At 43.1% G+C, this 72,089-nt stretch overlaps 1 long non-coding RNA gene across 2 annotated transcripts; it reads left to right on the forward strand.

The window, feature by feature from the left end:
* Positions 1–16,682: 16,682 nt before the first annotated feature.
* On the forward strand, positions 16,683–45,631 carry LOC148222419 (uncharacterized). Of its 2 annotated transcripts, XR_015806361.1 has the most exons (4): positions 16,683–16,824; positions 37,806–37,885; positions 39,167–41,187; positions 45,376–45,631. It is a non-coding gene; the product is annotated as an uncharacterized LOC148222419 (long non-coding RNA). The 2 variants fall into 2 exon arrangements; XR_015806362.1 differs by lacking the exons at positions 37,806–37,885; positions 39,167–41,187; positions 45,376–45,631 and adding an exon at positions 18,561–19,528.
* Positions 45,632–72,089: the final 26,458 nt, after the last annotated feature.

A 72,089-nucleotide genomic window follows, 5' to 3' on the forward strand; every position in this document is an offset into this window, starting at 1 on the left:
GTCCTGGCCCTGCACAGCACCATCCCCAAGAGCCACACCCTGTGCCCAAGAGCATTGTCCAAACACTTTCCTCCACCCCAAAAAATGATAAAACCCTGTTTTAATCAGGTAAAATGCAGTCCTTGCTGGTTTTCTGTGCTTGGGAATGTGCTCAGGTCTGCTCTGAGTGCTTGGGCTGAGTCCCTGACCTCTGGATGCACACAGGGTGGTCTGACAGCCACCACAGTGCTCACACACCTGACACTTTCTGCCCTATTTCAGCACCTCTCTTTTGTGTCTCAGAGGATGTGATAGAGGGGGAGGCAGGGCCTGGGAGGTCATGGAAGGATTTTCTCCTCGTCCCCAGATGCTTCTTTCAATTAAATAATCTGTAGGCTCAAAAACTGCTGGTGGATTTACGTACCATTAAATATCCCTGGGTGTGGGTAATTGAAAAATGTGAGGAGTGAAGCATAAATCTGTTAAAAAAAACCCTCCACAGAACCTACTTTGGAGATTATTACTTAAGTCAAGGATATTAAAACTATGCTGAGGTTATTGGCTAATCCACCAGCATCCTGCCAGTGGGATTTCCTACAATTCACTAACAGATAAAAAATAAGGTGATCCCAACTGGCCTCCAGCTCCCTTGTGTCAAATGGAAGCCTGCTGTAATTACAGGAGACAGAGAAAAGAAAGATTTGATTTAATTTAGCAAAAGACCAGCACAGCATCGATATCCTGGGGGAATTACTTGGTTTTAGACATTTGTAAAAAATTAGAAGTAGTGGTAAAGGCACTTATTTATACCTTTTTTCCCTCCCCCAGAATAACTGTAAAAGCTTCAAACCTGGATTTTAAGCCCTCAGAAGTGGATCTGCAACAGGTTCGTAGGTCAGTCTGCAAGATTTGAGGTGATGTTTTGAACTTTGAACAAGTTACAAATATTTCCTCAAACAGCAAATGCAATAAATATCTCAGCAGAAGAAATTTTTTTGACTTCTTTCCCTGGAATTCATCCAGGGAAGAAAGTGGGGCCAGAGCCGTTACATGATGAGGAGGAATTTTAAAAGTCAGCTTCAGGAACCTCAGCAGAAAGCTCATTTCAGGCTTCGTGTGAGTTTTTGATGAACATTTATGGTGTCTTGAACCATTTTACTCATCCCTGTTAAATTGGGGTTGCATCTGTTAAGTCAGTCAGCCAGGAGCTGCTGTAAATGTGAAAAGCAGAAAAGCCTCTGCTGAAGGTTTGAAACCAGTCCTTATTTATCATTTTGGGTGGAATTGAGAGCTTGTTTTCCTTCTGTCTGGAAATGTCACCTACATGATCTTCTAAATCCTCCATCCTTCGTAATTTGGGTTTGCATTTGATTGGAAATTTGTCTCCAAACTCAGCGGGGTGGGCTGGGAACACCAACTTCCATGACAGACACTCTTTTTAGAGTAAATAGATTTTAATGCTACATTTATGAACAGTGAAAGTGAATGATGAAGGGGAGTGACACATTTTCCTTGATGTGCTTTGTCACTCAGAGCTGTTCGAGCTCGGGGCAGTCAAATTAGTTTAGGCCTGCAAAAAGTGAGTGATGTGCCCTTTTCTCTGAGGTAAAGAGATATTTGTAGTGGCATGAAGCAAGCTGGGAACATTTCTTGTAAGATTGCCCAAAGGAAATAGCACCGTGAACAACTGGCTTTTTGTAGGGAAGACTATATTAAAAGGGGGGGAAAAAAAACATAGTCTAAAACTATATTTATGAAAAAAAAAAAGGGGGGAAAAAAAGATGACATATTTCAAGTCTTGCTGAAACGCCTGAAAAGTTTCCCTGTGACACCAAATGATCTAAGTCATGTCTCCAAAGAGTAGCTCATCATTTCTCAGACAACAGCAGGAATTTGTGGCTGACCTCCTGAGGGAAATGGTCAACTTTCTCCATCTTTCCTCTCCATGCCAATGTTTGCCTTTAATTTATGTTGGTCAGTTGAAAATGGAAAGTTCAGCACCAAAGCTGAACTGGAGGGGGGGAAAAAAAAAAAAAAAAGCCCAGCATGAGAAAGGAGTTGTTTTGTGGGATGTGTTTTCCAAAGCCCTCTGGTTTTAGCCAGGCTGTTCCCGTGTGTTTTCCTGCCTGTTTCTCACCCGGGTGCTGCACAGTCCCCAGATGGAGAAATGAAAGGCTGCAGTAATCGAGGTCAGTTGTCGTTCCTGCTGACTGTTTGCAAAGGGTTTTTTACAAGCTGTCAGGCCACCTCCCTCTGCTAAAGAAGCTCCACATCTCTCCCGACCACGGCAGAGTGTTTTCTTTCAAAATATGGCAGGGGAAGCGCCTTGCTTCGGGAGAGACACGGGGAATTTTCAACGAAAGCAGGGACTCCATGATGGGCATTGGTATCTCAGCCTCTTGCAGATCTGTAGATTTAATAGGTTTTGTAGTAACTCTCTTGTAGATTGATGGATTTAGTAGATGTAGTGGTAACTCTCCTGTAGATTTGTAGAATTTTGTTTAAACACCACCTCAAAGTAACATAAGTTGTGTGAGTGCCTCAGCAATTAAAGCGAAGAAAATTAAACTCACCAAGAAGACAGCAGCCAAAAATGGCCCAGGAGAAACTCATGCTCCAGGTCATGAGAAGAAGAGGGGTAAAAAAATCTGAATTTTGGGTTTGTTGACCCTGCTTTGGTGGGATGAGTGCAGGGTGACCTTGGCTGTCCTGTACCAAGGGAAGATCTGAGGGACAGCAGGGAGCTCCAGGGCTACTTCCATGGTGATTCCAGAAAAGCTCTGGGGTTTTACTGCTCCAGGAAGACACTTCTACCTTCACCAGGCTGATATTTAACACCAGAGCAGATGGACATTGATTTTGGATGGGCTGAACATGCCCAGCCTTACAGACACCTATAAACCCTTCTGCTCTGATCTCTTTAAAAGTTCCTTTAAAAAATAACAATCCAGGTCTCCAATAAAAGCAATGAGAAGCTGATTAAGCTGCAATCTACAGGGCAAAGGTGGTTAATTAATATTTTGTGATTAGATTTTGTGTCACTGGAAGGAGCATCACAGTGATGATGTTTGCCAGACAACACGAGGCACAGATTTTGTCAAAGACAATTTAGAAGAAAGGTTTGAGATTTGTGCTGTGACACAGTTTGGAACAAATCTCCATCCTGCAGATATTTATTATTTTTGCAATTCATTTTCTATCTGTAGTCTGCTTTTTGTTTATTTGTTTGTTTTTCTGGTAAGGAGCCTTAATCAACAACCCAGGTAAAATTTTCATCGTTTAAGAAAAAACCTGATTTTGCAAAACACACATTCCAAAACTGGAGAAATGCAGAAATCTAGATTTTTTTTGTTTTTCTAGAACAAGGCATGGCAAATGTAAATGTCTTTTAAATTGAGTTTAAAACAATATTTATGCCAAGATAATCCCTTGAATGATATTTTACCCACTTGGGAGAGACCGCACTGCCATGAAAAGCTGAATTTCTGCAGATCACACACTTCATGGTTCCTAATGAACAATCCCAAATTGTGTAAACATGAATAGCAAAGGGGTTGGGTTGTCTGTTTGTCTCCTGCTGGTTTGTTTTTGTCCCTTCCTCTGGACCCCAGGCACATCATGCTGTCTGATGCTCTTCCACACCCAGGACATTGGAAGGGAGTTGTTCAATAGAATGTCTCTGGCAGGACCTCATTTCTGGGGATTCCATCCACGACTGCCACTGCCTGACACCTCACTGGACTCTCTCTGATCTGGAAACATCTGGACTTCCCTGCAGTGCACATCTGGATGAGGCACAGCTGCTGCAGGGTCACTGGAGGGAAAACCAGAGATGCTGGGAAGATCTCAGAGCACCAGGCAGACACAGAACCCCATCAGCCCAACCATGGTGGGCTCCTTCATGGCTGGAAGGTTTCAGCTCTTTCCCATTTAATCAACTGCAAGGGGGGTGGTGTTATTGCACTTAGTGGTTTGTCTGGAGTTTCTTTTGTTTTTACTTAGAGCTAGGAGTAAAAAACACATGAAGGCAATGGATTTTCTTGTGTTTGGGCTTGGTTGTTTATTAAATTTTATGAAAAGTTCAGCAACACTTCCAGCCACCAGTTAGAAGTGAGCAAAATGGAGCAGATCTAGTTATCTACAGGGTTTCTGAAACAGTCCAATAGAGAAATAACACCTATATTATTTATACTTTTAATTTAATAACTAAATTTCCATCACCCTCAGTGAGGCACTAACTGTTCAACTACAAACTACTCCCTGAAACTATGAAGAAGAAGGAGGAAGATGAACATGGAAAGAGACACCACCTAAAAGCCTTCATCTTGCTCCATATTTATATTATAAAAACCTCAAATTTAAAACTCTTTACCATGTGAAAGCACACACTTTTTTTTAACTACACACCCGTGCTTTTTACTTTATCACTCAAATTTGGAAGCCTTCTCCAAGGGCTCAGGTCAAAAGCAGTGTTCTCCAGGGGGTCAGTGCCAGACAGCTCAAAAACCCCAGGTTTGTGGGACACAACAACCAACCTTTGGCACAAGCTCCAAATCTATCAAACTGAATTCCCCTTTAACCCCTCAGGTTTCCTGGGCTTTTCCTGGGGGAGTCTCCAGCTGATGAGGAGAAGAAGGTGCTCACATTTCACAGTGAGATCAGCAAGAGGATGATCACACCCTGCACTGGCTCCTGCATCCCTCTCAAACTCCCAAGCTCAGCAGACTCTGAGTCCTGCAGACCACAGGGCTCTGTTAGTGATGAAGACAACGCTCAGAATTTCGGTCCAGGTCTGGAATGATGTATTTTATACACAGATTGTGGGAATGGCCAGCTTTTCCCAGCTGGGAGTGGGCAGAGGGTGCTGCTGTAGCCCAGGGTGTCTGTGCATTGTCTGTGACAGCCCTGGCAGTAGCAAGTTGGGCCCTGTATATGAAATATGGTATTTTCACACATCCAGGGAATGCCACAATAAAACAAGGAACTGGTGCAGTTTACGACTGGGCCTCATGCTGAGTCCAATTAAACCTACTGTTTCCAATCAGGTTTAATGTGAGGATAAAGTGAATGCTCCCTGAGATTTGGAGGAGGATAATTTGTCAGTAATAATAAGTGTAGACAAACAGGATGTTCCACAGTGCAGGGGCCTGATTAAAACCAAATGTGTTTCCAGGGATCCTCTCGAAACTCCTGGCAGCCAACACAGCCAGCCTTGCTTGCAACTTACAGCAGTTCTTTTGCAAAAGCTTGCAGCCTTTGCAACTCTTCCTAAATCCCATGGAGAAAAAATCAGAGCCAGGCCACTGGGTCACCCAAGAGCCATCTCTGTGCGTTGCTGTTGGTTTTTGAGGGTTTTTTTTTCAGAGTGTTTCAGCTTTATAACCTGTCAATGCAAGGACATCCTAACAGGAAAGGGAAAGTCTTGGATTTTCAGCCTGGCCCTATCCTACTTCCTGACAAGAGCCTGTCTAGCTGGACTTAGCACTGGCAAAAATGCATTTCCTGATCAGAATGAGGTTTCCTACAAAAGGTGAATTCTTTCTTGATGAACTTTACCATAGAAACAAAATTTGCCGTCATCAGACCACAGTCCAAAAAATCACTTCCGCTTCAGGGGAGTTTATTGAAAAGAAACAAGGAAAGTTTTAAACTATCCCAGACTTCAGGTTTTAAATTAGACTTGAGATCATTCTAATAACCTTTTTTTTTTTTTTTCCTTATTTCCTAAAAAAGGATTTTCTCACTTTTTGGCCAGATGGGAGCCTGGGTACGTCAGTGCTCGTTAGTCAAGTTACAGTCCCTGGGAAATCAGTGGTTACCTGGTGCTGGAGAGCTGCTTTTGTTTATTAGAGACAACCAGCCTGAGGTCAATGTGCAGAGCACTTAACATACTAACAAACCACTAATTAACCCAACACAGAAGCAGCAGCCCGTGCCCAAAATGTGTCTCTAATTCTCCATCTCTCCGTGCTTCCAGCAGCACAATGGATCGTGTGTGGAGCATGGACCTGCTGCAAGTTCCAGGAATCTGCATTAGGATGGGGAAAAAATCACTGGAATAAATGCAAACCTGGATGTTGTTTATGGTGTTTTACCTTCTTTGTGCCAGGCTCGGGATTAAATGCGTGAGTGGGCGTTTCTTGTTTGGACTCTGATGTTTTTTATTTCTTATTTATATTACAGTTTCACAGAGTGTGAGTTTTACAGCACTTCAAGCTAACAAGCTAAAAATGGAGACGTATCTTTCTCTTTACGAGGCCTTTTAAGGATAAACTGTTCAATTAAGAAATGACACCCAAATTATTTTTACTTTTTATTCAATAATTAATCACCTGTGGCCCACAATGCAGACTTTTCTATTTAATTACAAAACACTACCTAGACTCATGAAGAAGGTGAAAAAGAAGGACAAATCTCTGCCCTGCTCCACCCTAAAACTTGCATTTTGATATATATATATATTTTACTATATTCTAAAACTTTAAATTCTAAGTTTTCCACCATGTGATATTACACAGTTCTATTCAAACTACACACTCATAATCCCAGTTTTATTATTAAATTTTGGAAGCCTTCTCCAGAGCCTCAGGTCAAATGCAGTGTTCTCCTGGGGGTCAGTGCCTGTCAGCATGGAAAGTCTAAAATTCTCAATGACCAGGGTCCCAACATCTTGTACTGCTAATTTTCCTTAGGGTAATCACCTCCTCCAGCTCCTTTTTTGGGGGCTGTAGCTCTCTATCCTTTCAAATTTACATTTGCCTTGAGGATGGTTCCGTTTTGCTGGAAATTTTCTGTCTGGATCCTCTCTCTCCATCTGCCCTGGTGGCATTTGCCTTTTTCAACAGCAGATTATGGGAATCACTGCAATCCTCAAAGTGGGGATTCTCTAGAAGGTTCTTGCTTGGTGACACAGGCAGTGCCTTATTTCCAATAACACCCTCAGAAACCTCCATTACTCCCTTACATCTCATCCCTTAGTGAATTCTTGTTAGGAAAGGAGATGAGCTCCTTCCAGTGCCCCCAGGACAAAATATATATTCTTATATTTTAAAATATACTTTCTATATATAAACACAAATAATAAACCCCATTCTAGGCTATAAACAGGGTGACAACCCCAACACTTGAATCCCAAAGATCATTGTGGGTGAGTTTCCATCAAAAATGGAGCACACATAGAAAAAGGTGGAAATTTTAAAGTCCTAAAATAAAGCTCTGATGTGGTTTTGGGGCATGTCCCCAGCGAAGTGGCCTTGCTGGAGAAAGGCTGGACAGGCACTGAGGGGCTTATTTTAGTCTCAAAATGGATGGAAAACTCTCTCCTTCCTTTCAGCCTGGAAAGAAAATGCAGGTGAATTCACAGGATTAAAGAGGTCTGAAAGAAATCAAACTTGGAAAGAGGATACTTTGGGGTACCTGAAGATTTCCATGTCTCCAACATAGAAAAATAGAATTTCCACAAGACTGGAAATGGAGATGGGAAAATGGCACCAATAAAGAAAAGCAAACACATCCTGGATGGGAGCATGGATAGAAAAAGGCCCCAAAAGAGGGATGCCAGTCTGGCACAGCCATTCCTCACTTTTTCCTGACAGAAGTGACAGTGGCAAAGATGTCCTTTCAAACAGCAGCAGCTTCTCCAGGAGCCCCTTGATGTCTCTGAGCAAAGCTGCCCCAGACAAATAAACGATTTGATTTAATTTAGAGCCACAGCTTGTTCCCAGGGAAGGGTAATTGGATCCATGGCAGAGAGCTGGGAAAGGGGCCTGAGATGAAACAAAGGAGGCAGCTCTGCTGCTTGGGACACTGCTTTTCTCCAGTGGAAATTTCTTATGGAGCAGAACCCCCTTCTCCAAACAGCAGGGTAGTTTCAGTGACCTAATTTCCTGCCACTGTTCCTTCTCCTCTGATAATGGGGAAGAACTCTGGTTTGCTCCTCCTACAGCTAAACAAACAAAGCAGGGAATGTTTGATGCCAAAAGCCTGCAGAAGGAGAGCAGCTCTGCACTGGAGACCTTTGCAAAGAGGTGACAGGGGTTAAAATGTGATTTTTTTCTGCTGCTCCTGTCCTGCAGCCTCCAGGCTTGGTGCATCCAACTGCTCTGAGAACTTCCCCTGGGTGCTGAGGAGCTGGGAAAGAGGAGCAGCTGCCTCTGAAAGGGAATGGAGCTGGGAAGGGGCTGGAGAATCCCGAGGGAGCTGGGAAAGGGGCTCAGCCTGGAGAAAAGGAGGCTCAGGGGGAATTTCTGGCTCTGCACAACTCCCTGACAGGAGGGGACAGCCCCAGGTCGGGCTCTGCTCCCAGGGAACAGGGACAGGAGCAGAGGGAACGGCCTCAGGCTGGATATAGAGAAAATTTCCTCACAGAAAAGATTATTAAGCATTGGAACAGACTGCCCAGGGCATGGTGGAGGGATCTAAAGGTTGTAAAGGTGTGACAGGTGGGGACATGGCTCAGTGGTGGCCATGGCAGAGCTGGGGGAATGGTTATCCATGACCTGAGAGGTCTTTTCCAACCCAAATGCCTCTGTGATTCCCTGCTTTGCCTCCTCCCTTCCTGACTCCAAAGCCAAAGAGCTTTTGAGGAGGAGAGTTGGGTTTTCAGCTGCTGGCCATTGTTCCACGCTGGTTTTTGGTGGGACACCTCCCACAGGTGCCCCCAAAAAGTGATATTTGGTGCCAGGGGTGGAATTGTGACCCTGGCTGTGGTGGCAGGAGGTTGTGGCAGCCCCATGGGTGGTACCATGGACAGGGGGCCCATCACATGAAGCCTTTTAATGAGTGAAAACCTGACATTAAAAGACAAAACAAGGGGGGAAAACTGAAAATATCCAATCCCAGCACATGGTCACAGGCTGATCTTGGACTTGCAAAGAGCCTGGGAAATCATCAGTGTCTGAATCTGATTTGAATCTTCTTGGGTCTTCCTGACCCAGAGTAATTCAACAGTGACCTTTTCTTGAGCTGTCACCACTCTGGAACAGCTGTGGAGCAGAGCTAGGTGGATGTATCCATAAGATAAGGCTTTTACACCTTTTTTTTTTTTCTGTTTTGGGATCAGTAGAGAAGTAACAACACTTATTTGTGGTGTTGTTTGATGGGGTTTTTGAAATCTGGATAGAAGTTATCATTATTTTCCTCTTTCCTTCTCCCCATTCCACATCATTAAACACTCAGCTCTGGACTGCTTTTGCATCTGACCACACCTCTCAGATGTGTCATTTACTCTATTGAAAAGAAAGAAAAATCCACAGCAATTCAAGATTTTAAAAAAACAGTTGTTTGAAATTCTGAGGCATAATATAAACATTTCCCTCAATGTTGGATTTCCTTTTTCTAAGCAAGTGCTGTCACTATCATTGCTTTAAATCTGGGCAGAGTTTTTGTAACTTTATATACTTGTTTTGTAACTGTGACTGGCTTAAAATTCAGAGTGAGGATGGTAGGAAGCAAACTGGAGATGTTTTTTCCTCTTTTTTTTTTCATTGATTGTTTAAATTTCATACCCCTGAATAATGGAGCTGGTCCTGTTCACAAGATTATTTTCTCCCCCCTCAAAATGAGTGCTCAGCATGGGAATTATTTTAGGAAGATTACTTTTAATAAGATACATACAGTTATAAAACATAATCAAAATATATTAACTCTTCTTTAGTCTTTTGCTTTAAGCTGGAATTCTCTCTGCCCTTTCATACTTGGAAAATGAAAAATATTTCCAGCTTTCTTCCCACGAGAGATAAAAGGTGTTTGCTCCAGAGGCTTCTGTTTAATGTCGTGTTTTTAAAATTTATTTGAAATAAAGGTGCGAAGGTGTCACAGAGCTGCTCAGCAATGTGCTTGGCGAAGATGGAAGTTGCATTTAGAACTCTCTTCCCGATTTTTTTTTTTTCCAAAGGGAAATGCTCTGGGAGTCCACTAGAGGGTCCAGCTGGGAGCAGCGGCTGCAGCGCTCAGGGCGAGGCAGGTGGAGCAGAGCCCATCCCCAGGACAGAAAACACCTGCGGGTGGAGAAAAGGACGAGATCACTCGGGAAATTTATCCCAATTATCGTCATAAAAGGGGCAATTGCTCCTTGGTTCCGTTAATTCCGAGATGGGCGTTTATGGCAGAATTACTGCGAGTTTCTTCTCACTTCTCCTTCCTTAGAAAGCTCTCTAGGCCTTTAAAATGCAGTTTTATTTTAGTTTTGAGCGTTTTTCTTACAGCTCAAGGGATTAAAAAAAATGGATATAAAACCTGGGGCCTTTGGAATTCCAGCTGGCTTGTGCTGCACTCAACAAGTCAGCCTGAAATACAGAGTGGCAGCAAAATTGATGTCTTACATAGATTTTTTTTTTTGCCTTTTTTTTTTTTGAAAAGCACAAAATTATCTGAAATGGACCTTTCTGTGGAAGGCTGGGGGCTAACACGAGCTAACAGTGCAGGGAGTCCTCAGGGTCCCAAATTGGGAGGGCAATAAACAATAAACCACTTCTTGACCCATTGGTTCCTTTTTGGCACCTTTGCCAAGAGCAAACCAGGAGAGGTGCAGAAAGGCTTTTATGGGAGCACAGAAAGGACCTGTCAGAGGCCCCGTCGGGAATGACATTTTGGGCAGGAAAACCTTATTGTAGTTCCATTTTAGTGATGTAAAATCAGCACTGGGCAAGAAAACCTTATTGTAGCTCAATTTTAATGATGTAAAATCAGCACGGGGATCACAGAGGGGACCCACCTGCGAATGTGGGGGAGCAGCCCCACGCTGTGCCCACCTCCTTTGGCACCTCAGAGCTCCCAGGGGACACCTTGGAAGGTTTGACCTGAAACATTTCCCGTGCAGAGCTGGGTGGTGCCCCCAAATCTCGCTGCCCTGTGCTGTTGGAGGATGCTCGGGTGCTGCAGTTCTGCCTGGCACGGCTCTGCTGAGGAAGATGAGGAGATTCCTGACCCCAAATGAGTGGTGGTGTAGCAGGGCAGGCTGCAAACACCAGACAGAAAATGGCCAAAAGCAGCTGCAATGGAATATTGTTGTTTTATGGAGGGATTTCATCTCTTTCTCGTTTAACTCAGTGGCAATTGTTCCCACTGCTTTCAGGGGCTCTGGATTCTGGTTTCATCGTGGGGATAGTGGATAGGGAGATGATATCCACGGCTTTATCCTCAGAGCTGACTGAGAAAAACCTTCTTGTAATGTGGCTCCATGACACTGGGATTAAGTTTAGGCGTTTAAGATTCCTGCTCCTGCCTAAACCCTGAATTCTGTGTGTGCCATGTCATGGAAAATTATGATTTGGCTTTCACGGGAGTAATTCACTCTGCTACTTCCATGCATTCTGCTGCCAGCAGAATTGTTCCTGTTTTATGGATAGATCAAGAAGTGCACCCTTCTATAAATGTACAGTTTCAATGGACAGAAAAGGTTCGGATTGCAGCAGTCCCTGCTTGGAAATGCAGCTTGGAAGACTGATTATTTTCCTTCCTCCTGCACCAAAGCATACCAAAGCTCCCATTTTTCTCCATCCCCCCCCCACTCCAAAGGCCAGGCCCCAGACAGGGCTGGGAGCTTTGCTTATGTTAAATAAAAGCAAAACACAGAGAGCTGTTCAGAAAGGATCAATAACCAGTGATCCTTTACCAGGTTTCCCTTTGAAAGCAGTGCTAAAATTTCCAGCAAGAACCAGAGATTTACCTGCAAGTCATCATGGCTTTGGTCTAAACACACCAGGCTGGGATGGAAATACAGCTCTGTTTTAATCCTGCAATTCTGCACCAAAGTTGCACCTTGAATAATCCTTTTTTTTTCCCTTCTCTACTGCCTCGTTTTCCTCACCTATAAAAATGAAAACAAATGTTGCTGGTTTTCATATTAGACTCCAAAATTAGAAAATAATTTGGTAAAAGAGCAGAATGCCTTTCTAGTAACCTCCTGGATTTGTTTTTTCCTGCTGTAATTACTTTTATTAAAATCTGGTATTTGTGGTCTCTACTCCCCACAATCCACACGAGCATCCTTGAGCTGATAAAACTCCACTAAGGAGAAGAACTGAAGATCCAGGATCAGGACCTAAATCTTGTCAATTCTACTTAATCCATGCAATTATCCAGCCTTTCAGCATGGATTACACAAGCAGTGGCACCAGTGCCAGTCCTGAGGGATTCTCCCAGCTCCTTCCTTGCTGTGACCATCTCCAGGGCCTGATCCTGGTGACACTCGGACCCAAGGGGGACTTGCTGCTGATTTCACTCTGAATTTAGCTGGACCACACAGCCCTGACTCAGCGTGCTCCAGCCTCAGTGATAGGTAGCAGGATTGGCTCCTATTTTCCTTTTTTTTTTTTTTTTTTTTTAATATATATATAAACTTACTTTTATGGACAGCCTGTGTAAATGATCAAAAGATAAACTTCACTAAGAACAAATGACAGGAAAGGCACCCAGGTGTATTAAAAACTTATATTAACACCTCAGTCACTCACCCAGATTATTTTATTTGTTTGTGAGCAAACAGCAAGATTTTTAAGGATTTTAATCCACGGAATTACAACCCACCAAACAAAAAACAAGGAAAAGGTTTCTGCTGGCACATCAAGTGGGGATTAAATCCTCCCGTTCTGAAAGGCACTAAATAAATATTTCCCTCTGGGAGTTGACACCGCCAGCCTCTCCATATGCTAAGGAGGTGAGTGCGGGTTTAATGGCAGTGTAGATAAGCCCTTATCTAAAGGATACAACTCCACTTCACAGGCTGTACACTTATTTACCAGCTGCTGACGCTACCGCCTTGGTGGCACTCGTGCCTCAGTGACAACAGTGACAACAGCCCCGCTTACCCGGGCCAGGTAGCCCGATTTTACAGTCACGCCCCCCCAAAAAAGCCCCGAACAGGAGGTTTTGGTTTTAAAAAAAAAAAAAAAAGCGATTTACAGAGACCTGCTAGAGAAAAAAAAAAAAAAAAAAAAAGGTGTTTTGCTCACGCTGCTTTGAGCGAGCAAAGTTTGCCCCGGGCGTTTAAAGCACCGTGCGGCTTCAGCTGAATTTCTGAATTTCAGCCGCGTTTGGGAGTTTGTTTGGATTTCTGGGTCAAAGCGATCACCAGGGTGATTTTTTTTATTATTATTATTATTTTTTGTTTTTGATCTTTCACAGAGAAGGAAAGGAGGGAGAAGCCTCTGCGGCCGGAGGAGGGATGCTGCCAGCCCGGGGTGGGCAGCGGAGCCGGGACCTCCTCCCAGGTGATGCTCAAGGCACAGCAAAACCCCCTCGTGTCGGCACACAATGGCCACGCTGTAAATCCGTCCCTTCCCATCACTTAGGACGCTGGGATCGTTAGTTTTGGCTGGAAATAAAATATAAATGACACGCAAAGCGCTCTGCTAGCGGGCAGCAAACGCGCGCTGCCGCTGTAATGTTTCTCATTATATTTCCCCTTTGTTCCTAAAAAAAAAATGACTGAGTTATTGCATAATGCAGGGATCGAGGAAGGGGCAAAATACAGCGTGAGGATGGAAACGAAGGCAGCCTGTCAGTTTAAAGCGCAAATGAACGCTCGGCTTCTTTTATCAAGAAATTCCACTACAGGAGTAATCGTTTGGGAAAAAAAAAATAAAATAAAAATCCCATTCTGACAAGTAAATAGTTTGTTTCCTCCCCATTTCAAACAGCCTTGAAAAATCTTCAGCAACCCATCAGAGGATTTATTTAGGCTTTCTCGATTCTGGAGTTTTCCCCCGAATTTTGCGTGCGTGCGTGCGTTTTATTAGGTTAATAAAACTTCATTTCCAAGCTTTTGGACGCCTCGGGGGTACAATGAGCTCGGATGTCAAATGCATCAAGCAGCTAATGAAGGGATTTCAGAGGTCTCCAAAGTGTCCATAGCAGCAATTCGTAGCGTCTCATAAAGGTGAAGCCCGTTCTGGCTCCAGCGTGTTTTGTCTGACACTTTTCCGGGAGCTCCAACTCCGATTTGCTGGTTTATTCCGATTTTATGTCGTTTTTAAACGCCTCGGTATCGCTGCCACAGCGATTGTGGGCAAAGAGAGTCAAACCAGCATCCCGCAGCTCATGCCAGTGGTACTGGGAAAGGGCAAATGGGGGAAAATCCCAAACCTGTCGTGCTTTACACGATTTACCAAAGGGGATCCAGAGGCGAAAACGATACAGGGGAAAATCCTAATCCAAGGAAATATTTCACTGTATAGAGGTCTTGTTGGGAGTGAGGCAAGGGAAGCTGAGCGTTTTTCTTCTTCTTTTTTTTTTTTCTTTACTTTTTCTTATTTCTTTTCCTATTTTAAAGGTTCATCTCTTCTCTTCTCTTCTCTTCTCTTCTCTTCTCTTCTCTTCTCTTCTCTTCTCTTCTCTTCTCTTCTCTTCTCTTCTCTTCTCTTCTCTTCTCTTCTCTTCTCTCCTCTCCTCTCCTCTCCTCTCCTCTCCTCTCCTCGTTGTTTTCCTTTCCTTTTCTTTTCAAAATATTTTTCCTTTCCTTTTTTAAAATTTCCCTATTTTCTCTTTTCTTCCCCCCACCCTTAAAAAACATATTTATTTTTAAATTATTTATTTTTTTTTTATTCTCTGTTGTTCTTGGGGGTTTTGTTTGTTTGGTTGTTTGGTTGTTATTTTTTTTGTTTGTTTGTTTTTGTTCGTACTTCATCTCCTTTTCTCCTGCTCCGTGCCCTGTGTGGGGCTGAGCTGGGGGCGCAGGCAGTGAGGGATGGAGGGAGGAGCGGTGGCTCCGCGGGCTCCTCTGGCCTCTCCCCCGGCCGGGCTCCAGTTCTGCCTCTCCTGTTTTATCCCTGATTTGCTCCTCATTCCCCTCTCCACCCTGGTGCTATTTTGGCAAAAGAACAAAACCAAGCATCTCCCCCCGCTCCCGATCCCAATCCCGGCCCATCCCGGGGCTCCTCTTCCCCCGGGACTGGTGCTTTATGGAATTCCTGGACAAACGACTTTGCCTTCGCCAGTTTTCCTCCTCCTTTTCACAAACTCCGAGCTCCATTTCCAGTTTCCCTGATGACCGAGCCGCGCTCCCACCGCAGGTAGCGCAGGTTCTCCCTGTCCCGGGATACGGGAAAGGCGCTCCTGCCAACGGGCTGGTGGCTGCTGGAAAACCGCGCTGGCAGCTCGCGCTGTCATTTGTTCCCAGCTGTTCTCGGCTGCCAAATTAAAGATATCGTCATGATAGTAATCATAAAATATATAATTTAAATTTAGGGCGGGTTTTGAACCGTTGATTCCGCTGGGAGGACACCCAGAGTCTGTAACGCCCAGGCATGGGAGAGATGGTGATGGAGAGGGAATGGGGATACCCAGAGCCCTGGGCACGGAGAGATGGTGATGGAGAGGGAATGGGGAATACCCAGAGCCCTGGATAGCGAGAGATGGTGATGGAGAGGGAGTGAAGGAACAGCCAAAGCATCGATGTCTTCCAGGGAAGGATGATGGAGATGATAGAGAGGAACTGGGGGGAGTCTCAGAGCGCCAGGGGGGGCAGGGCTGGTGGCGGAGAGGGACCAGGCTGGGGGCTGTTGTCACCCCTAAAACAAAAGAGCTCTTATGGAGCCCAGAGATCAGCAGCAGCGAGAGCTCTCGCAAGGCAGGGCTCTCGCTATGAGGTTAGAACAGCAGTGTTAATCTTCTCTGCAGTGTTTACAGAGCCAGCTCATCCGTGGGGCGGGTGGAAGGCGGCCAGCTCGCCCGAGAACGCTCTTTATTAAAAAATACGGACTTGTGTTGCTTTTAGCAGCGACCCCGGAGCGCGTCCCGCATTTTTGGGGGAGGGCGGCTCCCCTCGCCCTCGGCTCCCCCGCTCCCAGCTCCGCACCCGCGGGAGACGGGAGGTCCCAGGAGCCTTCAGCAGCACCTGGGGGAGCCCCTACCTGGGAGAAAATCCCGTGCGGGGGTTTAGGGGGTGATTTTCACCCGGACGGGAGCCCAAAGAAGCCACTCAACCCTCCCTGCCCCGCAGCGCGGGGCTGCTCCGCTCCGCACAGTTCCGCGGAACTTCCAAGGATCCACCTATTTGTTTGTTTGTTTTGCCTCAGGAAAACACGCAGGGGGATGTGAGAGTTTCGCTCCGTACCGGGAGGCAGAGACCGTCATTCCGGGATGAGGGAGGGACGGGTGAATTAGGAAAAGTCGGGGCAATAGCTGTGAAAAAAAATATTAAAAGAAGAAACTCCTCTCAAACCTTTCCCTGCTACCCTCGTCCTGGCACAAACTGCGCTTGTAGCTGAAATACCAACACGGAACTCGCTCGTTTCTCCATCCTGCTTATCCCAGCCAGTGGGAAGGGGAGACAATTCCTGGGAAATAGATCTGCGCCCCTCACGGACGCACAGGGAGCTCGGTTTGCGGCCAGATGTGGGTATTCCTGCGGGACACAGGAGCCCATCCCTGCCCCGCGCTCTGCCGCACCCGCGGGAGGATGCGCGGCCGCAGAGGATGCGGGGTGAAAGGATACGGGAATGAGAGGGAATCGCGGTACCCGAGGGGTAGAAGGACCCAGGAAGGAGAGAGAATCGCGGGTCGCTGCCCGAGGGGTAGAGGGACCCAGGAATGAGAGGGAATGGGAGCCCTGGGAGCGGTGCGCGGCTCCCCGCGCTGCCTGCGCGGTTCTGTCCTGCCTGCGCGCCGCCCGCCGCCCCTCGCTCTTCCCCCCCTCCACCTCCGCCAAAGCCAATTTGTTGCATTTCCTCAATTGATTGTTTAGTCAGAGGTTTTGCCAACTTCCTGATGGTTCGTTTTCTGACCCTGAAAAAAAAAAAAAAAAAGAAAGAAAGAAAAAAAAAAGAACCGCATTTCCTTTTTGACTTAAGAGGGAGAGAGAGAGAGAGAGAAGCGGAGGCTGGGGGCTGGTGGACGCATCGAGCTGTATGTACTGGACTTTTTCTCTTCCCTCTCCCCGTCCTCAAACCCTCCTCCTCTTCCTCTTCCTCCCCTGCGAGCCCGGGGTTTGCGCCGTGCCCTTCCCCGCTCGCAGCTCCTGCCCCGCGGCTCCAGGGACGGAGCCTGAGCAGGGCAAGCGGCTCTGCTGCTCCGAGCTCTTGCGTTTGCTTCCTTCTCCTTAAATTGCTTTATTTTTTTTTTTTTTAATTCTTTGTTTCTTTTTCCTGTCTTTTATTTCCCATTCCGTACCCTATCCTTGCAGTTCTTGTGGCTACGACAAGGGATCCAACTGCAGAAAGAAAAGTAAACACGGAAATCTGTTCCACTCGCCTTTATTTGCTTCGGGTTTTCTGTTGTGGGGTTTGTCTGAGCTTGGTTTACTATTATTTCAATTTTTTTTTCTTTTGAGAGCAGCAAGGCTCCCTTTGCATTTTATTCCCAGCTCTACTGTCTTTAATTCCGCTGCTTAAAGTGTAAAAACTGTACAAGAACCGGGCAGTTAAAAACCTGTAAAATCTATATCTTTCTCATAGTTAATTTTTATCCCTAATATTGCCATACCAGAGTATGTTTAAAATTGGTGGTGATGGGGTGCAAAGCTTGGCATAAGCAGAGCAAGATTTATTGAAAATTATTGTCTTTCCCTTCTCCTCCAAGCCCCTTTTCTAAACTATTTTTGTGTTGGCTGGGATGATATTTATCACTCAAATCAGCACAGATTCAGCCCTGGCTGCAGCAGCTCTGGAGCTGCAGAAGTGCAGGGCCCTACCCCAAACCTCCCGAAATCAGCGGGAGCTTTGGATCCAGCCCTACAGAAATAAATCAGAGGGAACTCCTAGGTACGGGGTAAAAGGGAAATATATTCGGGTCGGGGAGAATGGGGCTTTGTTCAGCTGCAAGGGGGACAGGGGAGAGCAAAATCCCAACTGCTCCCTTCATTCCAGGGGTCTTTAACTGGGAAATCTCCAACCATCTTCATCGGGAAATCTCAAACCGTGTTCAAATTAGGGCCTGCTTTGAGAGCCAGTCCTAAAAGTTGGTCCTAAAAGGGGTTCAGCCCCTTATTTGTACGTGTGCACAGGTAACCGTGCGTGTCCGCAGGGCTGCCCAGAGGTGTGGAAGCGTTCCCGGGGATGTGCACGCACCGGGAGATGTTTGGATGTCCCGCAGAAAGCAGATGTGACACGGAAAGCTCAGCTGGAGGCGAGGGCAGATTTATCCTCAGGCTCTCGGTGTCCCCACGTGGGAGCCGAGCCGTGGGGAAGATGGAAAATGCCCCGACCACGCCTCGGGGAGAGGGATTTGCGCATCCCGGGGGATTTTCACACCCCTCCGCACCCGGACCACGTCTCCGCGTTTCCCCCCTGCCAGGAACGCGGGATTTCCGCGGAGATCCCAAACCCAAGCTGGACACCCCTCACAAACCCCAAACTCCCACTTTAGGGTCCATGAAGCAGGGACGGGTGTCACTTTTGGAGCGCTGACATCCAGCGGGGCCATCCAAACATTTTTGCGGCGGGATTTTGTAATTCTCGCATGGCAAGCACGGCTTTGGGGGGAGCTGAGAAAACGCAGCCGGGATCGCTGCGAGGTGCGGGCTCTCCGTTAGGTGGCATTGGAAGTTTGGGACAGCGAGAACCCGGCCCTGCCTCGCCATCGGGAGCGTATTTATCTTTTCAGCACTTGTTAGATACTCACGGCACAATTTGCTTTATCAACAGGCGGTGGAAATCATTTTATCGGCTCGAAATCCGCCCTCCCCTATCCCCTCGCCGAGCGCTGTCGCTGCTTTTTAGTCAATTAAAAATAATCAAAAGATCAAAATAATCGGTTGCTGCCCAGCACTTGAAAACCATAACAAGCCAAGGTATAATGCGGAGCAGATTATACACAGCCCTTTCCTGTTTTCTAGAGCTTCAAACACCTGAGAACTCAGCCGTGTCTTGCCGCACTCATCGGAGAAGGAATTTTACACACATCTTGTGGGGGTGTTGTCTGCTGAGCAAAGAAAAGATGAAAATAAGAAAAAAAAAATTTAATGTGTATAGCACGAAGTAGTTTTCTTCTGGCGGATGATGGATGCAGTTTTAAATAGTAAAAATAATGAAAAATTCTTGAAAAATGAAAGTCGATATTAATCGATTAGGAGAAATATTTTCTGTTCACAGTAACTTTTAGAGTTCTGCTTTTGCATCTAATTCCAGCAGCTTTTGTTAAATTGGGGGAAAAAAGTCCATTTACTGTTAATTTTTTTTCAAAGATAGAGATCGTTTTAATCATAGGATAATGAACTTAATTCAATTTATACTGGTGAAATCTCATTAACTAAATTAGAGCCAGCCCCCTATTTACAATGAGCAGAATCAACCTCAAGCTGTTTGCTATTGTTTGGTTTGTTTTGTTTTTTTTCCCTCTGACTTGTTGTTGTCATTTAATTTAAAGGGCAGACTCCACATTTGTCCTCATTTGAGGGAAATGTTCTAAAGAATTAAATCTGGATTTTAATTTCAAGGCACTGTGTTTGAATGGCTTTAAAACCTCCTGATTCACAGAGGTTTAATAATAATAACTGTATTATTTGTCAGAATTATGACTGACAAGCTGTATCAGAAATGTTATATGTATGTAATATTTATATATGTTATAAGATATATAGATAATTAAATATATACATGTACTAATGGAAAAATATATGTTAAAGCATTTATTTTGTTTTATCTAGAAAAAGAAAAATATTTTAGGCTACAAAATTTTCTCATAGTACAATTTCCTCCCATTTTTGCCTTCCTTGCTGTGCCTTCCTTTACCTGCATTAATTTTCAGAGCAAATGTTCAAAGCCTGATGTGTTGAACTTCTTTTAATGACCCTTCCTCTGCTCCCATGGGAGGGAATATTCTGCTTATTTTGACAACTGATGTTTCCAAATATTTTTTCAAAAAATTTTTTTATGCAGCGGGCACATAGTTTTATTTTAATGTGTGGCTCAGTGATAATTAGTAAAAATTTATCATTTTAATAGCTTCGTTTTCTAGACTCCAGCAATAACAAAACGAGTGTTCATGTCCCAGATATATTTTTAAATGTAAGTTTTTAATACTGTCCCTGTAATATCCACAAGAGCTCGAGAGAGTCAATTAATACCAACATTTATGTTGATATATCTGAAGAAAAAAAAAAAAAAAAGCTTCAGCTCTTGGGAGCCCATTGGGAATATCCCAATCCAGCTCTGCAGCAATTAACAACTATGACTAAAATTTGGGGGTTTTAAATGTAATTTTTGCCCCTTGCAGAACTGGGACGCGCACACAACACAACGATCAATTTCCATGGCTCATTGCATCCATTTTCGATGGAAAGCTGGAGAAATCCAAAGCGTTTTTTCCCCCCCCGCCTTGCCTCCGTTTGCAGCTGAGAGCAGAAGGGCTGAGCCCAGGTGGGATTCCCAAAAAATCACATTTTTAATTTAGCTCCGCTTCATTCTGTCACGCTGAGCTCCTTCTTCTCCTCTGCACAAAGGCACATTCCCATTCCCAGCTTTCTCCAACTTTTTCTTCCGCTCTTTTTCCTTTTGCTCGAGGTGGGTTCACTCGAGGGCTTTGTTTGTTTTTTTCGGAGGTGGCCCCTGGCATCCAGCACCAATCTCCAGCACTCGGGAGTTTTTCCTTGTGCAGCAATTACGATATCACCATCCTGAGCTGAAACAAAGCCGGGCTTCATCTGGGGGGCAGAGGGATATGATAATCAGGGAGAAATCAGAGACCACATCTTAAACTAGGAGAAATTGGTGAATTTCCATGAAAAATCAATGAGGAGCTAGAATGATTTTTTTTTCTCTATTTTTTTTTTTTTTTCCCCCCCGCGGTGGAAGAAAACTGATATCAAAGTCAACAAGCTCCGAGCTTACCCCAGTCTGTGCAAATTTCGACATCCATTACCTGCTTTTGACCTTTAGCAGGGCAGCAAAAAAAGCAGCGCTCAAACACTCGGGAATGGCACGGCACCCACACGGAGTTTCTTTCACACACAAAATTCAGAGGGGAAAAATTAAAATTAACTTTTTTCTAGCTTGCAGCGGGGATCACCCCTTCTTAAAAACCACGTACACAAAAGAGCGACGTGGTTGTAGGAATTAAAGCGTTTTTGTGGCTTTTTTTTTTTTTTTTTTTAAAGCCCCCCCCGGGTTTGCTGGAGGCTGAAACCCCTGGAAAGCTCAGAAGAAAAAACAAACAAACAAACAAAAAGGGGATGTGTAAGCCCTGGGGGTCAGGTTACCCTGCTTGCCTATTCATCACCGTCTCCTCTAGGAATGTTTAACCACATTTTAGGGTCCTCGAAGGCTGCGAATTGTTTGTCGTGACGGCATCAAAAAATGCGCAGCATTTTGGGGAGTAAAAGATCGTGGGATGAGGCTTGGGACATTCAAATTGCGGTCTTGGGCAGTGGTGCAAGTCTAAATAAATAGTGAAAAACTGCAGGAGAAGTTCTGCGCGGGCTTCTTGTTAAAGTAAAACCGTAATAATAATAATAATAATAAGGGAGTAAAAACTAGGAACGGCCAAACTGCCTTAAGCAACCCTAATGATGATTACATTGTGGTAATGAGTGTGCAGGCCAGTTTTAAATAACATTAAAACAGTGGCTCTGTGTTTTTGCCTTCACAGCGTGTCAGCAGGAATAGATCCCTGCTATAATCCTATAGAAATTCCTATGGCTCTGACCTGCTGCTTTATTTAGGAGGATCGGGGCTGTAGGGTGGCTCTTCCCCATCACTCCTGGCCCCTCTGAGGCATTTTCTTGCCTTATTCATGGTTTGCTTAAAAAGAGATAGAAACCACAGGCTGGCTGTGATGCCATCCCCAGCTCACATCCACCTTCCAGCCTTGGGAATGTTTCAATCCGATGTCCCCAAAGCAAAAATCCCGTCACAGGTAAATCTCTTCACACAAATAATGGGGGGGGGGGTGAAGCATTACCTGATGAATGAAAGCAAGGAAAGTATTTCTTGCCCATGATTAAAAAAAAAAAATAAATTGGTTTTAAAAGAACACATTCTGTTTATTCAGTTTTGAGTTTGGCTGAGGTTTGTTATAAAAATAGTGCCGTAATTTTTTAAGAAACATTTTCTGTTTGGATAGATTAACTGTACACGCAGGCACTTTAGCTTTTGATTCCTTTCAGTAATAGAGTAATATTCATTGCTGGCATACAAAACTCCTCTTAATAAAAACAGTTTGGGAAATCTTCCATGCCAGACAGATAAAATCTTTTTGAAATGTGGAGGGGTGATGAGCAACAGTCAGAAAACGGGATTTTCTTTGCCCCCAGGTCCCAACGCTGCAAAGGCATCGTCATCACTGGCAGAAGTGCATCCCTCCAGTGCTCTACTGCAAATTCCTGGGTTAAAAAAGGCATTTGGGACTGATATTATTCCTAGCTCGCAAAAGCCAGTGTTTTATGTATTTAGGACAAAAATAATAACAGGAGTGGCATCATTGTGGGGGTCTCCCTCCCTCCCTGTTCTCTCTATCTGGGCCAGCATTCTGGTACCAGGCAGGATCCTGGCACATCCTTCCCAGCCCACCTTGTTCTCTGGGTTCCCTCAGGCTCTCAGGAATTGTTTTGCTTCCCTCTAAGCGTGGGGCAAGGCTGAGTGCAGCAGCAGGGCTGGGATCCAGCACAAGGGATCCTCTCCCCTTTGCTCACCTCCCAAACAGCTCCTTGTGCCCATCGCCTTGAATCTCCCTGTCACAGGCGTTTTGCAATCATTCCTCTGCTGGCCTGAGAAGCTGAGAAGTTCCTCCCTGTCATTTTATGTCTTTTAAATCAGGGCAAGGTTGATCTGAGTTAAATTTTCATAGTTCTCTGAAAATCCCCTCTTCCCTGAGCTGAGGCTGCGGCCCTGAACCCCCGCGCTGCTGCTGGCAACTCAACGTCAGCAGAAGCAAAAGGCTTAAACAAAGGAGAAAAATAGCAAAAATACTGCAAGAAACAAATATTCCTCTGATTTTCTATGTCAGTGGGTGAAGGCCAGCCTGGGGTCTGGCTGGATCTGATTTTGGTACCCCTCTCATCATTCCAGCCCACGGAATTCATCCCAACCCCAGCACAGTTGTACACACGGGGCTGTTGCTGGTCCAGGTTTTGCTTGTATTTGTTTCTGCCTTGCAATTCTGTTTTGTAAATCCTGAACCATTTCTGTGCTGTTCATTTCAGCCCTTTTTAAAACTTGCATTTTGGGTGTTTTCTTTTTCATTTGCAGTGTTTTTCCTTCAGTGCGTCTGCGGATGCGCTGCCAACACAACCGTGAACGCACCCAAAAACTGAAGGTTCAATTTAGCAGCTCACTGCTCTTTTGACATTTTAATTTCATCTCCTTTTTTCTTTTCTTTTCTTCTTTTTTTTTTTTTTTTTTTTTTTTTTTTTTTTAAGAATTAGTGGTAACTTTATCTCTCATCAAATTCCAGGATTTTGTCTAATTCAATTATGCCTATGGAGGCTCTTTTCTTCTTTCTTTGGCTTTACTGAAGTGACACACATGATTGTAGATCTGTTTCTGAAAAAATCTGAATTGCCCTGGAATTATCTGCATTTTTGTTTCTTTGTGTATATCCAATAATATCTCATAATTCTTCAAGACTAGAAAGTTCTGATTTTTTTTTTTTTTTTTTTTTTTTTTTTTTTTTTACTTATTATTATTAAACCACTTCAATGGTCACTTTCAGACACTTTCAGCGATTGGTAATTTGTTCCCACAGCAGTAGTGATGATAATACAAAAAAATATTAGGAAGCAGCACCTCTGTGCTTTAGCCTTCCTTGCCATGTTCCCTGTCAGCTTGCATCCCCTTCTCCTCATCTGTGGGATAGAAATAACCTTGGGACTGGGAGAAAAGTGTGTTTCTCATAAGAGCACAGGACAGGAAAGCCTTTTCTTTAAATCAAAAGCAGTTGGCTGCTGCAAGAGCCCGGAGGCAGAAACTCTGCTGCTGCTGTTGATGTCTGTCAGCCCCTCCACCTGCCCACAGGCAGAATTCTCTGGGGTTAACATCGACCCCAAAGTCCTTACTTTTAATACTGCTCTAATCTGAGACCTGCTGCAAAAAGCTCCGTGTGGGAACAGCCTGTGCTTTCCTGGAGGCTGGAGAGAGCTGCCTGTGGCACTGGAATGGCTCATGGAATATTCTGGTTCTGCTGGGAAATCGGGCTGCCCTTTGCCCAGAGCCCCTCTCCTGCAGCTACCTGGGCATTCTTCAGGGGATGTGTCCATCCTGCTTCCACCACCACCCTCTCCTCCATCAGGCACATCACAAGGACAGCAGCCTTGCCTGGATGGTCAGACCATTTTGGCTTTTCCCCTCTTGGCAGGGAATTTCACCAATTTTCCTTCTGAAATGTCCTTTTCTGGCCAGCTATGGAACTGAGATTCTCTTCCCTTGCACAACTCCTTTTTTACAGGGTAGATGGGAAGTCTGTGTGTGCCCCAAGGGAATAATAGAGACCATCCCCCCCTTCTCTGCAACCCAGTAACCCTCGTGTGCTGAAATGCAGAATTGGGGTTGGGAAGGACCTTAAAGCTCATTTAGTTCCAACCCCCACAACTGTGCTGATCCCACAGCATTGCTGGTGGTGCTGCACTGCAGGGTGAATGTGACCCTGTGAAAACTGATGGTTTCACACAGCTTTGCCCCAAAGTTATCAAAGATGAGGATGAAGGGCTGGGCGAGTTGGGAGCGCCGGGAATTGCGGCACTCGCAGGCGTTGTGTGCTCTGCAGGTGGATTGGTGCGTGCAGAGGTCACACCTACCAACTTCTCAGGCCTCTGCTGTGAAAGATAAAGCCATCTGGTCACCATTTGACAGCTTAAATTGTAATTACACCATTTGGCCTAGGAATTGCTGACAGCCACTGTTTGAAGCTGCTACCCCAGATAGGGATCGAGCCATTCCACGGAAGCTGGAATCCATCTGGCCTCATCTCCTCGGCCCGCTTTTTACCTTCCCAAATTTATCTCCACAGATCCCTCATCCCGATTGTGAACTTGGCAGAGGCCGCTTGGCTTGGATAGCCCCAGTGGCCACTAAGCAGGAACACCTGCTGGCCCCGCTCCCCACAACGGGAGGAGAGGATGGGCATCTCCAGCGGAATTCCAGCACGGAATATGGAAGTGTTTAAAGGAAGACCTGCCCCGCTCGGGGTAGCAGAGATCTGAACCTTTAAATTGCAGCCATTCCCGGCCTGACGATAAGTAAATAAACAATTCACAGCTGCGAGGGCTAAACACAGAACACATCTATCTCTGATTGCTGCCCAAGTAATTAAGTGCGAAATGTGAGCCCCCAATGTCACCGGGAGATGATAAAGGTCTCCACTTGTAAATTAACTGAACTCCTCGATATTAACCCTTCAGGAGCCCTTGGGTGGCACTGGGTGCCTCAGCGTGACTCCAGCGCAATTTGCATGCAATTATTCCTGACATTTGCCCCTGGGAATATGGAGCTGTTATTTTAACAAATTAAAAAAGCAAGGGAGGGAGTTGCTTTCTCTCTTCTCTCCGAGTGAGTGCAGGGCACCCTCCGAGTCCCAGTTCGTGGCTCTGGCCCGCTCGTCCATCACATTCCCGCTGTCACTGTCCCTCCCGGCCAGAGCAGAGGTGCCACAAACCCAAAATAACAAACCTTTGAGATAAAGGGGGCTGCTGGCTGGGATGGGCAGATATCCATCAGTGCCTCCAGACTGAATTCATTCAGGATTCACCCTGAGAATCAGGAGGTAATGAATGACCATAAATTGAAGTACCACTACTTGTTAAATAATTCATTAAAAGGATTCTGGGGGCTTTGCTTTCTTTGGTTGTGGCTGAGGTTTAGGACTTTTTTCCTTTTTTTTTTTAATGAATGAAAGCTTTACTTTGCATGATATTTGATAATTTATTTTAAAGGCTCAGCTCCTGCAATTTTATGACTATAATCAATGCATTTGCAGATGCATAACTAATTATTTTAGCACACAATGAAAACTTTGTCAATGTCCAACAGGTGTCCAGTTTTCAACCCAAAGGACTGCAAACTGCAAGACAAAAATAATTCGAAGTTGAATTTTTAAAAATTAATAATTCTTAAGCCATCTGATAGTTTTTGAGTGCTAGATACCGACTTGGCAACTTCCAGGGCTGATTTAACTGAATGGAGTTTTGCATTTTAGATGATTCACAGGTCTAGATGATTTGTTTGGTGCTGGAGCTGGATTTGATTTGAATCCTGGATTGTGAAGCCATGGAGGGATTGATCTATGGATCTGGATCACACTCAGATCACTCCATAGTTAATTTTTATGTGGACCAAATGAATTCATGGGCTCTCTAGTGAAGGGAGGAAAGTAGGGAGTGACTAACAGCAGGAGATGGCACCTCAGCTTCCCTCTCACTGAAGCATGAGGTTCATTCGGGACTGGCCCTGTTATTATGAATTTCTTCAGATGAAACTCCCAGACTTTCACTCTTCTCCTGTTCTGAAGCAGCTGCTGATATTTTACAGCTTTTCTTGAATCCGTGGCAGGAGCTGTGCTGGAAATGGTGCTTTGGGAGTCTGTATCCCAGCAAACCAGGAATGCTGCAGCAAACCGGGAATGCTGCAGCAAACCCTGCCAAGGCAGCTGCTTTGGCACCACCAGCAGTGCCAATGGCAGGTGGGATCAGAGGACAACCATTGACCAGAAGAGCCTCATCTTTCCCCAGCCCCAGAGAATCCATAAAAGCCACTCCATTTCCCACAGCTCTTTTGCTCAGAGCTGAGGCCACGTGGAACACAGCTCAACCATTTCAGATCCTACTTCCAGTGGGAGGCCCTGGGAACTGGGCAGGGAGACAGCAAACTTTCAAACCCCAAGCTGTGAAGGAGCAAGAACACTCCTAAAATGTCCCTTCTAAAAGGGAGCCTCCCTTTTGGGTTTCAAATGCTATCTTTGTTACCACCCTTGGAACCTCGCTAGCAAAGAGCTGAATGTTGTTAGAAAAGAGCTGAGCATGGGTGGGAAGACAAGAAAACAAAAGGAAATGGAAGTCCTGGAAATTGATTTTCCATTTGAATCTGTTATTTTTTTTCTTCTAATTTTTAATAAGACGTTTCATGAAGTTTATTGCACTGCTATCTATTTTCTTTTAGGGTGTGTTATCTTTTGTGACTTAGTTTAGGCTAAAATAAACCTCAGTTGCTAATTAAGGATAGAAATAGAAATCCAAAGATTTGCTTCTCATCAATGCCAAGCAGTAAATCCTTTAATGCTCTGGGATTTTGCTCTCTAGCTCTAAATTTCCCATTGGTATTTAGTAATCTGCTGATTGCATTTACTTTAATTCTTTGGTCTTCAGAGTGTTCATGTTGAGGCACTCACTTACAGTAGCTCAGCGTGTTAAGGGCAATGAGTTAAAAGCTGTAGAGGTTTTTTTATTAAATTCCATCTCTGTTTTTCCTATTGAGTTCCCAACTACTGGGTTATATCACACTAATAGGAGTTGTACTCTGGCTGGACAAATGGCAGCGTGCTGCAGTGTCCTGGGGGAGCCATGACATCATTTTTAATTTGCTTATCTGGACTCGGAAAAATAGGAGGGTGTTTGGTGAGAAAGTGAATTTATTTTTGCTCCAGCTCACCTCTTCTTGCTGTGACGTTATGGGAACTATGTCCCTGTGCAGGTTACACCCACTGGCTGCTCCCTGGAGGTCTCAGCTGTCCCCATTCCACCACCTCTGAAGGAATGGAGGGATTTAATGACCCATGAGCCCATTTTCCCATTCCCTAGGAGCTGTGGAGGAGAGGGCCACCATTTCCTTTAATGCATCCCTCAAGGTTTGCCTGGAAAGGTTTTCCTGGAAAGGTTTTCCTCAAGGAAACCTTCCAGGCATTTTTGTGGTTGGGTTTCACAACCACTTTGACACTGGGATCAACAAGAATAGGGACTGGGGAAATTATTTGGAGCACCCTGGATACCTTTGGCTGTGTTTGGACTGCATTAGCTCAAAGAGGATTTTTTTTTTCTTTTTTTTTTTTTCATTTCCTCATTCCAGCTGTGACTGGGAAAGGTGTTCTATTCCTATGGGAGCTGGAAAAAGGCTTCCTAACAGAGCTTGTCCAACTTTTGCTGTGGGTGTCTCTTTTCTCATGGAATTAGGACAGGAGGCAGGAATTTTAGAATGGAAGTGAGCTTTTAAGTCACATCATTCTGAGTAAATAGTTTACATACAGATAATGTTGGATAAGTAGTTACTAAATCACTAAATGCTTTTCTAATTTGACCTAAATTTTTAGCATTTGCTGAAATCATGACTGTGTCTTCTCCAGCAAGATAATTTTGACATAAAGCCTTTAATAACTGCATAGAACTCAGCCCTCTGGGATGTTTTATTTTCCCTAAGTGAAGGTCTAGCTGTTCTGTCCACTTGTTTTGCAATGAGAACCTTCAAAATGGAAGTGCAACAACATTTTTTATCATTTATTTATTTCCTGCACTTATTCCAGAGAATCACTTGTGAACTTGCACTGGCACTTTCCCACTCCTAACACAAACACTCATTTAATTAATCTCATTGATGCTTTTAAGGTTCAAGTCTCAAAATTGGGATATTTAAATTCTCTCTATCAATTTGGTTAAACTAGGTTTGAAGAAGGGAACCGAAACTGTATTTTCTGAGTGATTTGGGAAACCAGAATCAGTCTCAGTAGCTTTCAGTCAAACCAGTGCCACGAGCTCCTGGACACCTGGAACAGCTGACTTGGCATTCCAAGAGAGTGAGGAGCAAAGGCTCCAGCTCCCTGCAGTGGGAATGACCTAACAGCACGAGGAAGACCTGATTACATCACAGAGATAACCTGTTCCCTTAAAAATAGCAAGGTCAGGGAGGCAATAAAGCTGTCAGCATGGCAATCACAGCTTGTGCTCCACCAGCTCCCCAGGCTGGGGACCAGGAGGGTGGGGACCTCCCAACGAGGATGGGTAAACAAAGCCATGGCAATACCCCAGTGCTATTGTCTGCTCAACAGCTCTATTTGTGCCAGTGATATTTCCAGGTTAGCTCCTCCTAGGCCCATAAAAATCTTCGTTTTATTCCTTTTTGCTGTTTCTTTTTTATTAATTTTTTTTCCCCCTGGATGCAATGATAGATGGAGTGCCCATAAACCCTCCTGGCTCCCTGAAGGACATCCCCAAGCACCGAGCCAGGTGTGGAGCAAGTGGTCATGGAACAGGCTTCCACCCAGCCCTGGGCTTGGCTCCAGTCTCCTGTCCAGTCACTGGGATGCCTCACTCTTTGTTCACATCCAGCTGTGGGAATATTTCACACCAGAGGCCAGGCCAGGAATGGAAAACGATCCAATCTCTTCAGCTAAGCACCTTGGGATGCACTCGTGGTGCAGGTGGCAGCCCAGTATTTGGCAACTCAATATTTTCATTGTGCTGGCCTGGTCGTTTTTCAGCAAAGGAAGATGTTGGGAAGGGTTCACATCCTGTTGGTGCCTCAGATACGTTTCAGCTATTGCTGTTTTCCTTTGGATAACGTGTCCCTTGGCTCAGCCTCCAGTTTAGCTGGCCTTGGACAATAGGTCAGAGTGATGCAACTGATTTGGGGGCGACTTTTGGACACAAGTGTCAAACTGTGTGGTTTTGATAAGGATTGAACATGTGCAAAGTAGTGTCTAGGGATAAAACATCTCTTATTATATCCAAAATGAAGCATAAACTTGTGCCACTGATAATATATAGCAAGGCTTTGTCTGTTAAATCCCAAATCTTCAAAGAATTTTGGTGAAATTTTTGGGTCTTATGGTACTTTTCAGCTTAAAGCCGTGTTAGGGGTTGAGTTCAGAGATGAGAAAGACCAAAAGAGGCATTTGGCCTCATGTGAGTGAAATGTGGTTGCAGTCAGAGCAGCTGCCACTGCCTTGCACAACTTTTCCCTTCCTTTGGTGGTGGCTCAGAGCTGCAGTCAGAACAACTCCAAGCAGTTATAACCTGAAATTCCTGACAATTACATCCACTTTCTCCCATCCTGGCCAAGAAATCCATTTGGAAATGAAACTTTAAATCCAAACTTCCATTGCTGTTGGAAAGGGTTAGAGATGGGATGAGATTATGAGCAATCAGATGGGATAAAATTGGGGTTGACCAGAAAATTTAGTTGCAATTCAGAGAAAACTTTTAGGAGTTTTTAAAGTATATATATTACTTTGCGTAATATTTTGTTTTATTTTCAGACTTACTGATTTTGATGGGGCCCAAAAGCAGAAATACTGTGAGATGAGGCTATTTCCATGCAATATTTTTGTTCTGTACTGGAAGGGGGATGGAACCTGTTCTTGTAGGATTTTCAACACAGAAAGAAATAAGAAAAAAATAATTTTTGAGTGTTTTTCTAAATGGAATAATTAACCTGAAGCTTGCCTATCACCAAGTCCTGATTATCTGTTGATGTTAATTCCATTGATTGTCCATAGGTGAGTCAGAGTTCTAAGGCAATGAAGGAATTTAATTGGAATGATTTTTTGGTTTTTGGGTCTATTTACAGACTGTGGTATGTCCATTTGATCAAATGCCAGAATGTGAAACTGAAACGTTTTCTTCTTGCTATAACTGGAATCTTTTAAGACAAGATTCCAAAGTTTAAAGGTGTTCACTGCAAGGTTTTGGTTCTTTCCCATCAAGATTTCAACGCTAATATATAAAATATTAAACTCCGTGTTGGCCTCCTTCCTCTTCCATTGAACTCGACAGGGATTTAATTCTTTGATTTCTATCGGGACAATGTTTAACACTTTTGGCTGCCCAAAAGACACCGTGGTGCAGCCACCTGCTCTGGCTGTGCAGGCTGAGCTTCACAGGTGTTACCAGCCCTCCCCAAGCCATCACTTGTCTGGAAACAGGAATTTCTCTCTGCCTTGAACAAATCACGGCGACCTGAAACACCACTGATTCCTGGGACCAGCCCCGAATTTTTTGGGATGATAACAAAATCTTTTAACAAAAAGGGAGGGGTTTGTCCCCCAAGGGCTTTGCCTGGGGGAGAGGGTGTGAAGTGGAGCAGCCCCGGGTTTGCCACGCTGCCTGGGAGGGCGTGAGAAGAATGGTGCTTGTGCCTGTGCCAAGCCCTTCCCTGCTGCTCTTTGGGAAACCAAGCTGCAAAAAAGCTCCTTCCTGCAGGGTGTCGCAAGGGCTGTCTTGAATTTGGCTTCAGGAAACTGCTCAATTCTTTTATTTATTTGTTTGTTTTAATCTAGCTCGCTCCACGTTATTAAAAAGTAGAGATATGATCTATATGGGTCTGTTGCATGGGGCAGGAGAGCTACATCACCTACAGGATGGTGATTCCCAACCAGTCATCCTCAGGTTAAATCCCTTCCTTCATCCAGTGCAACAGTAATATCATTTTGGACAAGGGATTTTGGAAAAGTTGAAATGTTTGCTTTACAAAACAGACATAAAATTTCTTCTTCAAGGTGCTAAATTTGTGCTGAGCTGGTCCAAAACACGACTGCATCTGGCTGTGTCTCGTGTCTGCTACTAAAAAAATGTCCTAAATTCCAGACAACCTCTGGGGCTTTGAAATAAAACTCATTAATCCTGCATTTGAATTTAATATTTGAAATTTTATCCTAATCTTTTTTTTTTTTTCCACATGAATTAGCTTTAGAATACTTGGAAAGGAACACAAGGGTGGGTTTTTTCCTTTTTTTTTTTTTTTCTTTGAGAGAGAGAGAGAGAGAGGGAGAACATTCTTAACAAAGGGTATAAAATTAAACTAAATTTGACCTCTGCCTCTAGCAGATTTTCCACCTGGTCTGTGCAGGAAATCAATTTCTATATAGCAGCTCTTTCATAAGGAATAACATACATGAGTCTGCAAGTGACAGTTTTTCTTGGGTGGACAACAATGTTAGTTACTTTTTATGATTAATTGATAAATGTTTTGATATGGTGCCTGGGCTCAGAGTCAAAAATCACTCCAGTTAGATGATCCAACACTTGGGAAGCTGAGCCAATTACAGCTCAGGCACAGTGAAAACAATTTGAAAATATTTGAGCCTAAAAATGTGCATAGTTGTTAAGGAATCTTACATGTGGGTGTATGGTGGTATCCTGAATTACAACGACTTGGTGGGCCAATTTCTTCAGGAATGCAGGGAAGTGCAGGGATTCGAGACTCTTGCATCTATATTTCAAAAGACTTGGGAAAACAGAAGAACCACATGGGCTCTTGTGGCTGGGCACGTGCTGAGGAAAACCAGAGCATGGGCCAAAATGTACTTTTAGTCCCTTGGGTTGCACAAATCCCTTTGCTTTTTTGGGAGGGTTTTGGGTTTCGAGTCTCCTTCCCTTGACTCTTAACCTCCTCTGAGCTTGCTCTTTTCTTTTTTTAGGCTCCAGAACTTACTTTCTACACCAGGCTTCCAGCTTTGATCCTCAGATTTGCACCCTGACTCTGCTCCTGATGGATTTTAAATGATCCATGAGGAACAGGATTTCATGTCTGTGATCAGGTTGTCTCTACCAGCAGGGTGGGCTGGACTAGAGGTTTTAGGTACAGCCCAGCACCAAAAAACTACTTTAGACACAGCTCTTGGAGGTCCTCCAATTAGAGTTTATTTTCTCAGATTATTGGGAGAAAGAAAAACCACTCTCTATTTTTCTTTCTATAGGTAAGTGAATACAGAAACATTTTTTCAGTAGGATTTTGGGGTCATCAACTCAAAGACCATTTATAAAACTCTCTGTTGCAGGTTGCTGGTGGCTGTGTGTGTGATAGACCTGTTTCCAACAAAGTCAGTGGAAATAGAATATCTGTTTTCTTTTCTGGTTCCCCAGCCTTCAGTTCCTAAAATGTGACATGGAAATTTTGAGGGATGTGTGCCTCAGTGCCAGCAGAGATCTGGAAACTGAGGGACAAATCCTGAACTTCAGAAATCTCAGGGGCTTTTGGCTGCTCATCATTTTCCATGCAAGGATCTAACCCTAGCTCCAAACATCTCATTGTCTTCAATGAACTTTTATTCCAAGGCCAAGCTTCACTTTAGAAAAATTAATGTACAGAGCTTCTACTGGAGGCTGTTTGACATCATTAAGGCCATCAGCCCCTGAAAGGCTTGAAGGTGTTTGATTAGATCTAGATATTATTCCATCTTTTTAGAGCCCTTAACTCTTGATACACTGTGAAAGAAGTGAGGTGAGCTGAAGAATATATTTTCAAATGGAAGAGCACCTTTCCTATCCTTGTTTTCCAGTGAAGATGCAGTCTGCTATGTGGTTAAAGATGCAATTTCCCCAGAAAGTGTCTCATTTCAGGTACAATTTGAATGGCATGATACCCCCTTCCCAACCCTCCCTCCACCCCTGACACTCTGTTTTGATCCTGGCTGCTGGATCTAAACACACTCCTGCTTTCACTTTATTTAACACTGGAAGATTTCATAGCTGTTGATCCAAAAGGAAAATTTCTAACTGCACACTGTAAGCTTTACTGCTCGTGACTTCTTAATCATGCAGATTTTATTTCATGTTGAGCTAGCAACTGAACTCTTCTAATAAACAGAGTAAAATCTAATTAGGCTACTGGAGGGGAATAGAAGAATTTATACTCCTCCAGACATACAGACATTAGGAATTCTTCCTCAAACATACACTCAGGCTTCCTGGCAGCCATCTCCCTCAAAGAGTGGCTAATGATCCTACTAATTTGCACTTAGCTGATACTGCGAGGAGTTCCTCACAGATGGAAAATATACTTCTTCCATGAGATCATACAGGGCAGCACGGCCTCGTGGATTGTGCACAGAGAAAAAGAAATCCCAGCTCCTAATCCCATGGCTCCCACTCCTCCTGTGTGGTCTCTCTCTCTCTCTCAGAGTTTCTCCATGCACAGTCTCGCTGTTCATTCATGGGCTTGTGGTGATTACTCACTCCTTTGCCTGTGTTCCCAAAGCAGAAGGCACAATTAAAGCACAGAAACGCTGTGGTTAGAGACCACAACAGTACCTCCAGAACATCTGTAGAGAAGATTGACAGCAGGGATGAATTTGGCTGATTTTTAGTCTTCACTGGGCTCGTAATTATTTCGAGTATTGCTGGGGAGAGGGAGATCAGAAACCAGCTGGCCTTGGAGAAGCCAAGCCCCACGGAAGGGGACACATCTTCCCGTGAGAAGCCACACAGCCAGGCTGCACCCAACCCTCAGGGACATCTCCAAGCACACAATCGTCCCTGGCCTGTCCCTCCAAAGGGCTGGAGTCACCATCCCTGGGTGCATTCAATGAGCTCATGCACTTTGGGACGTGGTGGTGATAGGTCACAGGATGGACTGGATGGTTTGGGAGGTCTTTTCCAGCCTTGATTAATCTGTGATTCTATGATACTACAACTTTTTACCCCTTACAACCAAGAGCAGCTCAGCCAGGCAGTGGGGTCAAGCTTGGCCTCTCTGCTGGTTTGGACTGGGGTTGGTGTATCTTGCAAAGAACAGGGAGTCCTCCAGAAAATTTCCTCATTGTTCCCTGCAAAGGACATCCCAGATATCCCACAGCAGTCCCAGCTGTCCACTGACATTGGGAACCACGGGATATATGTCCAGAATTGACTGGGAAAGTGTGGATGCCATGGAAGCAACAGGTAAACTCAAGGCATGCAACCCTCCCCAGGAATTGCTGCTCAAGGCTTTTCCCCAAGCCTGTGTGTTTTCCAGCAGTCTTTTTTCAGATGGAGACCTGTCATGTTCCTTTTCCAAGACTGTTTAGCCCTTCCAGTTTCTTACCAGAATTGTTCCTATAAAACCATCAGTCATTTCTTTGGTTTGAGTGGAGGGCAAGGAGAGAATATAGGAGTAAATGTTAATATAAAACCAGAATAAAAGCTGGGGGTTGTTCATAAGCAAATAGAATCATAAAATTACAGGATCATAGCATGGTTTGTAAGGGACTTTAAAGCTCTTCTTGTTCCAGCCCTCTGCCACGGGCAGGGACATCTTCCATTGTCCCAGGTTGTTCCAAGCCCCATCCAGCCTGGCCTTGGACACTTCCAGGGCTGGGGCAGCCACAGCTTCTTTAGGTAATAAAGCAGGACGTGACCCAGCCCTGGTAATCTCAGGAGACAACTTTCCACTGATGACATTAGGGCAGAGCACCAACAGCTCTGGGCCCTGGAGATGTAAATAATTCAGGAAGGATTCAGGTCCTGCTGAGCACAGGTTTGTTCAGGGAAGGGTGTAACCCCAGGAGTGGGAGGAGAAGACCTTCCTCCTCATATTTCAGATTTTTAAAAGTCAAAACACAAAAAGTTCCAGAAAACAATGACCCTGAAGCTGATGTATCATTTTCTAACACACGGAGCTTTTGTGAAATGAAATCCCTGGCCTGAAACCTGGAGGCATCGCTTACTTTTAACTTTTACTTTATTCAGGCAAACCTCCAGCTGATGTGAGAGAGCACTGGGTCACATTAGGATTTGGCCCAGAAGGGCAAAGCAGAGCCAAGCTCCGAATGTCACATAAACACATTAACTGGAGACTTGGCTTTCTCCAGGATCCCAGGGATGGAACAGGCTGTGATCTGGTCTTCTGTGAGGCATACAAGGAGGTCAAACTTGTCCTGCCTAGAGCATTAGGAGAACAGGATCCAAACATCTGCACAACCATCTGTATCAGCTCTTCCTCCTCCCAGAGAGGTCTGGAATATTGTCTGTTTTGTGTGACAGGTAGAAAGGAGCTAAAAACTGCTTAACCTGTTCCCTGTGGGTGAAAAAGATTCAGAAATCAAGCCCTGGGTTGTTCATGCTGAAGTGGAAAGCGTGTTCTCACTGCTGCTGAGGCATGAAGAGGGCATATTGTTCATTTAAACCACACTCTATAGTTTTTGCAGCAGTAAAGTATTTTTGAAAGTTTACAGCTGTAGGAGAAATTCCCTGGAGCTTATCCGTCAGTTTTCTGCCAATCAGAGAGCTGAAGGCGCTCTGCTTTGGGCTCCAAAAGTGACATTTCAGTGTTACACGTCTGAAATGTGGAGAGGTTTAGAGAGAGCATCCTGACAGGTTTGGAACTCCAAAGAAATGGGTTTGTGGTGCCAAGCTACACAGTCTGGGAAACACTGCACGCCACACTCACTCCTGTCCCCCTGCCAGAACCCAAAATACAGACTCAAAAGAGAACAAGAAATATGGCTCAGGACTCTGGTTTGCACATGCATTTCAAGCAGGAGCTCTCTCTAATATTTAATGTATGAACTGCTCTCTCAGCCATAAGAATTCCATATAAGAGGAGGTCCATGTTCAAGCAGATCACGTAGCAGCACCATGGAGAAAGGGAGAGACTCTGCAGGAAAGAAAATGTCCCAGGCTGACCAAAAAAACATCTCCAGTGTGAAGGAAATGGTAAAACTTGGGCCAAGCCACTGTTAGCCCATTAATTTATACATTTAAAAGTTGTTTCAGAGTGGTTTCTGAAAGGGAAAACACGGGCATCTGAGAAGGTGTGGATGCTAAAGCACTGATGTGGGAGCCACTCTTCAGGGAACAAGGATGCCAGGCCATGCCTGTCTCCACAAAATGGTCAGAAAGAGGAGATTGAAACAACTTTAGAATTATTGCCTCAAAACAAACCCCAAAGAATGGTCGTGAGATGGGAAAAAAACCCCAACCATTTGGTTTCTCAGTCTTATTTTATTTAGGTAGAGCAGAGAAGATCTGGGAGAGGAACAGGCCACATTTTTCGTTTTAATTAACGATTTTATATCGTTCTTTAAGAACAGAGTATCTTTTAATTAAGGCCTGGGATGAATCAATTTGCAAAAACTTATTTTAGCTGATTAGGGGAAGGAGCTGCACTGCCATGGGCAGGTTTCTCCACAGGAATATCCCTGGAATGTGATTGCTTCCACCCCAGCTAGGGCTGGGAGCAGCTCCCTGAAGGGGAACAGCTCAGATGTGGTTCTCATATCTCTCCTGAAGAGCCCTGCCAGGACACCAGGGGAGAGGAGCTGTGAGCTCAGCCCCTTCTGATGTCCTTGAATGTGGGAAGCTTCGTATTTTCCAACACTCTGTCACGGATTTCGATGACTTTGGCCCAGCACCTTCTGTTTATTGTTAATGAAAGTCAATAGAAGTGTGGAAAAGTACAAAATGTCAACCTATGACCTTGTGAAATCCATGGCAGGAGAGAGCAAAGAAAGAAAACCACCCTTTGGTACAAGCTTTGTCCCTCCTGCCGTGTTGGGATCCAGAAGTAAAAAGGTTTTTTCTCAGGGCTGGGGTTTAGTAAGTCAGGAATTTAGTCTCTCCTTGTTTTCTTTGCAGTTAGTTAAATCCTTAGGCTCCTGTTAACACTGAACTCCAAGTTGATTTTTGTGTTAAAATGCTGAAACCTAATTTTCGTTTAACAATTTTCTCTCGGAGGCCAACATCAAATTAGTGTGTTTTCCACTGGCAGCCCCCAGTAATTTGGTAGGCAGGAGGCTCACACATACTTAAGTTATTCAATACATTTTGTTTTACTCTGTACAAGAAACCCAGTCAGAAAAGGCTGATTTATGATATTCCTCAGGTTTCCTGTTACTTTAAACCACCAGCATCCTATGGCCAAGCCCTTCACAGGCAGCCAGCACATCTGGCCCAGAGTGCTTCTGTCACCTATGGCCAAAATGCCATATTTATAATCAAGTCATCATAGGAAAGAAAGAATTGATTATGATGAAAAAGAAAAAAAAAAAAAAAAAAAAAAAGGAAATCTAAAAAACCCGAATTTATCAGTGGACATTTTTAAATATGCTCAGGTGGGTTTTTTTCCAAACATCCATCCCAGACAAAGAGGAGCCCATAGCACACTGAGCAGGAATAATAGATGTGTGCAATCATCTCTTTTAGCCTAATTATAAATTACTGAACGCTTTGATTTTCCCATTTCACCCATTTTTAATGCCTATTTTGTTTTCCATTTACACAGGCAATTGACCCCTGGCTGAAGCCAAAGCTCCACAGTCCCTGTGAAATCCCACCTGTAATTCTGCAACTGCCTGTAAAGAAGTGAGTCTGCTCCTCACAAAATGTATTTTAGCTGCTCTCCTCAGGGATTTCAGGCTCATGCAGTCCCTGTGTCTGGGTTGTATTTGTGTATCCCTCTGTCAAATGGGATCAATGAGCCAAACTCTCCCTAAATATTAACTTCCTACATGTTTCATAAAATAGACAGAGGCAGAAATTTGGCTTAATGTCCTCCTTAAAGGGAAAACTGGATTGCTTGTCTGGGCTGTAAAAATCATACACAAATCCACAGGGCATCAAATGAGACTCACAGCACAAATGCTTAATTTTTCTCATAAAACTACAGGTTTCAATATAATAAAGGGAGTGAAAGACCTGCAATATTCAGGCTGGTCCAGGCTGTGAAGTCAGGCAGTGGTTTGGGGTTGCAGGGCATATAAACAGGCATGAGCAGGGGTTTGTGTGCACCCCAAAAGGGCACAGGCAAAGCTGTATTTTCTTGTCTGGAAGATGCATTCACAGAGATTCATTTTTAATGAGAGAGTTGTAAAAGAAACCTATGGATAACAAACAGAGGCTCAGCTGTGTCAATGCTGGAATGCTGCTATGGAAATGGGAAGAGCTGCAAAGGTTCAACATCTTTGAAAATCTGATCACTGAGTATTTCTAGTCAGCTTCCTCTGCCAAAGGAAAATGAAGTTTTCCAAATCTGAGCCAAACTCTGACGTTCATGAGCAGTTCCTCAAGTAGGTTTGGATGATGTAACCAATAATCATGAATCCCTCCTCCACTTTCTAAATTACATCTGGTTGGGATGAATTTTTATGTGGATAACACAACCAAAAGTCTGAAAGACTCTGTTTGTACTAAACCTAATTATGCAGTTGCATTATGACATAAAAAATTCAGGAAAAAAAGGAATTGAGGGGGGTGAGGCCTTGGCACAGGTACCCAGAGAAGCTGTGGCTGCCTCTGGATCCCTGGAAATGTCCAAGGCCAGGTTGGACAGGGCTTGGAGCAGCCTGGGACAGTGAAGGTGTCCCTGCTCATGGATGGGGTGGAACAAGGTGAGTTTTAATGTCCCTTCCAACCCAAACCACTCTGGGATTCTAAATGCAGAAAACTATTTAAGCATTCGTTTAACTTCAGGCTAATGTTTTAAACCTGTCTTTGAGCTTCAGATTTGTGCCTGAGAGTTGTTAAAACTCTGGGGGCAGCACCCACCTGGGTTGGTGCTCTCTCAAGGAGATGATGTCTGCCCAGCACTGAAAGGTCTGAGCAGCTCTCAGTGATATCAGCTCCTCTCGTTGCTTTTTTTGCCAGGAGTTTTGTAAATTGTCCCAGCAGAATTCGATCCCAGGCTGTCCCACCTCAGCTGCATGTTTGCTGCCTGAACAAAGGGGGTGAAATGGGGCCCGTGGTGGTGTCTGCTGGCAGAGCTGAGCTCCAGCAATGCTCAAAGGTTGGTTCCTGCATCAGCTGTCCCTGCATCCCAGTTCTGCCCCTGCCCAAAATGCCATCCCAGAAAATATTTTTTTTATATAAATTACTCATTACTCCATATCAGAATTAAATTACCCTCGTTATTCCAAATCAGAAAGACAAAGTCATTCATGTCTTAAATAGCAATACCAGAAATAATATTTGCTCCATAAAAAAAAAAATTCATTCCCTGCAAGGAGCCAGCTGTTTATTTGCATACAATTCTGAGTCAGGCATCTTTAATTTGACATTAAAAGCCAATTCTGACAAACAAGATTTTGTTTTTTATCGAAGTACCCAGTCAGGTGGGGTTTTCTGAGCTGTGAGAAAAGCAGTCTCTGATATTTCACTGCACTCACCATAACTTTTCCCTACGTAAGATAAAGTTTTATTGTTTCTTTATTACATGGAAGTGCTCAAAATTTTGCTTTTGAAAGGTAAAGACAAAGTGAAAACATTGGATCAAAGTGAATTTAGAAGATGGGTGACTTCACTAAACAGGGGTTCAGGTGGTGGTTTCATTTAGGTATTTGTGCTGGGTGTTGATAATTCATTTACAAGTCTATTTTTTAGCTGAATTCCCTTCCTGGTAAATTCCAGTATCCCAGTTCTCCCCCTGTGGAGTCATTTCATTTCTCTCCTTAGGCAAATACATGTTTAGGAGCAATAAGGGATTCAGATATTGCTGTAATGCACAGCTGGAAAGAATCCAAATAAAGTTATTCCTTAGGTTACTCTAGTTTCCATTTAACTCAGCAAAATGACAATGAGGAGGTGGAGTGAGCCATTATAGGACTCATTTTATTCACTTTTATCTCAGGTTGTGTGACCCCATAAATAGTTGGAGAAATAAATAAAAAGAGAAATCTCAAAATAATTGTTGCAACTTAGGAATCTTGTGCTCTGGAGCCCAAATACACATTTCTATCTATGAATTTCTAGGTGAAAATAAAATTAAATTCAAATTAATGATGTCATTCATGGAGGAAGGAGGTTTTGTATTCTCTGTATGTGCCCAACCAGGCACTTAAAAATCATTAATAAATATAAAATGAACGCTTAAACACAAATATGAAAGTTACACACACTCATTTTAAACCTCACCTTTGTTTTTTGCTGATAGAAGATTCACTTTTAATGGAGCTAAAGGGAAAACTGGGACAAAAACTCAAAGCTCCAGGCAGATGTGGAAAGCAGGAACATGTCAGTGACCACTTGGAGAAATCAGGGAACTTGACTTGGGGGTCTGAAGAAACTCTTATCACCCAGGAGGGGCTGATAGAGGAGGATTAATGGTGTTCAAATACTTCCTGCAGCCATTCCTCTTCCTCCCCAAGGGCTTTGCCTGCCCAACAACAGCAGGGGTTATAATTTATTTAGTTGTGATTTTACCTCTTCCTTTTATCAAAGGATTTGAAGAAAATCAGAGCTGGTGGCGGTTCTTGGATTGTCCATAAGGAATGGCACAAAAAAGCAATAATTCTGTGAGATTTCTGCAATTGGATCAGGTTTTATGGCATTGATTTCCTGCCATTACAGCAATAAATCTAGCCCTTACTTTATGAATCTTATTTTATTCATCTGGCCCTTTGTGTTCTTGAAATACTTTCAGAAATCAAGACTGGACACTGATGTTAATTAGAATATTAATTTTCTTTATTTAGAGGATTCTCCTGCTTTGCCATTACGTGACAGTAAAAGTCAGTGAAAAATTCAGGAACATGGAAGGAATTTCATAAAATTTTGCATGGATTGAAGATTTCTGACTGGAGGAAAGGTTTCATCCAAGGCCATGAAATGTCAGCATCAGCTTTGTCTCTAAAGGAGGTCGGAGTGAGGTGGAATTTGGTTTCTTCTCCCAAGTAACAAATGGAAACAGCCTCAGGTTGTTCCAGGGGAGGTTTAGGTTGGCTATTAAGGAAAATTTCTTCACTGAAAGATTTGTTAAGCCTTTGGAAAAGGCTGCCCAGGGCAGTGGTTGTGTCACCATTCCTGGAGGGATTTATGACATGTGGGTGTGTCACCTGGGGACATGGGTTAGTGCTGGGATAACGGGTGGACTCAATGATCTTAGAGGTCTTTCCCAAGCTAAATGATTCCATAATTCTAAATTCTCAATTTTCCTTGTTTTTCTAGATTTACTATATCTTTTTGGGTTATTTTTTGGTATTAATTTAATCATTTCTTTTTTTACTTTCAGTGATCACAAAAAAAAAAAAAAAAAAAAAAAAAAAAAAAAAAAAAAGTCTTCTTTGGAAATATTTGAAATATTCTCCACTGGAAAAATAATATCTTTTAATAGATGGATAGTCATGCAAACACACTGCTGCCTAGCACAACAAAACCAGCCTGGATCCATGGGAATGACTTCACATGGCATGGTGGGGAGGCAGCAGGGATTTTGCAAGGAATTTATGCACCAGGTTGGAACCTCTGGGGATGAGGGTCCAGTTTGGGCTCTGGTTGGGAAGGAAAATAATAAATCTGGGGAAATCAGTGTGGTGGTCTCATTAGCACTTGTTCCAGAAATCAGCCACACGATTTGGGGCCGTTGGCAGCTTTTTGCTGGGTAAATCCAGGGCTGGAATAACAAGGTTTACTGCAGGCTGGGTTTGAGGAGCACTGGAAGGGGGAGAAGTTTGCACAAAGCCTGGCTGTACCCAGGCCAGTGTTAACATTCCCTTCCATTTGCTCTGAATTCACTCAGATATTTGGTTCAAAATCATTTTAGAGGGGTTTTTTTTCTTAAAAAAAAAGATGTAAAAAAGAGGGAGTAAAAAAAGAGACAGACAGGTTTTGAATTGTAAAACATGTAACAGAGCCCATTCTCAACAAGTTTTATTGCTGTTCAAGAAAATCCCTGAGGTCTATCTTTGAATTAGCTGAATTAGGAAAGATGTAAAACTAATCAGAGTGTTGCCATCTTGATACTCCTTTGTCTGAAATACAGGAGTTTTATCTTCTGGTCAGATCATTATAAATAACTTTTTATAAAGGGCTAGTAAATCAAGCAGTTTGCATTTCTTGAAGGAATATATATATTTTTTTTCCCCAATTAAACAACCTCAGCAAATTGCATTTCTAAACAAATCCCAGGGTTCCTAAGCGTTTTGCAATGCCTTTTGCTGCACACCACATCTGAGCAGAGCAGGGGGGGATGGATGTGTGGAGGTATCGCCCCTCTCCTTCCCAGGGGAGTCTCAAATGAGCCAAATATTCAGCTGATGTAAATCAGTGTTGTTCCAGATCCTTTTGGACATGATATCGTGCATTAAATCAACAGGCAGCCCTGCACAGCCCACCCCATCCCTGGGCCTGCCTGGGGCTCGTACCCAGCAGCCTCCAAGGATTCATTAGGGCTGATATTTATTTCTTTTGATACCAAACCCAGATGTGTGCAGTTAAACCAAAAAGCAGAGGGAGAGCCATCCTGCTTTTTTTTTCTTTTTTTTTTTTTTTTTTTTTTTTTCCCCAGCAGACAGAGGAAAAGCAGCAGAGTTGCCCACCCAGGGTTAAAGAACAGGAGCAAATAATTATCAGCATGGAACAATTTGGGTTTCATAATCTGTTAAACCACTTTACCTGGCTGATTATGAACTCATTCACATAGCCACCACTTTTTTATTTTTATTTTTTTTTTAATTTATTTTTTGTTATCAACTATTGTAAATATGAGTGTTGATTTATTTGTCTGAAAACTGGGAAGAAAACTATGGAGGAAATACTCTCGCATTCCACAGAAATAAATCAGCTTGGATTTCACTCTAAGTACATGTTCTTGAATAAGTTCTAAAGGCACCTGTCCATTCATTAAGGAGTTTTCCTACAAATTAATTATTAAGACTGGGAAATAGACAGTGAAAACACTTTAAATCATGAGCAAGTGCAGCACCACCCTTGGTTCCCACAATGGAACATCATCCCACATCTCCATCAGGAAAATGTAATTCAGGTTTAGAAAGATGTTACTCTCAGAACATTTTTCTTTTTAACATCATGGGCATTGCTTTGGCAATATTAATCCACTCAGAAAATTCTCAAAATTGAACCAGAACCAGCTGATTTCACATGAACCATGGAGCACTTTCATATTTGTGCAGAATTTCTTTGTCAGCCTTTTCTATCAGCGTGAAAAATGATCCAGTCCCATAGAGATCACTTTGATTTCTTCATTGTAGAAAGAAAAGAAGCAAAAAGGAGTGTTTCCAACCTTTAAACATAACATAATTTTGGTGTATTTAAGTTATTCATTCCCAGCCTGTATTTCCCCTTCTTTTCCAGTGATAAGATATAAGCAGTAATTCTCTAAGGAGCAGGGATCACCCAAAAAAATACTATTGGAAAGATCAGACTTTTAAATTATTTCTTCCCTTATTCCATTGGAAAGAAAACTGAGCACTTTCAAAATAACAATTCAATATTTTTGCTAACAATGTCAATATTTATTTTTTTTTTTGGTACCTGAATATTGATTCGCAGTCATGAGACTCCCACTGATTTCACCGAGTTTTGGATTAAATTCCTGGGCAAGATTTGAGCCAGTGATGTAATGATACAAAACTGGAGAGCCCATTCCTTTTCCCTGATGCAGCCAGCACATTATACTGGAGAAATGCAACATTTTTCCCATCTGAATAATTCCTATAGAAATTTAAGGACCCTAATTTTTCTCTCTTTGTCACTGATTGCATCAGTGTGTTTTATAGTATCTTCAAAAATTTCGTTTGCAAGGGAAATAAAGGGCTGGAAAACAGCAGATTCGCTTTTTTCTCCTTTTTAAAAAAATTGTTTTGGACGTTTCTGATTTTTGTTTTTGGGGAAGATGTCAAAAGCGGAATTTTTGTTTCCCAGAGCATTTCCCAGCTTCTTTGCAGATCTTTAAGCTCCGGTTTTTGTTTTGCCTGGGGGCATCTCCACACCTCAGAATCAGCTGAAAAAATAAGGATGCTCTTTTTAGCTCCTCCAGTTGATGCCAGACACGCACAGGGATTGAGGGGGAAAATGAGTTGGGGGGAAAGGTAAATCCGCTGTTTTTGGAGTTGGGAATTGCTACTGGAGGTGTCCTGCTCCCCTTGCATGTTCTGGAGAACATCAGCCCTGGGCTCCAACCCCTCTCTGCTCCCCCCAGGTCTCTGCTCCGCTTAATCCTGTCAGAAAAGTCTCCAGCAAACATTTGTAATTGCAGCGAGAAAGAACACTGCTGTCTTTCTTTTTTTTTTTTTTTTTCTCCTGACTTGACATCTATCAAATTTAGTTTAAGTGTTCCCCTGGGTCAGGCGAGTTGCTGAGCTATAAACTAAAAATAATTAAAATAAAATATTAAAAAAAAAAAAAAAAACCCTCAAGCCTGCTTGCCAGGAGGGTATGGTTGGGAGTTAGCAGCTCTCAATCATGGGTTTCAGAGGGCTGGAGCAGCTGAAATAAGGCAGGCAGGCTTCATGCACCAAAAAAACCTGAAATTCTTCGATATTTTGATGCTACAGGCTCGATCCTTGCACTTCAGGACAAAGCTTGTTTCTGTGAACAGGCATCGAGAATCGAAATTATTTTTTTATTTAATACCGCAGTTAATATAAATTTTACAGCCAAAAGGAAAGGCAGAGAAAGGTGGAAGGAATAGTCCGGCTTAATATCCCAGATAATTAAAATCTCACCCTGACAATCCCTCCAAGCCCCCTTCCCGTACTATAAAAGATGACTCTGCCAATTTATTGACCCCAGCTGATGGATCAGCCATCCCCAAAATTGGAAATTCTGGTCACAATGACTTCAAGTTTGGCTGCAACCCGCCCAGACAGACAGCATGTTCCCAGACTGGTCACATTCATAAATGTCATAAAAAACATACTTGTTCTCTGACATGCACAAAATAAAATCCTCCAACAAGACATCTCTAACCAGAAAGGCATGAAGGAAAAATCTGTGAGCACGTGACAGGGAATGAAGGCTGCTCCGAGTGGGATTTTTGACATTGGTAGAAGTAAAACCGAAATAAAACTTCTCCAGGCATAGCTGGAATATTGGCTTTGTTATTTTTGTTATTCTTACAGCTCGGAGAAATCCACGGTGGGGAAGAGTGGCACGAAGAAAAATCCAGTCAGAACACGGTTCAAAAATTTTTGTGTGAGTTGTTGCAGTTGAAAGAGAAAAAAAATCAAGTCAAGGACCACAATCAGGGGATCTGAGGAGAATCCATCATTGAGAGGTGCATAATAAAAAACAAATCTTTGCATGCCAGCAAAAAATTAACCTGGGTTGTCTAAACGAGACCATTTGCACTTAATGATTTGCATCTCATTATGCACCTTCTGCACTTTTATAGAGTTATTTTTACCACTAGTCAAAAAAAAATAAATAAGTTAATCTCATGTCTTTCATGTTATCATTGATAGACACTCTGGGAAAATTAATTTGTTTTTTGAAAGGTGTAATTATCAATACTTTTTCTTTCAAAACTTGGTAAGTTCTTGTTTCTGTGAACACTTGAATACAACAAGATTCTCTATTTGCTAATGACAAAGCCAAAAAATGGAGAGGATTGCCCACACTTAACCTTCCAAAAGAGAAAATTGATCATTTGATGCCCTAAAAAACAGGAATCTTTTTTTTTTTTTTTCTGAAGTGTGGCACTGCAACTCTCTCTAAATCAAAACCAGACACAAGCATCATTATTCTGTTCTTGTCAGAAATGCTGAATAACACCCCTCCCCAACTTTAAACCCAGGCTGTCACCTCCAGAAGGATTGCACTCCTTGGATTCAAATTCCTTCCCTGCTCCCTGGGGCCAGCTCCTCTCACAGGGGATGCCCTGGAGTGGAGGGAGCTGCACCCACGGATGGTGTGGTCCATGGATTTGGGAATGAAATGTGCTCCAGAGCACAGGCTGGAGGTGGTTGGGAATTTTCCAAGGCGCTTTTTTGGCGGGGTGTCACAGAATGGCAATTTGTTGAAACTGAAACCATTCACAAGGGAAGGTCTGTCTGAACAAAGCTCCCAGCTCAGGGGGAAAAGCAAAAGCAGAAAAGCGAGTAAGAACACAAAAAAATAATTTTAAAAAGGGAAGCAAAGGGTGGTTAGAGAAACTGCCCCTTCCCAATAATCCTGGAGGAAAAGTTCAGGGTCTGGCTGGATGTGACTCTTGCTTTTCTCTCTGCAAATTGCAATTTCTGCAGAAGGCTTTGAGAATGAAATTACAAAGTCCAAGTGGAACAGCACAACAGAAAAGACATTTGCTCAGTCTGATCTCCAGAAATTAACCATTCCTGGGGTCTTTTAAATTAGGATTTTTGACCTATTTCCGAAGCCATGCTTAGTTCTTATTGCCAAGAAGTGACAAAACACTACATAAAATCAGATTGGTTGAAAATATCTGATCCAGCCATGAGGACACGATTAAACAACCAGTACCTGCAGGAAATTTTCTGTTCTGTCAAACCCATTCTTTACTGGAAAATTGCTCCTTTTGTAAACCACTTTTTCATAAAATCTACCTCATTTTTGAGTTCACTTCTCAAAAACCCGAACATGACAAATCCAGATTATTTCATGGCTTTTAAGCACAACGAGAAAGAAGAAAAAATTCTCTACCAGAACTTAGAAGAGCTGTCTCAAGGATGGATTTCCTGAGTGAGTTACCTTAGAATAAGGTGAAATGACTTTAAAATAGTGCTGGAAAGGGTTTTCAGTGAGCAGATGCTGCTGTTTCACCTTTTTTATGGGCATTACAGAAAGTTTATGGTTCAGTCACGCCACGCTTGCTCTGAGGCCAGGAATTATGACCTGGTTGTCCTTTGCCACTCATTTCAGTGAGATGTTTTCTGTCCTTTGGGGCTCTGCCTTCCTGTCCTGGGAGAAAAGAGAAATAAAAGTAGGCTGAAGTGAACATGCACATGATAAAATCAGATTTGATGTGAGTGCAGCTCTCCTGACAGCCAGGAGAATTCCTCATTCTTGTATCAGATCTGGTTTTGGTCTGGTGCAGGTTGAACTTTGGTCCTGATATAAGTCAGGCAGGGAAAACCCAGGAGTTAAAAGGTTGGTCCTGAAAGGTGGGAGGATGAAGATCTTTGGTGGATATGCAGAAGTGAGATTGCACAGACCATGAAGCTGCTGGACACCTAGAAAAAAAAAGTATAATAACCTGACAACTGCAAATTTTGACTTGTTAACAAACTGTAAGAAGCCACAGCCAGGTCTGGGATGGGTTTAAGCCCTGGGTCAGTCAAATGGGCTTGAAGAAGTTTTTGGTTCCACAGGGAGCACCTGAGCCTTGGTGGATGCTGCCAATGTGGTGTTTGAGCACCTGAACTTTGTCACCCACATTGTGGCTTTCTCCCTCTTTGTGTCTCATGTCCAGAGGAAGGAAAAACCAGGAATTGTTATCCCTCTGCATCCATGTGCAGAAAGAGAGGCAGATTTTAGAGTGTCCTTCCTGAAGAAACTATCTCCTTTCACCCCAATATTCCTTTTCCCCCTGTTCTTCCCTTACCCTTAGCCAGGAGAAAACAGACAAAAAGAAAAGAAAAGAGAGAAATATGCTGCCTGGATTGGAAAAGTCATCTTTTCCCAGGAGCAGCGTAATAACATTAATGGAAGGGAGAAGGGGAAAGAGGAAATGTTTCGCTAACGTGGAGAATTTCTGGCCTGGGTTCTTTCTGAGGCCTGTTTGTCAGGGGGAAAAGGAAATTGGTGGCTGGATGAAATATGAGCTGATGCAGCTGCAATGCCTTTAAATACAAGCTTTTTTAGGCACACTGGTGCTTCAGTTTGGGGATATAAGCAGATGCTGAATGCCTTTCCCTACTTCACATGGGGCCTTTGCGTGCTGTGGTTTTAAGGCCAGTGTTCAGGTGATAAAAAAAAAAAAAAAAAAAAAAGGAGGGGGAATGAAATGTCATTTTTGGAGAGGCAAAAAATACTTCAGGCTCTTTGGCGTAAGTCATAAAGGGCTTTTTGTGCACGGGCAGGCAGTGCAGTGTCAAGAGAAATCACTTGCACAAGGTGGAGTAACACTATCTGAAATTAAATTCTGGCCTCCATTTACAAGTAACACTTTAAGGTTAAAAAAAAAAAAAAAAGCTTTTTCCTCTCAAAAATTTAGGGAGAACTGAGAGACGCCCCCTCCTTTTTTTCCAAAGACATGCCCCTGCTGTTCTTGCCATCCATAACATGGCAGCCCCAAGCACGGGGTAATTAGCAGAGTTCATCAGCCAGCCCTAACGAGCACACTTTGTACAGTGGGGTGAAACCTGGCTGGAGGCTCAGGGCTGAAAGTGTTGGAATTGAAAAGGTTTGAACTCTCGTGCTCCGGCTCTCCGGGCTCTTTGAGCCTGACTCCTATTTACACGAAGTTTCCCCAGCATAAAGGGGCCTTCAAGTGGGCATGCAGTGAGGGAATATTTCAAGGCAAGCAGCATGCAGAGCGGGCTCTGGCTCCCCTCCTTGCACCTTCCTTGGAACAAGCCCCTCACTGTTTTCCTGCAAGGGGGAAATGCCAGATGTAGCTCCAGTCCGAGGTGGAGGAGAAAGGCTCCGGCTCTCAGCCCTATTGAAGCTCTTTGCAGTGCACTGCCACAGCTCCAGGACCTAAATAATTACTTAGGAGGCTTGGTTTTTGTTGTTTTGTTTTTTTTTTTCCCTGAATTTTCTTTTTATTCCTGCTCTTGAAGGCCCCGTTTCTTACTCTTTCTCCATTCAAAAGTCATCTCAAGTTGGTTGTCCAAGGTGAAATGCTCTGGAGATGCCATTGAAATATAAATAGCAAATAAATGATTAAAAATAGTTTGTCCCCTTGAATGGTTGCTTTAGAATTTAAGGATTATTCCTGACTTAGGAGACCTCCTTGGCTCAGTCCTGGTGGGACATTGAATTTATTTTTACATGCCAGTCCACGTTCCTCACTCCTAAGGAAATTAAGGCACATTAAATACTCTGCAAAATCTGGCTTTTTTGTCCAAAGACAGTCACAGGGTTTTCTGTGACAATATTTATGAACTGACTCTCATCCAGTCCCCCAAAATCCCCAAAGAAAATGTCTCTTACTATTTATACCTCCGCCTTTGCCAAGCAAAGATCTTTCAGACCATAGAATAATCTCCCAAAAGATGCATTGGAAACCTGGTCTGGCCAGTTCAGTGTAGCTGAACTGATTAATGTAGGTGGTTGTCATTTTTAGAACTAATTATTTTTAACAGAAAAGGTCTTCTTTAGCCCCCCAACACTTTCAATACTTTCTTTCTTTCCACATTTCCATAATTTCTATTGAAGAGTTTTGCTATAACTCGCTTACCAAAAATATCCCAATATTTAATTTTAATCCAATAACCGTTTCAGAACGAACATGAATCTGTTTCAAAGCATTATGAATTTGAAAGGATCTATTTTGACCTCAGAATATTGAAACTCCGAGTAATTGCAAACACAGGTTTTCAACAATCAAGTTTATTTTCTCTGCAGCAAACCCCACCCATGTGCCTGCAGGGAATAGCTGCATTTGCCAAATCCAACTTTTGGTGCACAGAAGAAGTGGGGTATATAAATAGAAAGTGTAAGCTTTTGGATATACAAAGTGGGGTTGTAATTTAAGGCCTCCCAGCCGGTGGCAACAATTGTCCATGTCTTGTGTGGTGTCAGTTTTCCCTCTTCTCTTTATTTGGCTCAGCAAGTCGCCTTCTGCAATCCCAGTTCCAAGTTTTGGCTCGTGCCTCCTCCGTCTCCCATCTCACGCGGAGCCGCGGTCGTCGCGGGAAGCTGCAGGATGCTCTCCACTAATCCCATGCTGCAGTCTCCAGCGATATGAAACAGAGAGAAAAAAAAAAAAAAAAGGAAAAAAAATTAAAAAGGAAATTAAGAAAAAAAAACCTTTCCTAAATGATATCCCAAATTGCACATTATTTCAGCGGACAAACAAAAACCCTTTTGTGGTGCAGAACGCATCGCGTACGCCGCGATTTTGACAGCGCGCTCGGAGGCTGAGCTGGCTCTTGAAACAATTTCCCTGTGTATGCAGAGCTGTTCCAGTTCAGTGCAAGCATGTGGCAAACACAGAAACTGCACTGCCTGATGCCAGGCCATGACCAAAATCTATAATAATGTTGTTTACTTTCACCAGCTCTGCGAGGAAGAATGTAGCCTCATGCACTGAAACGACCTCGGAGCAGTCACACTTTTGCTTTGTCAATAATTTGCCCAAGAACCACTCATTTTCCCTTTGAAACATAAGGACTTGCAGAACAGGGACAAACTCTTCTATAGAGAGTCTCCTGGAGAAATCCTGAGGAAATTCTCTCCATGACGTTGGTGAGAGTGAAAGGAGGCAGCAGACAGAGCTTTTGGAGCACTCTTGGCTTGCTCTCCTTTTGTTGTCATTTTTGATAAAAATCAGGCTATTCGGAAGTCTTTACAGACAGAGCTTGTCCCATGAAATTGGCCCTTCCTGAGCAGTGCCAGGAAGGAACAAATTCCAACATCTCAGCTCTGCCTGCTCCGGCACTGGGAGGCTCAGGGGTGTTGGCCACTCCTCTGCAGGAGGTTGCAACACCCTGTGCTCAGGAGGGTTTTCCTCCACACTTTTGTCAGACACTAAAGCTGCCCGAAAGCCGAGGAGCCAAGGGACAGGGCAGGCTTTGAAATGCTGGGGAAATAAACAAACTCACCCTGCTGCCTTCGGAAACTCCAGCGCCCGCAGGAAAAAAACATCCCTCTTCCCAAAGCAGAGTGCCAACCAGGAGAGTCCTGGCTTCACTTGGGCTTGAAACATCAGCAGAGAAGAGGGACAGCCTGAAGGGATCTCCTAAGCAAACGTCTCTGTTGGGTACAGGAGTCAAGGAATTTGAGTGACTTTTAGTGATTTATTGAATAGTTCAGATAAATTTTGCAGAGAAGATCGCAGAAACCGATGCCACAAAATGTTCAGGAGGTTCTGTGGAAATGACAATGCATAAAGTAATTTCCCAGTTGCCTGAAAAACACGTGGACATGCACTCCAAGCATCAAAGAGTCTGTGAGGAGCTCAGCTGAGCTAAGTCCCACTCCAGGCACTGAGGAACAGGACTCTGCATCTGAGAGCACATTGCTTAAAATCAACATTGCCTCTGCTGCAGAGGGTGTTTGCACAGGGCTGAAGCAGGAGAACCAATTGGTGGAGCCATAAATATTTATTTATGAAGAGAACGCTGCTAATTTACTTTTCCTCCCTTTTACGGTTCCGAATTCACGGTGTCCTCTCCCATTTCTGAGTCAGCAGAGCCACCAAAAAAAACCTGATAAAAATTTGAGAAACCAATAAACACAGTACCCAAATAGAAACGAGATATTTTTCCAGCAGTTAAACCTGAATTACAGTCAAGTCACATGTTCACCCCACTCAATAGCTCATAAAATGGGCAATGAACTCACCAGGTGCTCAAGCATTGGATGGATGAGAGAAATTATCAGGGGATGGATTCCTCCAGGGGCTGAAACCTTTGGGATTTATTACCTGAGGTTCATCCTGAGCCTTGATTGTCTCTGGGAAGAGGCAGAGCTGTTTTGGACTAATAAGTCCAGCTGGGGTTTGTCTGGAAAACAGAACATCCAAAAATGTTTGGAGTTAATTTTGACTGAGGAAAAGGTAGATGTCACACAAGCATGTAAACATCCCAGGGGAATCCAAGGGTTTAGCCTCCAGCAGTCCCACACGTGAAAAAAAACCAAAACCAAGCAAAACCCAAAAACAAATAAAAACAAACCAACAAAACCCAAAAACAAACAAACAAAACCAAACAAAAACCTAAAACAAAACCAAGAAAAACCAATTGAAAATACTGCCTGAAGCAGAATTTATAAATTGTCACAGTCATTGCACAACTGATGACTCCTTGCTGGAATGGGGGGAGATATCCCTGTTTATGGGCTGAGAAATTCACAAGTGCAAAATCCCAGAACTAAGGAAAACATTGAAAGCTGCTCATTTCAAAGAGCTTTGGGCCACATTGACAGGTACCACAAGCAGAATCCCAGCGAGCAGGATTTGCTGGAGGCCCTGGAGCATGGGAGGATGCACATCCCACCGTTCTGCTCCTCTTGGAGAAAACCCAAACGTGCAGATTTCCACCCCCAGCCCCCCAAAGGATTGCTCAACGTTTAGTTTTGATTTCTGCATGTGATTCATGCCTGGCTGGGACAGGGCCACTACTAATAACAGAAATGCAGGCATCAGCATGGATCATGGCCCTTCTTTTCCTTTGGGTTTTTTCTTCCCACTTTTCCTTTTTTTTTTTCTTTTTTTTTTTTTTTTTTTTTTTTTTTTTTTTTTTTCCTGAATACACAGTATTTAACATTTTTATTTTCTGGAGGTGCACTCTTTTACTGACATCAGGTTCTCTATTCTTTTAGCTCAGACTTCTACAATACTGTGTTTCCATTAGTCAGGTCCTGCACTGTTTTTATTTTTCTTTTGGAAAATAGAGGATTTGCAGCAAAGGGATGTTTCCATCAATTCTAAAAGCTCACGTTTGAAAGCTAAACCACACTTTGCTCGCTTGGACTTAAGATTAGTTCCTCTGCATTGACAATTTACTCTTTCAACTTGTAACCTAAGATCCTTCTATCACCTCTCTGGGTGAGTCCAAGAGGATTTAAACTTTCTCCTTAGCTATGAAAGCCCCAGTTTTGCCAGCAAAAAAATATTCCAGAAGACAGGGGATAAAGGCAGATCTGACACATTGCCTAACAAAATATGTTAAGTGAATAAATAACACCAATGAAATGAATAGACTTAAAAGAAAAATGTATTAAAGAAATGTTGTTTCTCTACCACTACGTGGTTATGCAGATAAACCTGCAGTTACATTTAATCTTTCCAGAAAGGTCAGTGAAAAGATTCCCAATCTCTACTTTCACATGACTTTGCAGCTTTTAGTCCAGCTCTGAGGAGAAGCAGAGGTGCTGAAATACAGAAAGATAGGATATCCTCTGTGTGTCACTTTTCCTACTGGAAAGAGGAAATAAAGGAAATCTTGTAAGAAGTCCCATTCTCATGAGTCTTTCAGCTTCTTTATTCAGACCAAATGATCCTGGCTGGTTCAGATAAGGTTACTTTGGCTATTTACCCATTGTGAAGTAAATTATCAAAAGTCTTCAGGCTTGTCCATCATTAACAAAGGTTGGAAAATCTACTCTTTCCCATGCCAGGGTTAAGAAAACAATGTTAAAATCTATTTCAGGATCTGAGAGATGCACAATTCAGCACCACGAGCTTTCTTGTAAAAAGACATAAGTTTCTCTGCAGCTTTTCTGCTTATCCATGCTTTTGGTGAGGAAACTGTAGAAGTTACAAGGAAAATTCTTTCAGTCAGATATTCTGGAACCTTTAACAAATGAACATCTTTTTCTGGGGTGATTTTTCTCCTTGTTCTATTTAAATTGAACCTGATGGCAGTGCTTTATATCTGATTTACAGATTGTGCTCTTCCTTATGAAGCCATGAATTCCCAGCCTTGCTGGTGAGAAATCCTTGCTCTAGAGGAGGGAATCACTGCTTGAGGGAAGATAATTCCTCAGAGTCCTCCCATACCCTCCCAGACAGTCTGAGCTGTCCCTTCAGCTGCACATAACACCAGGCTGAGCTCCCACACCAACCCTCTTCCCATGCCTTGTCCTAAGGTGTGTCCAAAGAGGGATCACAAGAGGGAACTGAGCTCCCCCAGCACTGCCTGTAGCTGAGGCCCATGGAAATACCAGCACAAGATTTGTAGCATCACCTGGTGATTTTTCACTGCTCAGCTGTACCTCTGCACTCAGGCACTCTTTGTTTATTGTGTGCCCTTCTAATCCTGGCACTGTCAAAGCCCTCCCCATTAACTCTGTGCTATTGGGATTTATGAGCTGTGCATGGCTAACACAGTGTTATGACAGTTGGGATGAGATTAGGTTGCAGGTCAGCCTGCTCCATAGCCTGGAACATTTTCAGGTCTCTTTGGAGCTAAGCATGAGGTTCAGACTGAGGAGGTCCCAGAGGAGAAAGAAAGGGAGGAATGTGCTGCTTCTCCATCCTTCTCATGACACCCCCGATAAATGGCAGCAGAAACCTCCTTCTTAGAAAGCAGAGGTGGAAAAATAAAAGGTATTTGGTGAAGGTGGAGGCACAGGGCTCCTTCTCTCCAAACAAGAAGCTCCCAGACCGAGGGAAAACACACTCACACTTTCCAGTTCATGCCTAATTTCAGACATAATTTATGAGATCAAAACACCTTGGTGATCAAAAGTGGGCACTTCTTGCGTGTTTCTCATTTTTTTCCACTTCACTGAAAACAGTTGGGGAGACATTCACTCAGACTCGTTTCACACACCAGAAATCCCAGCTACACACAGCAGAAATTTCTCTGAATTAGAGCAAAAACCTCCTCTGGTTCGCCAGCTCCTGAGCGAATTCTTTTATTTTGCCGAGCAATTATCTCTTTGTTTGTCCAGGGGAATATCTCATAACTCCCTGCTCACAGAAAGGCACTGACCTCTGAACGAACCAAAAATAGCCCAGCAATAATTCCAACAAGCTGCTCAAGATCTGCTTTGAAGGTCCTTTTGGATCCAAGGCATTTACAACCCATCCCACCGTGACCAAGCAGAGCAGGACAAGGTGTGGAGCATTTCCCAGCAGGAAAATCCAGGGTTTGCTGGGCAGGAGGAAGGAGGGCTGAGGGTGCTCCCCCATCAGTCATCCAGATCTGCTGTCGTTCAGTGCTCACATCCAGCAAATTGTTCCAATCCAGCTGTGGTTGGGACAAATATGCTCTGGGTAATTTGCTGCAGCCTCCTGCCTGTGGACTCTGCTGTGTGGAGCAGGGCCTTAACTGCTTTTTTTTTTTTTTCTCTTCCTCTTCTTGCTCAAGTGAATTAATTTAGAAACACGATATAAGTTAATGATAAAATCCTTCACTAAACCACTGATGGCTACGTGCTGCCTGGCTGGGATAGACAAATAGCCCGTTTAGCCTGGAACCCTTTATGCTTCTGCAAGGGCTCTAATGTGTTTAAATTGTGCAATAATACAGCACAGAGATAAATGATTCCATGGCAAAAGCCTATATATTAAACCCTTCAAAATGTGCAGCAGAGTGTGACAGGTGAGATGATGAAAATAACTGGGTTCTCTTCCAAGCTCTAAAGCTGAATTTCTGCACAACCAGCACTGGGCATTTGGCCTCAGTGAATCCCAGTTCCTTCCTCTTCTTCTCTCTGTCAGCTCCTTGCTCCTGTTCTGCTTCCTGCCTCTAAAGAATAACCTACAGCCTTATTCTTAGCCTATATTTTCATTATCACCTAAATAAAACGGCTTTTCTATTAATAATAGTTTCAGATGGTCTTGTAATAATTAATTAAAAATAGCTTGAGTGATATTTTGACTGCCATCCGACCTAATCTTCCCAATCTACCTGCTTTGGGTATATCCCAAGGCACTGAGTGCCAAAGATTAACCATAAACCGTGGGATATTTTTTTTCCACAGATTGAAAAGTGTTTCCCTTAAAGGCAACGCTTTTTTTTTTTTTTTTTTTCCCCTTTAATGGGTAAGCAGCCTCATTAGTACCAGGTGATTCATTTAAAGCACAATTACACAGGGAATTCAGCTAATTGATTGGATAACCCTCGATTCCTTTGTAAAAACACAATCCTCAAACCTGAAGTGCTTGGACTTAGTGGTAGTCATGTACCGAGAAGTTTACTTTGAAAGCAAACGTTTAGGTTAATGGGATCCATATGATATAAATTCCTAATAACTTTTCCATGGGTGGGCTTATCGAACTGCTTATCATAACACCAGTCGGGCCATTTCAAAGGAGCTTTCTTCTGAAACTTTCTGAAGACTTTTCTTTCACCCCAGATCTATCAGAAAACTCCTCTAACTCTCCATTGAGAAAATATTTGAGCTCCCTCTCAGGCCATATTCAAAGGGATTCTTTTCCTAAGGGGTAGGTATTTATTAACCCTTTGTTGGTGTGTGATCCTGGGAAGGGGAAGAGCTCTGACCAGGAGGGGTTTGTGGTGGAGGTCAAATTTACAGATGAAACTGGTTGGGGGTTTGGGCTAATCCTGGCTCACTTGTCTGGACACTAAAAGAAGAACTCGACATTAATTTGGGCTCACTCAAACCCAGGGAAATAGAAGCTGACTTCTGTGGGTTTAATGAGATCCACAGAAACTCAAACCACTATTTCTAGGGGAATAAATGAGAGCAGACAACCCCTAAAGAAGGTTTGGGATATTTAGGAATCAGAGAACCAGGGCCACTTGCACTGTTTGAAGATAAAATTTTCTATACAGGGCTAAACCATCTTAGAAGCAAGCAGAGAAGCTGTTGCTATAACTATAGTTTACAACTTTTAAAATGTTTTTTAAAAAATTAAATCCATTTACACCTGCTAAAAACACGTTATGGAAACTTAATTCTTTTCTGAATTATTCTAATGTTCATTTTATATTTCCCCCAATATAACTTCTTTATAGAAAAGCATAAAAAGAAGTTAAAATAGCTAAACATGGCAGTAGAATTTTTTATAAATATAATAAATATAAATAATATGTGTATTGGCAGCTAAAGAGAGATCCAATATCCTGACAATCTCTGGGAAAGAAGAGCTGCCAGAATCATGGCAGGTATGAAAATGGCCATGGCCTTCACTAAGGATGGCACAATAATTCTATAATTATACTTCCAGTATTTAATTAAAACAAAATCATGATCACTCAGCAGAGGAGGGGGACAGCATCTTAAAGCATGATCCTACAGATAAGATTCCTGCTGGGATAACTGCACAGACTGAAAAAAAAAGAGAAAAGTGAGAACCACTCACTGTGGTCATGTTTGGCATTGACCAATGGGGATGTTAAAATGATCTATAAATATGTGGGAATGGGTGATCGAGAGCAGTTATTTAAAATTACTGAAATAAAGAGGAAGAAAGAGAATTGCAATGGCCCAGTCTGAAGGGGAAAAAACAGATTATATTTCAAGGAGAAATTCAGAGACAGAGCCACTTGCTTTCAAGAGTTTCCAGTGGTGCATAGAGTTCAGACCATTCGTGATAAATAAATCATTATAAACAGAAATCCCATTTGGATTGGGATTGGAGATTTTGGCACAATTTAACCCAAATATCTGCGATTCTTTGATGATTAAAAAAAAAGGGAAAAAAGAAATTGAATGATACTTTGAGCCTCGAGTGCAAAAGGTGAAATTGAATTTAAAAACATCATTTGATGCTAAAATGCTCTAGTATTCACTCTCAGCCTTGTCTGCAATGTTTGGTCCTGCCCTCAAAGCTTGCACAGTGGGGTTTTTAAGCCCTTAATCGGTTCCCCCACACAACCTAAAGGCCTAAAATAGTTCCATATTTAAAATACTTCCATTTCACTGCTTCAAACTCTCCCTGTCCACAATATCATTGCAAAGGGTGCCTTTGTGAGCACTGCATCCCTTACAGCAGGAGGGATGATGGTCTGGCACGTCAGGAGCCCTGCAAGGTGATGAGAGGCCAGTGCAGGGTCTGGTGTGTTGATGTACGGAGTCTCCAAACATTCATTAATGCAGAAGGGAAGTCAACACTGGAAAATCTTGTTCTTGACCGTGGTGGGACAGCTGAACCCTTCATAACTCTGCCAATGACTGTGCTTGGAGGTGGGCATGTCACAGGAAGAGATTTGGGGTTGTTGGCAGGGTAGTGGGGTGATGCCCACAGGGTTCTTGTCAGCACTTTGCCCAGGCCGGAGCAGGCACGTTAAATCATGGGATGCAAAACCACGTGTGGACATACACAGATGGGAAAACAAAATACCAGAGGCTCTGCAGGCCTGTCCTTCAGGCCAACACTGGGTTTCTTCTCTCCTTCTGGAGAGATGAAACTCTCTGTTCAATGAGGAGAACCCATTGAACCATCCTGACGGCCAAAGCCTTTCCAACAAATTTTAAGTTGGGATTGCAAAAGTCTCAGAGACCGAGTTATCCTGGAATCTGGCCTCTAGGAGGCCTCAGGAGTAACCAGAACTGGGTACCAGCTGTGATCTCTCATGGCTGGGCTGTGAGATTATTGTGTTAGAGGATTAACGGGTTCAAAAAGCGGGGCTGGAGCGGCGGCGAAAGAGCGAACGGCGTTTATTGAGCAATAAAAAAAAACACATTACATTTCAGAGTGCCCTACAGAAGCAAATCCCCGTGCCTTATAATACAGGGTGTAATAAATGCTAACAGCACAAAGGGGGCTGCTGGGAGGCAGCAGCAGGGCCCTATCAGGGTGTAATCAAGCCCCCTGTTAAATTAGCATCGCCCTGCTCTCGCTGCTTTACTGTGAGACGGGAGCCAGCCCGGCTCTGGAGGGGCTGGCTTCACCTCCTGCACGGCTGCACTCTGCTTACCCTCTCCCAGGGACAGCTCTCCCAGGCCAAGGGTTAGGTTTCCTCCCCAGGATTAAGCGGGAGGCTCATGTCAACAAGGTGGTCGTGGAGATAGAGACAGAGCAGGAAGGACTCGTGAGGCCGGCGGAGAAAGATCCAACAATTTCAAGGCAGCAGATTAATCCTGATAATGCAGCGTTGGGCCATTCCTTTCCCCCTGCTTGGGTCAAGTTCCCTTAGCAACCACAAAGCCTGTCATTAATAAAATTTTAAAAAAACCCCCATCATAATTTCCAACCCCTGTGCCCTTTTGCGAGGCGAAAAGACAAATTGAATATAAAATGAAAGCCTCGCTTTTTGGCCTTTTAAAACCTTTTCTCCCTTTCCCACCCATAATTCTGCATTGCTGACCTTCCTCCTGTCTCGGGAACACACAAAACATGTGGACCTGATTGTCCTGTGGCACAGGGACACCATTCCCACTGACCTTTCCCTACCAGGGCTGGGGGACATTAGTGACAGCATCAGCACAGCCCTACCTGGGCTGGGCTGCAGCAGCTTCTTCTTGAACCTCTGTCTGATATTCCAATTATTGTTGCCAGCAGAGCTGCCTTCCAGGGTTTCTTTGGAACAAAAAAAAGAGGCCTTTTTATTCCTAACTGAATTTTGTTTTTTGGCTAAAATTTGTATTTCTGCTAAGGCGATTTAGTTGCTGCGCTCTGTGAAGAAGGAGTGGTTGGAAACCAAAGGAGAGAAAAATATGGATATTTCTGAGGATGCTTCAGCTTTCAGAAACCAGGAGAAACTGAGGAAGAGTTGTTAAAAACTGGAAAAGCGATGGGTTTGAGGGTTTTGTCAGTAAACAAGAATGTTTCTGTGGGAATTCAGGGGTTTTCAGCTACTTACAAAAATTACTGGAGAACTCCCACACTCCAACCACCTCTTTTTCATTTTCTTCTGGTCATATAACACCAGGTTTCCATTTGCTGGAAATAAATGAGGAAGCCATGGGGTATCCCTGCTCTATTTATTCACACAAATAATGCCATTAAAGTCCACAGGAGTTCTTGTATCCAGTGGGCAGGTGCTGACCCCAATTGTTTTAACAGTTCTTTTTGTTCACACCTCATATTCCAACTAAAAAGTCTCATGGAGCTTGACAGAAGCCTTAAAACCATGAGCCTGCCCAATGATGGAATTGTTATTATGTATTTATGCTGCTTGGTTGACTTAAAAGAGGGGAATGTAATAGAAGAAATCAAGTGTTATGGGTAAACAAATGGCTGAAGTTTGGTGAGTCAGGTTTATTCCATCACATACTTCTTAAGAAACCATAATCAACCCAATTTTTTCCCTCTGTACCTCAGTTTCCCCACATAAATTGTAAACTGGGATTTATCAAACTTCACTTTCTCAACATGTAGTCAGTGGTAAACTTCAGGTGATCAAAAGTAGGAGAACTCAGTTTTTCTTCAAATAATTTGAAATTCAGTCCTTTTTGGTAAAAGATTTTCTTTTTATTTATTACTCAACTGCTATTCAGAGTAGCAATGTGATGAAGGATGTTGCATCCACAAATGCTGAAAATAAAAGAGATGAGTGATGCAAAGTGGGTGAACTCTGTGTGCTCACACAGCCTTATCCACCTCTTCAGAGCGATATTTAAAACATGTTTCTTCTGAAATACTTCTGAAATATTTTAAATTTAATGAAATTTCTTCAAAGCTTCTAAAAATCTTTTCTTCCATATTACATACCTCACTGCCAGGAAGTTTTTTGCTCTTCCAGGATGAAATCAAAAAGAAAAGTAGATAAAACCTTTTCCAAAATGCTATTTATTTTCTTTGTAGTATAGTTTGGGTTGGAATTTGTGATTTATTTATATGATATTTATGTGATGCCAGCAGCAGATGCAGAGCAAGGTAGTCCAGTCTAATGATCTTCCTCATGTCTTAAATCTTACAGTAGCCAAGCTAATTGTACTTCAGCCTAGAAACAAACAAAAATCTCCTCTAAGTTCAGACTAAACATGAAAAATTGCAACCAGAAAGGGAATTTTTATTTATTTATTTTTTTAAAGTTATGTGGGAAGATATAAACCCAGCGGGTTGGACTGGATGACTCTTTCAGCTCGAGTTTATTGTGTTTACAGAATTACTCAAGTTCTGAGGAAACATAACCATCACAAAATATCCCCAATTTCCCATATTTTAGGGCTTGAGTTTTCTTACGTTTTCTGCTGGTTTAAAGCCCAACAACAAAGAAGGTTCTCGAGAGGACGAGCTCTAAAATTAAAACTCCTCTGACATTCGGGGATCTATAACCCCACTCTGGGGCAACCAACTACTAAAGTTTCTACTACAACTTCAACAAATTTCTTCCCCTCCCTCCAACCTCTCCTCCATCCCATAATAGCCTCTGTGTTTCCAAAGTAGCTCTCCACATCTGTAATATATTATGTGCATAATTTGCACTTAATTACCAACCACATTGATGAAACCGTGGCGCGACAATTAAACGCAATTAGGGGGGTTTTTTTTGTTTTGGTTTTTTTTTTTTTGCAATTCCCTCTCTAACCGAGTGTCTTATCAGCTCCCATCTCGCTGGGGATGTTTAGCCCCAAGTGTGAGCAGCATTTCTTCCCAATTCCAGGTGAAGGCAAAACTGGGGATTAACAAATGTGTGTCAGTCCCAGCGTGAGGCTCTTTGCATTCCCGATTGTTTCCATGTGCATGCCAGCAAATGTTCATCTCCAAGCTATAAATAGATGACCAGGCTGCCCCCTCCATGAAATCAGACCAGTCTTGTGCTTCTTCCCAGGAGTGCTTGTGCAGAGTTAAGCTGTGAAATTCAAAGGGTTCATTGAGTTTTCAGTGATCATTTCAAGATATTCTTTTCCTCGGGCGTAGAATTGTAGCTGCTATTTAAAAAAAAAAAAATTCACAATATTCACAATTTTACAAATTTTAGCTAATGGTGAAAATAAAGGAGCCTAATGAGATGTACAAATACTAAGGAATTGATAGCTACATTTAAAGAGTTAATATTTTTCCCCAAAATTGGAGTAGTTGAGATATTTCTATATTGATGGATTTGAGGGGATGGATTCTTTCCCTGTAGAGAAAGCAACACTAAAATATTTGATACCTTAAAAGTGTTGTTTCGGTGTCAGATACTGTGGGCAGACCTTTAAGATAATCTCTGCACAAAATAACAAAATTAAACAGTACTTTATTACAGTATAGTTTTACTGGGGCTGAGTTTGGGGAAAAATTGTAAATAAAAGGAAAAGATAAAATAGATTCTCTAACTTATAGTTCACTCTCTGATAAAAGAAAACAAGCTAAAAAATGATTCATGGTCACTGTTGAATTTCAGTGCTGTTAATGGGATGTTTATAACTAAAATCTCCTGAGTTCACTCATATTTGAATTTTTCCTTGCTTCTCTGAGTATTGTTTTCCTCACAGTTATAGACTTACTCAATTTTTATCCAAATTATATCTTTACCTAATATTCCCTCTGCTTTCCTTATTAGTGAGAACTTTTTTTTATATTTAATTCACACACTGAAAAAAAAAGGTATCTGTAAGCCTGTATACTGCAATAAAATAAAGATGAAATATATATGTTATATATATAATAATGTGGCAGTGGCACAGGCTGTACTCTTAATTTGGAATTAAATTTTCTAATTGTGTCAGGTTGTCCTCTCTTTTTTAGGTCGGAGTACTCAATTCCTTCTTCTATTAAACTTCTTCAGAAATATTTATGTTTGAGAGGGAATTAAGTTAATTCTGCTACAAGTGGAAGGTTTCGTATATACAGATAAAGAATTTCTGGTTTTTTTTCCAATAGCATTTAACCAATTGTTTAAAAATTCTTCCTTGGCAGAGAAAATCACGGCGGTATTTTGATTATTGTCTGATCCACCAGTGATTGGAGTCTGTTGAATAAATTCACAGGACAATGCTTTTGGCAGATTTTTACTGTCTTTTCATAAATTATTTGACTCAAATGATATTCATCTCTTTCCCAGCTGATAGTATTGCTTTGGGAATTTGCCCATCCATTCCAGAGGAGAAAAGATTCCTGTGAAATCTTTCAAATAATCATTTCAAGCAAGAAATAGTTTTCCTTCAATCTGGTGTCTGTGGAAAGCTACACCAGGAAAGCTCAGTGTTCACACACAGCTCCTCAAAAAAATAAAATATCTTAATTTTAAGCTTTTATTTTTTTGCGCTGATAATTTATAAATAATGAAAACAGAAGCAAGATTTAGCTGCAAACACCCCCTGGATGCTCGGAAAACCAAACTTTCCCCTTGGACACCCACCCAGAGCATCTCCCAGCAGGGTCTGCATGAGGACAGTGGTGTGGGGTGGGGGAAATATTTCTTTTTGAGCAGCAGGAGAGTCCCAGCCCCTGCAGGGGTAGCACGGAGCCTCCCTCCAGAATTCCCAGTGATTCCTTCAGCCAGCATGGAAAGCCTGAAAGCACAGCCCTGATGCCTCTATGAATGGACTGTTTGTCTCCCTCTCCCCTGGCAGCACAGGTTTTTTTTTTTTTTAATTTTTAAAATTTTAATTATTTTTCCCCTTCCTTTTTCACCCCACACTTGTTCAGTGGCCCAGAACAGTTCAGCAGCTCCAGGAATTATGGAAATGTGGATGTGGCTTTTGTCAAGCTGGGGGTGTTTCACTAAAAAATTTCTTCTTTTGAGAAGGTGGAGGAGAAGGAACTGCTTTTTTTTTTCTTAAAGATGTGACTCTGGGCACCTGGCATGCTTAAAATAAATTGCTCAAATTTAAACACACACACACTGTGCCTAATATAACACAAATCTAAAATCTTTCTCCATCACCAGCAGATCCAACACTGCTGTCGAGGTCTGGATCAGGGATAATTTCTGCAGGTGGAATTCATCTCTGAAATAAATCCATATCTGGGACACAACCAGGATCTGCCTGTTTGAGTTCCCTCCTTCGTGCCACCTTCCAAAAGGACAAAATCCATCTTTTGTGCACTCTGGGAGAGAGGAGCTTAAAAAATGCTGGAGGTTTGTTTAATTAGGTGGCCTTGCAGTTCATTTCAGAAGGGCTGCTGGCAAATCACCCAAACTGCTTCCAGGGCTGATGTTAAAATCTGTTTCCACATTTTCTTGTGGGGGGAAAAAAGAGGGGGGAAAAAAGGTTATCCTTCACCCTTTCCAGCAAGCCAGGAAAGCTTGAAACCTGAAATAGTGGCTTAATGCCCAGACAGAGAGGAACTGAAATAAATACGAGCAAGGTTAAGAATTTTCTTTATTGAGAGCACCTGCTCCAATTTTATATGTAGGGTTGCTAAAAATTCCAACATTACAGTGTGGGAGTTCAGTGAAGCCTTTGGTGCTGAGAAACCCAAAGAAGTTCTTTGGATTTCTCCATGGAAAGACTTTCCCAAGGGAATGGTGTGAGTGTCCACAGGGAAGGCAATGCTGGAGCTGCAGGTGAAGCTCCCAGGGACAGGTGCAGGTGGTAACTCAGCCTGGCTCTGGGTGGGTGACAGAGCAGGGACATGAAAAAATGAACTGGCAAACCCTCTCCACTTGGGAATTTTCAAACAAAAATGTAAATTTCTGCTGCTTTTTCCCAGGGAGCTGCACATCTCCTGGGTGTACCAGTCCCTTGCACAATCACCTGCTCCAGAAAACCTCCTTCATTACAACATACTCCACTGCCAGGAAGTATTTTTTGCTCTTCCAGGATGAAATCAAAAAGAAAACTAGATAAAACCTTCTCAATCACCTTCTTAAGAAAAACGTGCCAGAGGACCTAATTATGACCTTAATTTGTGATGCACCAAACATTTGTGGTCACTTTGATGGGAGAAGGGCAAGAGCAAGACAGGGATTCAGAAATAGCAATGTGGTCTTGTTGATCAAGCTGATGTAGCTGGAAAAGGCACACACCAGGCTGGGTCTTGGGTATTAAGCAAGAAAATTTAAGCCAATTTCTTGGCAAAATGAATAATTTCAATTTAAACTGGCTAATATTAAGCCATTAGCCTGCGACTTTGAGACAGCACCATTCTTTTGGCTTTTGTCTGAGGGTGAAACAATTAGGGACTAATCCTTTAAACTGTATTATTTTTGGAGTTGAGGTTGATTATTCCCAGACCACTCAAACCTTCTAGCACTGCTGTCAGAGTCGAGACCTCCAGAGACCTTCTGCTGCAGTTGTGATGATCCAAGGACACACAGCTTGTCTAAGAAAAGCAGCAGCCTCAGTGCAATCTCTTTATTTTTACACAGCCTCATGACAAAAGAGGTGGTCTTTGATGTTGGAAGTTTAATCTCAGTGTTGACAATGAGGCTCTCAGTAGCCCTGGTTAATTTTTTTTCTTTATTGCACCTTACTTTCCCCAAATAGATGATGATTCCTCTGTTAATGGTTTGAAAATAATACTTACAATAAACTTTTAAACCAGGTCGAAGCCTTCAGATGACAGAAGTGCTTTAGGAAGTGCTGTTTGAGTTCTAATAAATGGCCAACAAATCCAGAGGAACTGCCATGTTTTGCTCAAAATTCCTCTCCAGCTGTAGCCAGAGTAATTTTGTACTGGGCTGGTGCCTCCTGAGTGGGGTTTTCACAGTTTGATCCCCCAGTGGTTTGTCACAAGTCCATAATCCTGGTATGGATGACACAGGATACTGTGGTGGGATGGCAAAGTTGGTTTGTATGTGCTGAAAAGTGGGAGAGGAATTTTGGAGGTGTAAAGACCTGCTCCTTGGGGTGAGAAATGGTCCCTCAATGCTGGTTTTGGGGTTGGGAAATGGTCCCTCAATGCTGGTTTTGGGGTTTTTTATATTTTATTTTCCAAATGTGAAGCCTAACCTCAATCTGAAGGTGAGGGGGGTGGCTGATACCTGAAGGGAGCTGACAAGAAATAGGACAGTGACAATTTATGATGGTCTGGAGGGACAGAACAAGGCAGAATGGCTTCAAACTGATAAAGGACAGGGTTAGAAGGGATATTACAAAAAAAAGTTCTTCCCTCTGAGGGTGGGGAGGCCCTGGCACAGGTTCCCAGAGAAGCTGTGGCTGCTCCTGGATCCCTGGAATGTCCAAGGCCAGGCTGGACGGGGCTTGGAGCAGCCTGGGACAGTGGAAGGTGTGTCTGACCATGGCAGGGGATGAGATTATTTTTAAGGTCCTTTCCAACTCAAACCATTCCATGATTCCAAGACTGTAGTGGGAGCAAGGCTTCAGCAATGTCACCATGGTGAGCCAGGGGGATGTGACCAGCACCAGGAAAAGAGGGAAATGAAAATGTTCACCCCAGTTTTATCTGATGGATGTTCATGTAACCCAGGGCACGACTTTGGCTAAAAGTGGTCTAAACTCAGGAAAAATCTAACACTGGGAATTGGTCATTACTCTTGGGAATAATAATATTTTCAGAGAGATTGTCTTGACAATAAACTTTATCTCCCTGGAATGACCCTATCCCAGAGGTATTAGACATCCTTTATTAATTTTTTTAATTAGTTTAGGTCAAGTTTTTCTTCAGGCCCTGCAATGACACCTCAGGTTCATCGACACAGCAAACCACAGTTCTCTGTCCCCATTTTTGTGCCAGATCAAAAAAACCCACAGTCATACCCCAGGAAGCAGAGATCCAGTATAAACTGGGAAACGAGACAGGAATGCTGCAGTGAATCCACAGCTGACCCAGAGCCAGCATCTGTGGTTTGAAGGGATCTGCAGTGTGGAGAGCCAAGGAGAGCCACCAGCGAGCTGCCACCCCAGCAGATGGGAAATCACCCCCAAAAAAGCTGAGCATGGGCACCAAGGTGGGTGGAAAACAAGTGAGTGAGGCTCCTGCATCAGCTGCTTCATTGAGAGCTTTCCCCAGGGCTGGCATAGCCCAAGCCTGGGAGCTGGCAGGGATTTTTGCTTCACTGGGAGAGAAGCAACATTCTTGAACTTACAGAAATTACCCCGTTTTACTAGGGGATAAATCTAATCAGATTGTATCCAAATGGCCTATCTGTAAATTTTACCCACAGATGTATCTCATTTTCTTAATACCTAAGCTGCTTAGAAGCTTTAGTGTATTTATTTTCCTTTCACCCCTGCACTGGGGAGAGACACTGTCCCTGTTTTACAGCTGGGCAAGTTACTCAAGGGGAGATTTTAGGGCAGGAATTCACAATAGAATGGAATTCAGCATGGCTGCAAAACCCACCTGCCACTCTGGCTAAACACTGGGGCGAGGAGCTCTGTGGTGAATGCCAGGAGTACCTGTGCTAATTCATGGAAAACAGGGTTAAGTGCACCCACTCGCTCTCCCTGCAGGGTAGAAATGGGCTCAGGGAATCAGGCAGGGGAGGCTGGAGCAATCCCAGGAGCTGATCCATGTCCCTGAAGCTGGAGCCTGCTCCTGCCTGCTCCATGGGAAGGGCTCACCCACCAACAACACGGAATTATGCCATGGCAGCTGGACACAAGGTGGAGGGAACTAAAGAGAAACTAAAATCTCTCCGTTTTCCATTCTCAACCCTTTCTTTTCCCTGGAGCTATGTAAGAAGCAACCACCAGCCCAGACCAAGTTATCAACCCTCCTGTCCCCTCCTGTCTCCCAATCAATCACTCCAGCTCAGTGAATTCCCTGCTTTTTTTATTTTACTCAGAGACTTGAAGAGAACCTTTGAGGGGAGCAAGGACACAATGATAAATCAGAGCAGCAACACGTGCACGAGCGTGGCACGGCGGCAGAGATCATTCCTGTCCCAAGTCATAATTAACTCCCTGAAGGACAGAAACCTGACAGGAAATCCAAAATCTCTTTGCAATCCACTAAATATTACAGGAATGAATGGCTGGCACGGGGGAAGGAATGTTGGCTGGAAGTGAAGCCTTTTGGTTTGAGCTTTTCCTGGGCTGTGTTTGTTTAGCACACAGCTCGGAGGCACTTGCTGGTTCATATCTGGGGATGGAAGCTCCATGGATAGCGTTGAGCTGGGAGATGGAAGGGTGGCAGCTCAATCTGCTGATACCTGGAGTTAATTCTGCACCTGCACAGGGCCTGGGGTGGTGTTTGAAACATCTGAAGGGTTTAACTGTGGGTTGATGTGGAACAGTTCAACACGGGGCTGCCCCGTGGGTCTTTGTACTCAGACCGTGACGTCTGAGGTGTGAGTCCTTCTGGCTTTTTCTTTTTCCCTGAGTGAAATGGAAGTAAAAATATTAAAAAAAAAATCTGAACCTTTCACCTGTCAAACCAAAAAAAACTCCTCTGCGTATTGGATCCAGTTTCCCTCAAGGATAGAGTGAGAGAAAGAAAAGACATCTGATGTCATGTAACCACTACCAGATGATGTTCATGAGGGTCACAGTGAGGGTCCCATATGAAATAAATAGAATATAAATTATGAGTGTCAGTGAAACGATGCTGCTTCACAACAGCTGCTCGTTGGCCTCTTTCCTCAAGAGCTCTGGCTTTGCCAAGCTTGGAATTGAAGCCTTGGGGTGACAGTTCCCATGCTCAGATGTGTTGGAGAGCATCACTCTGAGGCAGCTCACCTCTGCTGCTCCTTGGCCAGGCTGGACCAGGCGCCCTGTGACCCTTCCCATTCCAGAGCAGCAGAGCTGAAAGAGCAGAGGGCTGGGTTTTACGAGGCATTCCCGGGTGTTGGAAGTGCAGGTGATGAGTTTCCAATCAGATAAGGTGATGGCAATTCCAGATGACCCTGCCATCAGTCCCAGGAATCGCCAGGCGGGGAACGCCGGGGTTGGGTTTCACTCAGAGCCTGGACACATTTATAACGTTTCACTAAATGAATAGGGAGTACTGTGACCCAGCTGGGAAATTTATGGCCTTGGTTGTGGCTCTGACAGGACTTTGGAGTGAGATATCATGGGCGTCGGGGGTGGAGGCTCATCCCAGCCTGAAGTTGGGGTGGGGGTAGGGGTGTGAAGCAGAGATAAAGCAGCTGTTGAAAAGCTTAAGCTCTGTGTCTCTGGCTAAAAGCAGCTTGAGAACATGCTCACCGAGGTGTCAACCCTCTACCAAGCGCCCAGGAAGTGAAAAATATCCCAAATGAAGGACAAATCAATTCCCACGTTGGGGGGTCCAGGCGCTCGGTCATAAAATGTACAGATTCTGAGGAGGAGGAAGAGGAGGAAGAGTTCCATGGGAGGAGGACAGGTCATTCCTGACATTGTGCAGCTCCAGAGAGTTGGAGTTGTGCTACACAGGGACCTTTCACTCCATCTGTGGTCACTCAACTCATTTTCTCTCAGCACTGGACCGGGGGATTTATAGCACATTTTGGATTTTCAACAGCATCCATTACACTCAGCCTAAACTGAGCTCCTCCAGAAGTGGAAGTTAATCTTTGCCTAAGCTACGTACAATGATCTGCTGTGACCTTCCTGACTGATGCTTACAAAAGCCTTCCTTAGAAGCTGCGGGTGAAAAGCAGGGTTTAAAGATTTACTGGGACATTTACAAGTGTGATAACATTTTTCAGCCTGTTTGGTTTTACGATAAATCATTTTTTATTGCCCCAGAAAACCTGGAAGATGGTGACCAGAAGTCGAATATTTTTGGCTTTGTCATTGGAAAATCAGACCCAAAGTGTTTCAGCTATGAATGGAAGGAAATTTAAAGCACAGAACAATCTGAGGTAACCAGGCAAAACACTTGCTCTGGCTGTCCAAAAACAACCAGAAAAATGCCTAGAAATAAACAAAAGATGTATTTTGTAGGCCTCTGAGAAGGTCTTTATTTTTTCCCCCTTTTGATATTGAAGAATTTTTTTGAATTTTTTCCAAAGAAAGTAGTGAGGTTGAAAAATGGCAGTGGTGGGGGCACTAAAAATATGAATGTTTGGAGCAAAGCCAAGTGGTCATGACTTGTTTTATTTGAAAAATGTCAACCAGCTGTACCTATGAAACTGGAAACCAGGTAAAAAGTGCCCCAATCTTGGCTTTTTTCCTTTTTTTTTGACTGAAAGTCAACCAAGGTTCATCAGAGTGGTTTGTGACCTTCCAACTGAGTGTCCTAGGCTTGCTGGAAACTGGATTGTTGGAAATAATGTGGACTCAGCTGAAGTTTCACTTTCATTTTTGACACAAACCCAAGTTTTGTAGTGTTTGTACCAAAAGTAAACTGAGATTTACACCAAATCTTTTCATACTCATTGATACCAACAAATGGAGCTGCACAGCAATGAATTTGGGATTTTATGAAATAATCAGTGTTGGCATTGGCATGATTGGAAATTGGAGCTTGCCCTGAATATCCACCAGCAAATCCCCCTGACTCCAGAAGTGATGTTTGTAAATAAGTAGTGTTTTAAAGCAATTATCTCATTTTTAATTCTTCTAAACCTCCCAAATGAGGAAGAACTGATCTATTTATATCTGTGAACAGTAATTCTTGAAAGCCAGCATGGCTTGAGTTTCTTCCAAGTTCAGATTAAGAAGAAATCAGAAAACTCCTTGAGTGTCACCTTCTGCTCCATGTTAACACCATCCCTAGTGGTTAAATCCTGATCCCTGAGCAGGGCTCATAAACCTAAAGCAATAGGAATTAGGTATAGGAATTATTTGGAAATAGGAATTAACAAAAAACCAGCTGAATAAGAAAATGAAAGCCATTTTCAGTCTCCATTCATCTGAAGCTGTGTGCAGGTCTTTTTTCAGTGCTCATAATCTCACAACTCTAATTTGAGTAGTGAGCTCCCAAACCTGTTTGGCTTCAGGACCACCCTTTGGAGAGTTCACCTGCAGCAGGAAAAAGTGTTTGGTGTTCTGGATATGGAGTGAACCAAAATCAAAGGCTCCAAGTCTGTTTTTTCAGGGCAATCTACACCTTTGCAGTAGCTTCCCTGGAATCTGAACCATCCCCTGCAGCACAGAGCTCTGAACCCCTGCCAGGAATGATAAACACATCCCATTTTTCTTTCCTTATCTGTTTGCATTTTGCTAATATCTCCTCTCAAGCCCTTCCACTCACTTCCAGTGGCTCTTATCAACAGCCAGCAAAGAAATCCTTCCTGGCCAATGTCTGGAACTTTCGTGTGGGAAATTTTCTCACCCGTGCACATAAGATGTGATTTACACGAGTTGTGATATGGGGATTCATTAGGGAAGTTTAATTAAGATCAATCACATAACAGGTAAAATATAGGGATGGAGGATGAGACAACCTCTCAAACCTCTGATTACATGAGTCACCAAAATATATTGCCCCAGAAATCATGGAAAACATTCCTTTGACTTGCTGAGGGGAGTTTAACATTGAAATCCTCATAGTAGTGTTTGTTGGAACACTGGTGTTCATTGCTAAACAGTTAAAGCAAAAATCAACAGGGAAAAACTAGCTTGCCATAGGTTATTAATTTAAAGTTCCAAATCAATTTATTTTTGGGGTTTTTTTATTACATTATATATAAAATGCCATAAAAGAAAAAAATGAATGTATTCTTTTGTATGTCTAAGCAAATTGGAAAGCTCTGGGGTAATCTATAGAAATACATTTAAATGAGTAAAGCTTTTTTACTTAATCATCTATATTTCATAATCTGTGTGGAGGAAGGGAATTTGCCATCAGTACTTCTTTATTCAGTGTTTAATTAAAGTGATGAATGCAGCACAGTTTGGAGCATGATAGGTTCCCAAGCTTAAGGCAAGCCATGAAGTAGATACATCACTAATAGTAAAATATATGGATTCATGTAGATTTTTAATGCTAGAGATGCCATGGTGTTCAGGTGGGAATTGGAGCCTTTTAAAATAGTGCACTCCAGATAGAAACCCAGCTCAATAATGTTTGCTACAAACGTGGGAGTTGCTGAGGGAGAAGCCAATATTGCATTCCTCAGGTCTAGGGCAGAAAAAGTGGAGGAGTTAAGATGAAGTGCAGATTTGCTCCTAATCAAATCCAGAAGACGTGCTGCAAACCTTATTCGGAGAGATCCGCTAAGTCTGCAGCATGAACATGACAGGCAGGCAAAATCGTGGATTTGATCATTTAAAAACCTGTGGATTCCTGGGGTTTTGGCTGCGTTAAAGGCTCTGAGAAAAGACACGCTGAAAATTGCTGAGGGGTGTTACCAAAGGCAGTTGCCAAAGGCTTAGTCTGTTCAGTAATCCAGGGAGCAGCTGGTTGAGCTAACTCCCAGTTAATTACCTCTCCATTTCTGCAATCACTCCGTGGTTTGTTTAGGGCAAGGTGGACTGGAGGGTTTGGTGCTCAAATCATTCAATTTATTCGTTTGCTGTAGAAAATAAAAGTGGGGAAATAAAGACCTCATTATTGTACATATTTTTTCGTTTAATTCGTTATGGGCATGGTACAAACTGGCTTTGTAATTTGGGTAATCACGCACAAATGTTGGGGTTTGCT

This window comes from Sturnus vulgaris, chromosome 12, assembly GCF_052056855.1.
Source record: "Sturnus vulgaris isolate bStuVul1 chromosome 12, bStuVul1.hap1, whole genome shotgun sequence".
Lineage (NCBI taxonomy): Eukaryota > Metazoa > Chordata > Aves > Passeriformes > Sturnidae > Sturnus > Sturnus vulgaris.